Here is a 72089-nt window from a genome sequence, read left to right as displayed (position 1 = left end):
AGGAAATTCAATAAATAAATGAATAAAATAAAAATGTCAACTCAGAAAAAATCCTCGTTTAACTTTAATTTTTCCCCTTAATTTTTTTTATGCACATGAATAGACCATGATTTCCTTGAACACTTCAGATGGTATTTCTAGTGAACGATCTTTTTTTTTTAATTACAAAAATAATATTTGCTTGAAGTAGAAAATTTGGTTAGAGAAAAAACCCAGGATAAATTATTTGCAGAGAAAACAAAGTTTTTTGAAGTATTTGCTTCCTTCTGTGGGTTTTGTTGCGCTTACCCTGTGTTTACAGTATTATATCCCATTTTACGTTACTTGGCCCCATTGTCACACATCTCCTGAGCTTTTGCCGTGGATGGTCAGGAGCTTGAAGAGAGGCAGTGCCTGTTTTTGCCATATCTGGGTACAGCCAGAGACCGGGGCCAAGGGATGAGATTAAAATCCCAAAGATTTTCATCTGAATGCTTTCTCCTTGGGGTAAAGTCGGTCCTCTGGTCTGGCTTTAGCTAGAAAACGGGCCGGGCAGGTACTTGGCGCCTCGGATGAGGAAGGAATGCATTTGGACGCCTACAGTGGAGCGCAGTCGGGACAGCAGGAGCCACGAGGGCGCTGGAAAGGGGAGTGAGAGGGAGGCAGGGATGCGCCACCGGCGGGCGGGGCGGGGCCGCTCCCCGGGGTCAGTCAAAGGCGGCTCCAAAGCTGGACGGAGCTCTCCCTGCATAACTGTGGTCACCTTAATAGTTTGCAACGTTTGTATTCATTTTGGTTGCCAAGAAGACTCAGCTGAGCGGATTCGGGCTTAGTAGGTGACATTTTGTGAGGAAAAGAAAGGCAGTTGAGAGGGCGGGGTGGGGGTGCGGTAGGAGGGACGTGGGGAGCCAGAACAGCCTGCTTTGCTGGTAACCCTTCTGGTCGCTTGACCTCCATCACCAACTTGCTTTGGGAAGCGTCACAGTATAGCTGCATTGAACTAACAGCAGCTTAGTGTAGTGGTGTGAAACCAAGGCCTGACGTTTTTTGATGATGTGATCCTGGGGAAGTCACTTGACATATCTGAGCCTAAGTTTCCTGCAAAATGGTGAAATAATGGTCAGCTGCATGACTGTTATAAGGACTATAGAGAAGCTCTGTAAGGTGTTTGGCACAGAGCTGGCACTCAATGACTTCGCTGTAATTGGATCTGATGGGTGTGAGAGTCATTAAGGGGGTGGAAAATGCTAGGCATGCCTGTGAAAGGATGAGGTTATGTTCTGGTAGAGGAAACTGAACACTCACATCTCCACTGTGTGTCGGGATGAAAATGATGACTGTGGGTATGACCACAGCCCTTCCACTGTCAGAGTCCTTCACAGCCAACCTCATCCTCCCTTTTCTTTCCCAGCCCCGAGGAAGCATTCTTTCTTCGTGGGAGTGAGGCTAAACCCATCTACCTAATCAAGTGGTGAGAGAGTCGGGGCAGGTGTAAAGGTGAGCGTGGAGGATTGTGCAGAAGTGTATGTGGGGTAGAGGAAAGTGGGCACCAGAGTGAAAAGATTCTAATGTGTTGCTGTGGGCTGTGCTTATGGGTTTCCTTTAATATTTTTCAAGATAGGAATAAAGATGGAATTCTTTTTTTGTGGTAAAATATATATAACATGGAATTTCCAGGTGGCGCTAGTGGTAAAGAATCTACCTGCCAGTCCAGGAGATGCAGGATCATCTCTAGATCAGGAAGATTCCCTGGAGAAGGAAATGGAACCCATTCCAGTATTCTTGCCTGGGAAATCCCAGAGGAGCCTGGCAGGCTACAGTCCATAGGGTCTCAAAGAGCTGGACGTGACTGAAGTGACTTAGCACGCACGCACATATAACATACATTTTACCATTTTAACTATTTTTAGGTATACAATTCAATGGCATTAAGGACATGCACAGTGTTGTGCAACCATCATCACAGAACTTTTTCATGATCCCAAACAGAAACTCTGCACCCATTAAACAAAAACTCCGGAAACCGCCCCCCCCAGCCCCTGGTAACCTTTATTTTGCTTTTTGTCTCTATGAATTTGTCTATTCTAGGTACATTATAGAAGTGGAATCATACAATATTTGCCTCCGTGTCAGTCTTATTTCACTTAGCATAATGTTTCCAAGGTTCATCTATGTAGCAGCATGAATCAGAATTTCATTCCTTTTTAAGATTAATATTCCATTGTATGCATTGGTATAGTCTGCTGCTGCTGCTGCTGCTAAGTCGCTTCAGTCGTGTCCGACTCTGTGCGACCCCATAGATGGCAGCCCACCAGGCTCCCCCGTCCCTGGGATTCTCCAGGCAAGAACACTGGAGTGGGTTGCCATTTCCTTCTCCAATGCATAAAAGTGAAAAGTGAAAGTGAAGTCGCTAAGTCGTGTCCAAATCTTAGCGACCCCATGGACTGCAGCCCACCAGGCTCCTCCATCCATGGGATTTTCCAGGCGAGAGTACTGGAGTGGGGCGCCACTGCTTTCTCCGTGTTATACTCTACATTTTGTTTATTCGTTTACCTGATGATGGGTATTTGGGTTGTTTCTACTTTTTGGCTATTGTGGATTGTGCTGCTATCAACATTGGTGTACAGGTATCTGGCTGAGTTCCTGCTTTCAATTCTTTGGGCATTTATCTGGAAATGGAATTGCCGGACTTGGTGGTTATATGATGATTCTAATGTTTAACTTTGGAATGCCACTTTAAGTGCCTCTTTGCTCTTATTTTGTTTCTCAAATCCTCTCTTTCTGCTATAGTCCCTCCCCTTCTTTATTTCATGACATTTTGTTGTTGTTGGAGCAACTGGATTTCTTGTCTTAGAGAATGATTCACATTTTAGATTTATGTATTCTGTCCTCGCAGTGCTGTTATTTTGCTCTTCTATCCCTGTATTTCCTGTAAACTGAAAGTTAAATATAGAGTCTTCATTAGATTCTGGTTCATTTTCCACAGGAACATTTCATAGAGGTGCTTTATATTTCCCATTTGATCACATCAGGAGGCACAGATTCTATTTCTTCAATATAAATATACTCTGACAAATAGCGTATCTTAAAGGATATATATGGAATCTAGAAAAATGGTACTGATGAACCAATTTACAGGGTAGGAACAGAGATGCAGACATAGAGAACAGATTTTTGGACATGCAGGGGAAGGAGAGGGTGGGGTGATTTGAGAGGGTAGCGTTGAGACATATACGTTACCATAGTGGTAAAGAACCTACACTACCAACGCAGGAGACGTAAGAGACGTGGGTTTGATCCCTAGGTTGGGAAGATCCCCTGGAGGAGGAAATGACAACCCACTCCAGTATTTTTGACTGGAGAATCCCATGTACAAAGGAGCCTGGTGAGTTACAGTCCATGGGGTTGCAGAGTTGGACACCACTGGGTGACTGAGCACTCAGGTAAAACAGATAACTAGTGGGAAGTTCCGTGTAACACAGGGATCTCAACCTGGTCCTCTGTGACAACCTAGAGGGGTGGGATGGAGTGGAGATGTAAGAGAGGTGCAAGAGGGAGGGGACATGTGTATACTTATGACTGATTCGTGTTGTATGGCAGAAACCAGCACAATATTTTAAAGCTTTGTCCTCCAATTAAAAATACATAAAAAATACTCCAAGAAGGAACAAGCCAGGCATCTGGTTTATTAGGACTAGAGTTCTTAGAGCTACATATCACAGGAAAGGAGTGGGGTTAGGATATAATGGTCAGCAGCTGCAGCACTCCTTCATAGCATCCCTGGAAAGTAGCACCTCTCCCGCCCCTTTAACCTCAGATCTTTTCATTCCAGGAGGAGGTGGTTTTGGTGTATTCAGGAGCTGCCTCCCAGGCACCTTGGTCTCACTACTGCCTCCGACCCTCACACCGTGGTGTTGAGTCTGACCCACTTCCTCTCTCTGGGTGATTACTTTTCGGGTTTCAGGTGCTGCTCGTGTTATGAGCCTCATTTGGACCTTGTCACCGTCCACCCAACTGGTATTACCTGTCTGTACATGTGTGAACCTCAGACGTGATTAGAGTTCAAGTTATTTTCCATGGGTACAAAACACTACTTTAACGTCTCCAAATGTTTTGTGACAGCTTCAGTGGCATAAGGGTGCCTGCAGGGTGGTGTCATTCAACTCCACAGGCCAAAATGTGTGTGTGTGTGTGTGTGTGTGTGTAAGGTCAATAACGACAATCCCTGAGTGTCGAGATTCTTACTGAAAAGCGCTTATTTTTCTTTACAATTCCTGCTACAACAGGTATTTAGTACTTATATAATAAAAGTAAAATTAATATAATGTGGGGGAAATTTTTAAAGCATATAAAGAGGCAAAATAATTTGTCACCTCAATACCGAGAAATACCTACTATTAAGATTTTGGTACAACCACCGAGACTTTTTTTGTGCTTATGGATACACATGATTGGGGTCATCTTGCTCTTCTGGTCACATGTAACAGAAATCATCCTCAGTAAGACTAACCAAAAAGGGAGAAATGTGTTTGGAGGTGCATGGCCTTTTGAGGCTGGAGCCGGGCACTGCTCTCTGCTCTGAACAGCTCTATGGTCAGTGGACTTCTGGCTGGCTCACCATACTTGCTCTGGGGGCCTCCTCCCCCAGCCCTCACCCCTGGTGCATGCAGACGTTCAGGGGAGAGCATCCATCACCTTTGCCGGCTACCTCTTCCCTCAGGGCTGATGTGTGGTTCAAGATCAGTTAGTCTTCTGTGGGCAGAGCTGTGAACATGAGGGGAGGAATTCTTATTTCCCTGGCATTAAAAAAAAAATTTTTAATGAAGTATAGCTGATTTTTAATGTTGTGTTCATTTCTTTCCCAGCATTTCTAAAGTCCTGTATACCTAGGATGGGAAAGAAGTAGATTCAAGTTGAGTCAAGAAGTGCAGAGAAGGACAAAGCTCTGTCACACGACACGGCACTCTTGCCCTTGGCAGCTGCTGATCAGAGCCGTCCCTCTTTGCTCAAGCTGCTTTGATCTGGGATTCTGTCACTTGTTTCTGAATGAAACTGACCAGTATCTCTGATCATGGCTCACCCGCTGCAGTTCCCTGTTTTGGACACTGCTCTTGGCTGCCTTTCCAAGTACAAAGTGGTCTGTACTGTTGGGGCTGGGGGTTTGGATTATAGATCCTCAGTCTCAGCTATGCTAAGAGAGTCCCTGGCTGTGATCGAGCCCCACATCCCTGGAGAAGGAATTTGGCCAGAGAATGGAGTCACACAGGAGAACTGTGGCTGCCTGGGTCCCACCTCTGTGGGGGTGTGGGTAGGTAGGTATGCAGAGGAATTCCCAGACAGAGAGAACCATTGTGAGCCAGGCAGGCACCCTGAGGCATTTCCTGGGGGCCAAAGTGTGCTTGTGTGATGATCCATTCTTTTGCGGGCAGCAGTGGTACTGGCGCTACTGAGAACTTGGTTTCTGTTGCTCTGCAAATGCAAGGACTGCCTTTTACTGTGGGCTCCTCCCATCTGTCTCCTCCTCTGGACCCTTGTGTTTCTTTCTTAGCTCCTCCTCCCCATCCTCTGCTCTAATTAATCAACACCCTGCCCGGTGGAGACCTTGCCCTCCAGGTCACCGTCTGGTATGGAGACCTGATGTGCATGAACTCCAGTGACACTGAGCTGGGAGTGATGAGAACGATGCCTGAGTCCAGCAGAGAGCTGGGGACAGACATGCTCCTAGCTGGGGTGACAGAGCGGACCTCACAGGGGAGGTGGCCTTTGAGCCCAGCTGTGGAGGATCCCTAAGATGTACACGATGCCCTAGGAGGGAAGACCCCAGGTCCTAGGGTGGGGGATTTCAGTGGGATGAGAGAAGGAATATGAGGTGTGTGTGGGGGGGTGAGGTTGGACAGAGCCTGGAGAGGGTCTTGGATATCATGCATATCTGTACCGAACAGCCAAGGGCTCCCAAAGTTCAGGGTTGAGAGGATGGCTCAGAGGTAAACTGTATCCCTGGGCCAGTATAGTCCTTAGATGTGGGCGAGCAGGTCTCTGCCCCAGGCGGGACCCCAGGGGTCCCAGTGCTTTTGACCGCCTGCCTGTGAGTATTCAGAAAACCCACTTGGATGTCTGGGATGGGCTGGGCTGCACTGGCAGCACCAGTTGGGCTGGGTGCCCAGAGCCTAAACTGGTCCTGAGAGGGTTATGGTTTCTAGAAGCCTGTTCCTCAAAAATTTCCAAGTCCCACTTGGATGACTGAGAGCCGGGCTACCCTCCCAGCAGAGCCCGTGGCCAGTCCCAGGACCCACGCGGGCCCCGGGCCCTGTCCCTTCCCTCTGGCGTCTCTGACTCTCCGCTCTGGATATCGGGTGAACCAGATGCCCTGAGGAGTTCTGGGACTCCTACCAACGGTGTCGTCCTGGGGCTTGTGCTGGGACCCCACTTCCCGGAGGGCAGTGTGTGAGTGGATTGCTCCTGCTGGCCGGCACTGTATGTTTGTGTGGGATCACATGAGTTTGAGTCACCCGGGACTCAGGACAAACTCAAGGCTCTGGGCTGCTGCCAGCCCTGGAGCCTGCCTGCGTGTGTCCACGGCGGGGCTCTGGCCTGGCGGGGCTCTAACCACGGACTGCCCTGGGGCCACAGCGCCCAAGACGGGCGGGGGTGGCAGCGAGCATTCCCGGTGCCCCCTCCCCACCCTGATGGGGGCCTCTACACACCTGTGGGGCACTCTCTGTGGTGGCCCACCCATCTCCTCCCAGGGCTTTCAGACCTGCTTAGCCACAAGGGACCTTTCCCCTGGGGGTCTGCACTCGCCGTGAGGTGATGGGGAACATGAACGAGACTGTTCCTTTTGCTCTGGCCATGGGCATCCTCGCCTCTCCTTCCATGGAGTGTGGAAGGCAGGGCTGTGGCCAACAGGGAAAGAGTTCACATTCTAAAAATACCATGATATGGCCTAAAGCGTCGTAGAGGGGTCATGGTTGGAAGATGTGCTGTTCTGTGTTCACACTGTAAAGTCCCCAGTGGCAAATTTACCATAACAGAAAAATAAATAATTGCTTTCCTGCCTCCCCACCCCCATACTTTGAGTAAGACTTGCATTTGTGATCATTATTACAACCTTTGAGAGAGTCACTGGAAGCCAGAACGCGGGGCCGCAGTGCAGATGATGCAGTGATGGAGCTGACATTAAATAAATAATATTAGAGAGCCAGAGAGGCAGGGCGGTTCTGAGGAGCCGCAGCACTCTGAGTAAACGGTAGCCTTGCTATCCTCTCCTCCCTGTGAGATTCATGAAGTTAGCTAAGAATGACAACCTTGGCCATAAATGGCGTGAAGAGACGGTTCCTGTATATTACGGAGAGTCTTCAGTGCTCTGTCTGGACAATAAAGAAATACTGAAGGATCTCTTCAACCCATCGGTGCGGCTTCTATGGGTCCATGAATTTTGGCAGTACATTATCAAATCGAATGGTTGATGTTGAGCGGCTCCACCAATAAATATTTGCCCAAGGTCTGCATTCCTGAGGGGAGACCCTGCCCTGGGCAGCGCTTGAGAGATCTCGGGCCCCAACCCCTCATGCCTGTGGACAGCACCATCCATCCTGGTCTTGAGGGAATGGTCACTCCCCTCCCTTGGGACCAAGGCCTGCATCCTAGGCCTGAGAGCCTGCCTGGCCCTATGCACTTGGTGGACCCAGGAGACAAGAGATGTGTGGTGATGGCATAAGAGACCTGGCGCAGGGGAGGAAAAGGTCACAGGCCAGGAGGAGGAAGTTCATAACAGAAGGCACATGGGTCTGTCTCTTTTGGGACCAGGTGAACAGAAGCCAGGCCTCCTCTGAATGCCCCCCTCTCTCATCCTCCGTGGGGGTCACTGGGTCCGGCCAGTTTGCTGCAAGCTGTGTGGCAGGATGGGCTGGACGGGGCAGGGCTGTTCACAGGGACTGTGGCTCTCAGGATCTTTGGAGTTTTCTTCTTGGGCTGCTTGGACTCCTTCAGGTGGCTCTTCCAGTGTCGTGGCTGGGGGTGAGAACCCTGGCTGCTGGTTTTGGGGGAGCAAATAGATGAAGAGGCTATGAATGGGTCATGGCGCAGTGTTCAGTGTGTAACCCTGCATTTGACCCCATTTTCAGTGTGGGGCCCTGCCCTCACTCTGCTGGCATGCCAGTCCAGGGACACTCAATTTTACCCTTTCAGATAAAAATACCTCTGGTGTCTGTTGGAATAAGGGGAAGCAGGAGATGGGATGGGGGCAGGAAGCGATCTTCAGTTCTCCTGTTCTTGACTCCACCTTCACCGGCATTCTTCCCCTCTGTCCACTTTCACAGGGACCTTGTGCCCCCGATATGTGAGCCACTGGGCAGCTCTGGGGTATAAAAAGGTTTTTTTCTTTACTGCCCCACAGCTCAGGACTGAACTTGCTTGGTTCTGCTTCATTGGTTACCATTTGTCTAATTGCTTTCCAGCTTCCAAAATGTTGCTTTTGATATGTCTCCTGTTTTCTCTTTCCTTATGGATTTTAATATTAAAAACATTAAAAAAAAAAAGAATTTCAGAAAACAGTGGAGATGAATGCGTGGGCCCACTCCACTGCCATTAAGCTACCAGAGTGATTTTTCTAACATCTAAATGTGGTGATATCTCCCTTCTGTTCAAAAATACTTCCATGGTTCCTGATTGGCAGCAGGGTAAGAAATAGAAATTGAGTACATGGTGTTTATAAGGCTCTGCCCCAAGTCAGGGTTTACTCCTTTCATGGACCAGACTGTACTTGATTCTATTAATTTTAATGAAACAGAAATTTTAGGATACATAGAGAAAGAAAGAGTTAAAAGTTCACTTTTGGTTCTCTGTTCAATGCCAATGCCAAAACAGTACTTGGCTGTCACTTGCATAACTTTTTCTTGGGGAGACTTTAATTGCTGAGTGGCACTGAGTCCTGAGCTGACTGGGCTTGGGGGTCAGTGATGGTAGAGTGTGGTGTGTGTGTGTGTGTTCACACCTGTGGCCTGCAGCCCTGAGTTGGTGCGGGGAATTTCCGGTTTATGTTGCCAGCAATGAGAAGGCAAACTCTTTTTTTAAAAAATATTCTTTCCAGGGCATAAATTGCAGCTGGTGATAAAATTTGTTCAATCCACCTCACTCTTAAATCACATCAGACCACACAAATGCTGAGCCTACCTTATCCTATTAGACCTTCACCGAAGGGCCAGACTTTCCCCGATGGCTTGAGAGTTATAACTCCACAGGTGAGTTGGCAGGATCATCTAAAAGATGGCAGTCTCCCTTTGGAAGCTGGTGCTTAAAGACAGAATCAATCTATTTACCTATTACCTTATCAAAGAAAAATACTATCATAAATGTGGCTTCAACAGAGTATAGGGCCCCACGGCGACTTTGCTAAACATCTCTTTAAAAAGACAATAAAGTCTCTCCTCCCTCTTCCTCAAAACACGGCTGAGTGATCAGGCCAACCAAGATGGCTGTTCTCTTGCTCTCCGTACACCTCTGTTCAATCAGCGCCTGTTTCACCAACGCCCAACTCACACCACAGAGCGTCCTGCATCCTTGCCCCTGCCCTGGTGAATGATCAAAACATCCCCACCAGCTTATCAAAGGAGTGGTGAGAGGTGTGCCCTTCTGCTGGTTTCCCTGGTAACTGATGAGTCAACCTGATGATCAGTTTCCCCATAACTGGTAACCTTTGCCTGCCCTTGAGAGTGAAGCCACCATATCAAGTCTTCCATCAGCTGCACACAGCAGGGTGTTGCTCCAGACCTTGCTTTAAACAAGTAAGCTCCCCATCCACTAGACCATTCATGCTTCTGTCTCTGACTCCAGGCTCTTTCTTTGGTCTTGAAACTGGGCAAGCACAGAGCTCATAGGCCTGGCCGTGCAGCCCAACAAAGACACATTGATTTTCCTGTTCAACCCCATAGAACTACCTGTGCTTGCCACGCAAGGGCCTACTTTCTTTTTCATTACTTAGTTATTATTTTTAAAAATTAGAGTATAATTACCTCATAATATTGGTTTCTGCTGTACAACATTAATCAGCTATGTGTGTACATAAATCCCCTCCCTCTTGAGACTCACTCCCACCTCCCCTGCCCATCCTTTCCTCTAGGTCATCACAGAACACTGAGCTGAGTTCCCCGTGCTATACAGCATTTCCCCACCAGCTATTTCATGCATGGTGGTGTATTTTTGTCAATCTTGCTCTCTCAATTTGTCTTACCCTCTCCTTCCTCACTGTGTCCACAAGTCTGCTCTCTGCATCTCTATTCCTGCCCTGCAAATAGGTTAGTTCATCCGATTCTACTTTATTTTACATGAAGTTTGTTCAGTCTTTTCCCCTCTGTCTGGAATACCTACTCTGATTTTTTTCTATCCCTGCTAGGTTGGCCTACTTGTTGTTTTCTAACACTCCTGTCATCTCACCTCAGAGCCTTGGCACTGGCTATTCTATCTGCCTGGGCTGTTTCTCCCCCACGTCTCCATGTGGCTTGCCCTTCATTTCATTGTCTCCACTAAAATCCTACCTCTTGGTCATCATTGTAACACTCTCCACCCAAAGACCACCAAGAACTCACTGCAGTGGAGTCAGTTGGGTTTATTGCTCATTGCAGTAGAGGAGAACGCACAGCATGGGGAACTGCCAGCTCTCAGTATTGGCGGGGGGGCATCAGAAAGGCCTTCCAGGGCTGGGGCTTGTTTCATCTAGATCCATCTTGGTCACAGAGTGGCCTTGTCTGAGGTTGATGTTCTGTGGAATTGTTTATATTCTTCAGGAGAGCGCCAGAGTCCAGCTGTGAATGCTGGGCCAAGACCTGGATGGCTGTAATTGCCGTTCTCTTTAGCATCATGGAATCCCCAGCACACAGGAGATGGTGGAGGAGAGGGTGGCAGATGGTGAAAAAAATTTGTTGAACAAATGGATGAAGTTTGTCCTTGGCACATTCTTCCTCCACCTTTAAGGAGCCTCTCTCTGGACAGTGTGCCTGGTGGTCCTAGGCTGGCCCTGCTCTGAGCTTCTCCTGCTCACTGCTCCTCTCCTTACAACAGTCATCTGAGTCCAGCCAAGAGGGTCTGCAGTCAGGCTTCCCGCCCTGCTGTGAGCTCCTTGAGGCCAGGGGGTGCCTTTCCCTTAGGACCTCAGTGCGAGCACAGAGCAGGTGCCTCATAAGTCGCTGACTGACCAGCTGAAAACCCAGGTTGACTGCACTTGAACTGACGGCGTGAGTTGCACACTTTGGCAGTGTGTGTTCTGATGTCGGATGGAAAATAGATAGGAGCCACCTGGGCACCAGCAGCCGGAGAGTGTGTTTGTGAATTTGTGATTCTCAAGAACAGCTTTAGACTGGAGGGCTTTGGCCCTCAAGTGGGGCCTCTGATGTAACTCCATCTGGGTTTGGTTCTTCCTCAAAAAAATCCTCCCATCTTGGCTACCCAAGGCCCAGAAGAGGCTGACTGAAGCCTATAGGTCCCAGGAACAGGATAGGAAGGGGCTATAAGAGCCTGCTGCTGCTAAGTTGCTAAGTCACTTCAGTCGTGTCCGACTCTGTGCGACCCCATAGACGGAAGCTCACCAGGCTCCCCCGTCCCTGGGATTCTCCAGGCAAGAACACTGGAGTGGGTTGCCATTTCCTTCTCCAATGTGTGAAAGTGAAAAGTGAAAGTGAAGTCGCTCGGTCGTGTCCGACCCTTAGCGACCCCACCGACTACAGCCAACCAGGCTCCTCCATCCATGGGATTTTCTAGGCAACAGTACTGGAGTGGCTTGCCATTGGCTTCTCTGATAAGAGCCTAGTCATGTCTAAAACAGGGATCATGTACACGGGGGATGGAGTTATCCGATTATCTGGTTCTATTCTCATTTGTTGTTGTTGTTCAGTTTCTAAGTCATGTCTGACTCTGAGACACCATGGACTGCAGCACTCCAGGCTTCCCTGTCCTTCACTATCTCCTGGAGTTTGCTCAAACTCATGTCCTTTGAGCTGGTGATGTTATCTAACTATCTCATCCTCTACTGCCCCATTCTCCTTTTGTCCTCCATCTTTCCCAGCATCAGAGTCTTTTCTAATGAGCTGGCTCTTTGCATCAAGTGGCCAAAGTATTGGAACTTCAGCCTCAGCATCAGTCCTTCCAGTGAATATTCAGGGTTGATTTCCTTTAGGATTGACTGGTTTGATCTCCTTGAAGTTCAAGGGACTTTCAAAAGCTTTCTCCAGCACCACAGTTTGAAAGCATCAATTCTTTGGCTTCAGCCTTCTTTTTGGTCCAGCTCTCACATCCATACTTTGACTATATGGGCCTTTGTTGGCAAAGTGATGTCTCTGCTTTTTAGCACATTGCCTGGGTTTGTCATAGGTTTTCTTCCAAGGAGCAAGTGTCTTTTAATTTCATGGCTGCAGTCACTGTCTGCAGTGATTTTGGGGCCCAAGAAAAGAAAATCTGTCATTGTTTCCACTTTTTCCCCATCTATTTGCCATAAAGTGATGGGACCAGACGCCATGATCTTCATTTTTTGAATGTTGAGTTTTAAGCTTTCTCCACTCTCTTTACCCTCATCAAGAGGCTTTTTAGTTTCTCTTCACTTTCTGTCTTTAGAGTGGTATCACCTGCATATCTGAGGTTGTTGATATTTCTCCCACCAATCTTGATTCCAGCCTATAATTCACCCAGCTAGGCATTTCACATGATGCACTCTGCATATAATTTAAGCAAGCAGGGTGACAATGTTCAGCCTTCTCGTACTCCTTTCCCAGTTTTTAACAAGGTGGGACTAGTGGTAAAGAATCTATTCTCATAGCAACTCTTTAAAGTAAGAAAGTCTTACCATTATGTATAGATGAAGAAGCAATGGCACAGAGGTTTAGTAACCTACCCAGAGACACACAGCTAGTGAGTGACAGAGGTGGGATTCGGACTCGTGTCTGTCTAATCTCTACAACCGTGTTCTGGATGCCTGCATAGACTGTCTTCCCACAGTCCTTTGTGTGGTCTCAGTGAAGCTGGGGGTCCTCTGGACATTTGAATTAAGGAACCCATTCAAATAGCTCTCTGGACCAAGAAGTCCCTAGAATCAAGGTTCTGATGCTCAGAAGTGCCAGGCAGGAAGTAGCTGCCTTCACAGAACTGGTACAGGTAGGGTGGACTAGGTCTGGCAAAGAGGAAGAGACAGCAGAGAGGACTCCACCCTAAGGCCTGGTGAGATCTTCAGGCTACCTGTGCCATCTCCACAGGCCCTAGGTCAGCCAGGATTGGATATGCATGAAAGTGAAAGTCGCTCAGTTGTGTCCGACTCTTTGCAACAAAACTGTAACTCTGGTGGTCATTTCCTTGTCTGTGGGTGCTGCAGCTTCCTCTTGTGGCCACTAGGGTCCCAGGGCCCCTCCCTGCTGTTATGCTCAGGCCTTGTTCTATTCTGATACAGGATTGGGTGCTACTAAGGCCTTTTCTGCACCCTGTGGCCTCCCCTTTCAAAGAACAGCTCACAGTATTCCTAGCAAAACCCATATGATAAAAGCCTGCTGAATTTTTAGAAAATGATTTCCTTTCACATTTAATAAAAGGAAACATGGGTCTTCTCTATAGGTATGGCAACCACACGATTCTGTTCCCAACCTCTAGCCGAGATGGCATAGTGAGTTCATACTGTGGCCTACGCCCTCTGTTCCAAATACAGAGCAATAATAAATAAAATAGAGAAAATGATAAACAAAAGGACATAGTTGGGCCCTAAACCAAGATAGATATCTTTGTGTACCAGAAATGCAATGTGATGAGTGGAGCTGAGGGCCTGGTGGCCTCGGGGTCTAAAAGCAGCAGTAGCTGCCAGAGGCTTAGCTCCTGGTTATAAGTTCTGTGTAGGACAGGGGACAACAGCCAGGCTCCTTGAAGCCAGGGGTGGGTTGAAGCTCCCTCTGCTTGTGAAAAGAGGCAAGGAAAAAAATAAAGCCAATTGTCCATGTACAGCCTGGGGCTTAAAATGTGGAAAGATGAGGACAGACTCTTGACTAGGAGCTGAGCCAAGCCACCCTCTGGCTACATGCCTGGGTCTGTGATAGCCTCATACCACAGCAGAGTGGGAGCCCTAAAATGCTATTCTGGAACCTGGTTTTTAACTGTGTCTGGGGACCCCAGCTCAGGACAAAGTGAAAAATAGATATTAAAACAAAAATTTAAAAATTCCCCAACTCACTGAGATTCAAATCAAAATACAAGAAAAATACTTAATGGTAAGAAAAACAGTCACACAATCAATATTTGGAATTTGAATTTATTCCAGATTAATTTAATTTTGTGACAATATTGTAAAGAATTAAAAATAGTGTTTTGAATGCCTAAAGAGGCAAATTAAAGTTTAACATTAACAAGAAATGATTGGAGGCAGATAGAAATGAAATGAGAACAAGGAGATACAAAAGAATTAATTAGAGCTCTTGGAAACAAAAACTTTTATCATTAAAAAATGTAGTAGACAGAATAAATGTAGACTAGATACAAAGAGAGAATTAGTGAGTTAGAAGACATTACTTAGGAATTAACACTAATATAGTACATGGTGACAAAGATTTAAGAATGTGAGAGCAATTATGAGATATGAAGGATAGATTGTATGAAGGACAATGTATGTCCAATAAGAGTTTTGGAAGAAAAAAGTGAATGGAGCCACAGTGAAGTAATAAATGAGGGAGTAGTAGCAGAGAATATTTGGGGAAAAATTACAGATAATCAGATGCAAAGAGAAAAAGACCTTATAGTAGACCCAAAAAGAGATTATTTAGAAAGGAACTTCTTCTGGCTTCAGCAAAAGCCAAGACCAGAGATGGTGGAGTAGAAGCTTCAAAGTCCAACTGGACTTTTATACCAAGTTACAAAGGTCTGTCAGTCAAGGCTATGGTTTTTCCAGTGGTCATGTATGGATGTGAGAGTTGGACTATGAAGAAAGCTGATCACCGAAGAATTGATGCTTTTGAACTGTGGTGTTGGAGAAGACTCTTGAGAGTCCCTTGGACTGCAAGGAGATCCAACCAGTCCATTCTAAAGGAGATCAATCCTGGGTGTTCATTGGAAGGACTGATGCTAAAGTTGAGACTCCGATACTTTGGCCACCTCATGCGATGAGTTGACTCACTGGAAAAGACTGATGCTGGGAGGGATTGGGGGCAGGAGGAGACGGGGACGACAGAGAATGAGATGGCTGGATGGCATCACCGACTCTGTGGACATGAGTTTGAGTGAACTCCGGGAGTTGGTGATGGACAGGGAGGCCTGGTGTGCTGTGATTTATGGGGTCGCAAAGAGTCGGACACGACTGAGAGACTGAACTGAACTGAACTGAACTTGGAGTTAAAATGAAAAGAAAGAGGCATTTCCATGTATACTCTCATTGAAAGAATTATTATTGGATGTACTTTGAGAAGAAAAGATGAACCCAGAAAGAAACGGAAGGGTACAAGAAACAATGTTAACCACAGAAAGTGATAAAGTTATGCTGATAAATCTAAATGAGCGTTGACTATAAACAAAATTTAAAAATTCTCATTTCTGTTAAAAGTACGCATATACATATTTTTAAAAGTCGCTTAATTCTCAAAGGTTCTAAAGATGGTCCCCAATGATCCTTGCCTTTTAGTCGTACACTTGTGTTGTACCCCACACTGAATAGAGCTGACTTGTGCCACCAGTAGGATGTTGCAGAACATAATGGTGTATGACATTTGAGGCTACATGACGAAAGACATTCCAGCTTCCACCTGGTTTTCTCTAGGCTTCCTTCTTCTGGGGGAAGGAGGCTGCCATGTGGTGAGGACACTCAAGTGGACCCAAGGAAAGGTCTGTGTGGCAAGGAACTGAGGCTTTGTGCTAATGATCAGCACTGATTCCCAGGTATGCCATTGGATCACTTTGGAAAGGGGTCCTTCAGTCTTAATCAAGCTTTCAGATGATTATGGCCCTGGCTGGGCTCTTGACTATGATCTTATGAGAGATTCTCTCATCTCCACCTAGCTAAACTCCTGAATTTCTGACTCATGGATATGAAATGAAGTAACAAACATTTATTGTTATTTTAAATTGATTAGTTTTGGGTGATTTGTTACACAATAGATAATTAATACAGGTGTACCTCATTTTATTGCATTTTGCTTTATTGTGCTTCATAGATACTCTGTTTTTTTGTTTTTGTTTTTTACAAATCAAAGGTTTGTGGCAATCCTGCATTGAAAAGTCTATCAGTGCCGTTTTCCCAGCAGCATTTGCTCATTTTGTGTCTTTCTGTCACATTTTGGTTATTCTAGCAGGGTCACACAGAGTCGGAGATGACTGAAGTGACTTAGCAGCAGCAGCAGCAGCAACAGAAGCAGCAGCAGCAATATTTTAAGTTTTTTTCATTATTAAGATATCTGTCATGGTGATCTGTGATCAGTGATCTTTGATGTTAGCATTGCAAAAAATTGAAGTTTCAGATGATAATATTTTTTGTGATCAAATATTTTAAATTATGTACATTATTCTTTAAATATAGTGCTATTGCATACTTAATAGACTACAGTATAGTGTAAGCATAACTTTTATATGTACTAGGAAACCAGAAATTCATGTGACTTGCTTTATTGCAATATTTGCACTCCTGAGGTAGTCTAGAACCAAACCTGCACTATCTCCAAGGTTCAGTTCAGTTCAGTTCAGTCGCTCAGTCGTGTCTGACTCTTTGCAACCCCATGAATCACAGCACGCCAGGCCTCCCTGTCTATCACCAACTCCCGGAGTTCACTCAAACTCATGTCCATCGAGTCGGTGATGCCATCCAGCCATCTCATTCTCTGTCGTCCCTGTCTCCTCCCACCCCCAATCTCTCCTAGCATCAGACTCTTTTCCAGTGAGTCAACTCGTCGCATGAGGTGGCCAAAGTATTGCAGTTTCAGCTTTAGCGTCAGTCCTTCCAATGAACACCCAGGATTGATCTCCTTTAGAATGGACTGGTTGGATCTCCAAGGTACACCTATATAATTTAAATGAAAATTTGCAGCCCCTTGTTCCCTCTTACTCCATCCTAGCTCCCATCCACTAAAGGCAAACACTTTCAACTTCCTTTAGCTAGTATGTTCTTGTTATTTGCCTCCATATTTTTACATGCCTTGCTTATATTTTTCTTATTTTTCATTAAGTATTATATATTGATTTCCTATTTTGGAAGACGATGCTATTTTTTTCCTTCCCAAATTCTCCAGCACTTCCCTTTCAAAGTAATTATATCATATTTTCTAGTTATTCAATGCTAATATTAGTATTACCACATCAGTACTATTCATAGCAAACTTGGAATTGTGAGATGACTACATTTCCTTTCTTCTATTACTTTCTGTTTTCTCTGGTGATAAAAATGGTCTATCTTTTTTTGTTTGATTAGATTTCCATTCCTAGGAGTGACTCACTCTCAATATGTCTGAATGTGTTAGGTAATCTATTAATTTCGTATTTTTCTTGGGGACATCGCCTCCTAGAACCCTGAGTCCTCCTCTTTCTGAACAGGGTGGCTGCACCCAGGCCTGCTGTTCAGCTGTCTTCCTGGGACATTCCTTCTCTGTCACCCTGGGGATTTCCTTTCCCCATAGCCTGTGTCTTATATCTTCCTCTTTCTTGATTCATTCCTTCATTTTGATGGAGTATATTCTCCAGCAGCTTCCTATGCAAGAGTGTGTAAGACCTAGGCTCAGTTTTTTTTTTTTTAACATTTTCACCCCTGAAAATGTATATTCTACCATCACATTTGAATGATGGTTAGGCTGTACATATAATTCTGAGTGAGAAATAATTTTCCCTCAGAATTTGAAGACACTACTCTCTTATATTTTAGCTTCCAGTGTTACTCTTCAGAAGTTCATTGATATTTTGATTCCAGATCCCATATAAGCGTTCTTTCTTCTCCTGGAAAAATCTTAGCCTCTTTTATCTTTATTGTTCTGATATTTAACGATTATATGTTTTGGTGGGATCTTTTTAAAATTATTGTCCTGAGAATGTGGAGATTCTCTTACTCTAGGAAACTCATGTCCTTTATTAGAAGGCTTTCTTAAATTATTTTTTGATACTTTTCTCTCTCCATTTTCTCTTTGTAGATTTTTTATTATTTGAATGTTAGTCTTTCTGGGTTGATCACTTAAAGGTCTCACTTTTCTCTGCTATTTTTAATCTCTCTCACGTTCAGAGTCCTTGGTTTTATTTCTAAACCTTATTCTACATTCCATTTCTATACTCATGTTTTTATTATCCACATATTTCTACTTATCTCTCTGAGGATACTAATTACAGATTTTTAAAGCAATTTTTTTTTCCTGTTCTCAAATTGTCTTTATTTCCTAAAAATTCCTTATTTACTTGTTTATTTTTGTTTCTCCACACAGGAAATTCAAATGATTGATGATGTTTGTTTGTTAATATTTAGGATAAAATATAAGAAGCTGTCTGTCAGCTCTGTGTACATCAGTGGGGTTTGTCCAAGGTAGATTTCACTATTGGACTGTCTAGCTGACAATTTTCTCATGGGTTCACAAATAGGATCTCTGAGACTTAGAATGAACAAAAGAATGTAAACACATGGAACAGTTATGAAATATTAATTGCATATTAGATGAAAAAGGATGTCAGTCAACACCATGCAAATTGTATTCTCTGACCACAAAACACATAAATTGAAAATTAACAATAAAAATCACATTAAATCTTCCACATGTTTAGAACTATAAGGAGTCACTCCTAAATAAACAGGTTACAAAAGATATCACAGTGGAAATTGCTAATTATTTAGAACAGAATGATAACAAAAATACCATATATCTCAACTTGTAGGATGAAGCCAAAACAAATCTGATTTTTTTGGCATTTATTACAAATAAGACAGGATTAAAATTAATTAATTAATACAAAGAGCTAGAAAAAGCATAACAGAGTAAACCCAAGTAAAGTGTTGTTGTTACTGTTCAGTTGCTAAGTTGTGTCCAGCTCTTTGTGATGCCATGGAATGCACCACTCCAGCCGTCCCTGTCCTTCATTATCTCCCAAAGTTTGCTCAAGTTCATGTCCATTGTGTCGGTATTCTACCTAACCATCTCATCCTCTGCTACTCCCTTCTCCTTTTGCCTTCAATCTTTCCCAGCATCAGGGTCTTTTCCAATAAGTAAACTCTTTGCATCAGGTACCCAAAATTATTGGAGCTTCAGTTTCAACATCAGTCCTTCCAATGAATATTCAGGGTTGATTTCCTTTAGGATTGACTGTTTTGATCTCCTTGCTGTCCAAGGGACTCTGAAGAGTCTTCTCTAGCACCACGGTTCGAAAACATCAATTTTTTGACACTTAGCCTTTTTTATGGTCCAATTCTCACATCTGTCCATGACTACTGGAAAAACCATAGCTTTGGCTACGCAGACCTTTGATGGCAAAGTGAAAGTCACTCAGTCACGTCCAGCTGTTTGCAACCCCATGGCCTATAGAGTCCATGGAATTCTCCAGTCCAGAACACTGGAATGGGTAGCCGTTCCCTTCTCCAGAGGATCTTCCCAACCCAGGGATTGAACCCAGGTCTTCCACATTGCGGGTGGATTCTTTACCAGTTGAGCCACAAGGGAAGCTGGCAAAGTGAGGTCTCTGCTTTTTAATACACTGTCTAGGTTTGTCATAGCTTTTCTTTCAAGGAGCAAGTGTCTTTTAATTTCATGGCTGCACTCACCATTTGCAATGATTTTGGAGCCCAAGAAAAGAAAATCTGTCACTGCTTCTACTTTTTCCCCTTCTGTTTGTCATGTAGTGATGGGACTGGATGCCATGATCTTATTAGTTTTTTGAATGTTGCATTTTAATCCAACTTTTTCATTCTCCTCTTTTCCCTTCATCTAGATGTTATTTAGCTCCTCTTTGCTTTCAGCCATTAGGGTGGTATCATCTGCATATCTGAGGTCGTTGATATTTCTCCCAACAATCTTGACTACAGCTTGTGATTCATCCAGCCTGGCATTTTGCATGATGTACTCTGCATATAAAGTAAGTAGGGGAGGAGATTAGTAAAAATAGTGAGGTTAGCAAAGTAGGACACAAAGAAGCAAAATACAAAAGCAGTTTAGTGAAAAAACACAACACACAATCTTTTATTTTTTATTTATTAAAAAAAAATATTTATTTGCAGTTGTGCTGATTCTTTGTTATTGTGCATGCGCTTTATCTAGTTGTGGCAAGCGGGGGGTATTCTCTAGTTGTGGTGTGTGGGCTTCTCATTGAGGTGGCATCTCTTGTGGCACACAGGCTCAAGGGTACTCAGACTTCATTAGCTGCAGCTCACGGGCTCCAGTAGTTGTGGCACACGGGCTTAGTTGCCTCAAGGCATGTGGAATCCAGGTCAGGGTTTGAACTGCTGTCTCCTGCATTGGCAAGTGGATTCTTAACCACTGGACCACCAGGGAAGTCCACAACACACAAACTTTCAGCAAGATTCATCAAGAAAAAAAAAAAGGTCATGAATAACAATATTTGAAACAAAAAACAGACATAACTAGAAATAAAGTAGAAATTTAAAACAATATAGTAAGAGAATGATAGAGCAATTTCTAGTCAGTGAAATTAAAAACAGAGAAAATAGATATTTTTCTAAAAATATGAATAATCAGATGACCCAAGAATATATAGAAATTTTTGATTAGCCATTAGTAATTGTACAATGAATCAAACATCTCCCTCTTCAAAACACATGAGTTTTAGCAGGAAGGTTTTATTGAACCTTCAAAGAACTACTTCATAAAATTGAACCAGGTAAGTTAATTTTTGAGGCTGGTATATTCTTGATACAAACCAAACAAGACTGGCTCAAGAAAAGAAAATTATAAACCAATCTCACTGGTAGCCATCCTCTAAGATGGCCCCTAGTGATCCTCATCTCCTGATATTCACATCCTTATGTAGATTCCCACAGTGAATTGTGGCTCGTCTGTGTGTTCACTAGAGTGCTGCAGAAGTAACAGCATACATCTGTGGAGGCTAATCCACAAAAGCCACTAGAGCTTCTCTGCCTTACCCTATGGACAGCTCGCTCTAGAGGAAGCCAGTTGCCATGTTATGAACACACTCAAGCATCCCTGTAGAGAGAACCATGAGATGAGGAACTGAACCTTTTGCCAACAGGGAGCACTAGTTTGCCAGTCATATGAGTGGGTCACCTTAGATGTGTTTCCTCCAGTCATAGTTGAGCCTTTGGACGGCTGTTCTATCGGCCATCTCGTGAGAGACCCTAAGACAAAACCACCCAGCTACGTCCCTCACATATTCCTGACCCACAGAAACTAAGAACAGATGCTTATTGCTGTTTTTATTTACGTGTTTATTTTTGGCTATGCTGGGTCTTTGTTGCTATGTCAGTTTTCTCTAGTTGGTGGAGAGTGGGGGCTACTCTCTAGTTGTGGTACAAGGGCTTCTCACTGGGGTGGCTTCTCCTGTTGCAGAGCACAAGCTCCAGGGTGCGGGCTTCAGCATGTGCAGCACGTGGGCTCAGTAGTTGCAGTTCCCAGGCTCGTGAGCACAGGCTCAACAGTTGTGGCACCCAGGCTTATTTGTTCCACGGCATGTGGAATCTTCCCAGATCAGGCATCAAACCTGTGTCTCTTGCATTGGCAGGTGAATTCTTTACCACTGAGCCACAGGGAAGTCCTATTGTTTTAATCAATAAGTTTAGGACAATTGTTTTTATTACAGTAGAGAACTGATACACACACTTGAGCTTCTAGATGCAAAAGTTATAAGCAAAAATACCAGCAAAATGAAATAAATGGAATATAGTTAGAGTTTGCCCCAGAGTGCAAGAATGTTTAGCTTAGAAAAGTTTATAAATGTGATTCGCCATATCAAAAGATCAAAGGAGAAAATGTATGTTCATTAAACGGATTCAGAGAAAACATTTGATGAAATTTTAAATTCATTCATGATAAACCTTACCAGTTTGGGGTTAGAAGGAAACTTTTTGAACACGACGAAGGTTATCCATCAATAATCCAGAGCAAGCATACTCACACAGCCCAATTTCAGCAGCTTTTCTTTTAAACTTAGGCGTAAGACAAGGATGCCTGCTATCATGATTTATTTTCCCCACTGGAAATCCTTGCCAATGCAACACCAGGGAAAATAAGGGGTTTGAGAATTGGAAAGGAAGAAATGCAGGTGTTCTTCTTGCAGATTATATTTGCCTATATAGATATTTAAAATAATTTATACATAAAATGCATCTATCTGACAGGCCTGGAGCTCTTACTGTCTGCTAAGGTTTCCATTACAGATGCAAGAAAAACGTGTCCTTGTGTTTTCAGTCTGTCTGATCATGGCAGCCCAGATTGAATGGGGGAATACAGGGAAAAAATTTTGCAACTCCCAAATAATCTTGTGAACAGTAAAAGCCCAATTTATTAAAAAACAAACAAACAAAACAAAAACAAAAAAGAATTTACAGATAAATTATTAAAGTATTTAATTCAGTTCAGCTATATTTCAGGACACAAGGTCAACACAGAAAAAATTACTAGTCTTCCTATTCATCAATCATGACCAGTTAGGAAATGTAATAGGAAAAATAAAGATCTCATTCATAATGGCAAGATAAAGTGTGAAGTGCCCAGTGATTAATATAACAGAAGATAGGAAAAATTTAATGGAGAAGATCACAAAGCATTGTGGGAAGAATACAAAAAAAAGATTTGAAAATGAATGAAGAGACATATGTTCATGGATCAGAAGACTCAATGTTCATGCCAATTTCTCCCAAATAATCCACAAATTTAATTAAACTTCAGTGAAAATTCCAATGGAGTTTTTTTTTATGGAATTTGACAAAATGATTTAAAAACTCATAGGGAAGAGCACGAGCTAGATAATTTTGGAAAAGAACACAAGGAGGTAGGATGGAAGGAAGACTTAACCTACAAGATAAGAAGACTTAGTGGCGTTGTAAAGGAATAGTAATTAGAGAGTAGGGCAGTGATACAGAACAGAGAGCCCAGGAAGAGACCCACGCACATATGGAAAAGATACACAACAGCTGATATTTCAAATCAGCAAGGGAAACAAATTACTTTTAAAAATAAATGATGCTTGAAAAATTGGTTATCCACATGGAAGAATATCAAATTAGGCTGCTAGTTCCATACTCCAAAATAAAGAACTAAACAGCTAATCTTTAAAGCTTTTAGAATAAATATAGAGAGAAGACTTTTGGGCACATAATGATTTCTTCAACAGAACACAAAAATAGATCATAAAAGGAATGAATGACATCTTACTTGTTTTAAATGAACAGCTTCTGTTCAAAAAAGGCATCTCAAAGAAACTTGAAGATGAAACTCAGACTAGGGGAAAATATTTGCTGCTTAGAGAACTGACAAAAGATTAATATCTATAATTTGTAAAAAAAAATTCTACAAGCGAAATAGGAAAGAGATAAATAATACAATAGAAAAATATGAAAGAGTGATTAAGACAAAAAGAAATCTGAAAGAGCAACTACTTTAATTATCAAGGAAAAAATTTAGACTATATGAGATACCATTTCACATCCATCGTACTGGTGAAGTAATTCAAAAGGGCTACTACCAAGTACTTATAAGGATGTAGAGTAGATAAACAGAAACTTTCATAGGCAGCTGGTGGGAAAATAAATTGGTACAATCACTTTGAAGAGCAATCTGGCAAGGTCTGGTAAACCTCAGATGTGCATGTCCTTCAACTCTGCAATTGACTTCTGGAGAAATCCTCGCACGAGCACTAGGAGATGGTACACGTCGTCAGATTCAACTTGAAAGCAGTCCTGCTACCAGAAGATTAAATGATGAATAAAGTCCTGTGACAATCAAAAAAAAGAGTCCAATATAACATTGCTTATAATAGGGAAAAACTGGAAATCATCTACATACCCATCAACAAGAGAATGAATGAATAAATAGAATACTACAAAACAGTGAAAATGTGCATATATAAATATGGATAAATCTCAAAAGCATAATGTTGAGAAAAAATCACTTTGTGAAATGACATGTAGAGTGTGATACATTTTGCGTGAAATTTGAAAACATGAATGTAATATATAGTTACATATATATATGTATGTAGGATACAGTGTAAACACACAGGGGGAAGATAAATACCAGAATCTGCAGAGCAGGGTGTTGGGCATTTAGATGTAAGGCAGTGAGCATCTTTGCTTGTTTGTTTGAAATGTTGTAGTCAAAATCATCATAACCCAGATCTACATAACTGTTAGTTCAGACAGGACTCTTGAGATCCCTGTGTGTCCATATTTCATGACACTGGGGTTGATGGTGGCCTCTCCCAGTAAATCCTGAGCTCCCTCAGGGGCATGATCTTTTCACTTGCCACATTCCTAGAGTTTGGCAGAGTGTTCAACCCATCCTTGTTGGTTGACAGACTGACTGATTAAGTGGGAAAAGCGGGAAATGTGAAAGGAGCAAGGCTAGGAGGAGGAAGGAGAGACTGAGATAGGCTTTCAGTGTCTGCCTCTGGCAGGGACTGTGGAGAGATGTAGGAAGGCTTGAGCAAAGCCGGAGAGATGATCTGTGCTGGCGGAGGTGTGATTAGAGCAGAAGCCTAGGAGGTTCGCTGAGCCTCTCACTGGGTGATGGGTAGTGGTGGAGTTGCCACCTGACATTTTATCTCTTTAGGAAAGAGCCCTGAAGAGCATGTAGGTCGAAGAAGATGACGAGTTAATTTTTTTTAACGTTATATGTTCTTTTTAAAATGATTCATTTATTATTTATTTATTTATCTATTGATTTTTGCCTGTGCTGAATCTTGGTTGCTGCGCGGGCTTTCTCTGATTGTGATGAGCAGGGGCTGCTCGTGAGTCGAGTCGTGAATTGTGAGTGAGTCGTGAGTGTGAGTGTGGGTTTCTCATTGTGGTGGGTTCTCCTGTTGTGGAGTGCGGGCTCTAGGGTGCAGAGGCTTCAGTCACTGTGGCTCCTGGGCTCTTGAGCACACGCCCCGTAGTTGCAGCTCATGGGCTTAGTTGCTCCTTGGCATGTGGGATCTTCCCAGACCCGGGATTGAACCGTGTCCCCTGCGTTGTCAGGCAGATTCTTTACCACTGAGCCACTGAATTTAATTTCAGACAATGATGCGAGCCCTCCAGGTGTGAGTACCCAGTGTGTACTAGGACATGTGGTCTAGAGCTTAGGGGAAATGCCAGAGCTAGGAGTGTAGACTTGGTTGTTTCAGGAGAAGGATATGGAGATTGAGTCTGTGATGAGCTTTCCCAGGGAGGCAGGTGGCTATAGACAGGCCCTGGGGAATATCAGTGTTTAAGGAAGGAGGATAGAGAAAGAACCCAGGCAAGGAGGCCGAATCCAGAGGAGGAGGCAAACAGGAGCAGCAAGATAAAATTTCAGGAAAGAGTCCCCTTTTGGTGAGGTCGGATAAGGAAGAAAGGTCCAGAAAGATAAAAACTGAATAGTGTCCTTTGAGTTTGGCAGAGGAAGGCTATTTACGGTCTTCGCTTAGGGAGTCTCGTTGGCGAGGTGAGGAGGAAGAAGACTGTGTTGTGTCATGGGCAGTGGTGAACCGCATATGAGCAAATGTGGAAGAGTGAATCTCCAAACCTGCTTTTTTCAGATTCCTGGACTTGAAGGGTAGACACAGATAGGTCAGTAATATTGCGGTGTGAATTTAGCGGGTGGGGCCTAGTTGACTCTGAAGAAAGTAAGGGAGGAAATTTTAAGACCGAGAGAGGCTTAAAATATGGGAGACAGGGAGAGAGAACTAATGAGTCAAGGTTTAGGCAGAAATGGAGGAACGCAGTAATGTTCACAATGCTAATTAGTACTAGTAACACTACTACTCAGTTCAGTTCAGTTCAGTCGCTCAGTCGTGTCCGACTCTCTGCGACCCCATGAATCACAGCACGCCAGGCCTCCCTGTCCATTACCAACTCCCGGAGTATACTCAAACTCATGTCCACAGAGTCGGTGATGCCATCCAGCCATCTCATTCTCGGTCGTCCCCTTCTCCTCCCGCCCCCAACCTTTCCCAGCATCAGAGTCTTTTCCAGTGAGTCAACTCGTCGCATGAGGTGGCCAAAGTATTGCAGTTTCAGTTTTAGCATCAGTCCTTCCAATGAACACCCAGGATTGATCTTCTTTAGAATGGACTGGTTGGATCTCCTTGCAGTATAAGGGACTCTCAAGAGTCTTCTCCAACACCACAGTTCAAAAACATCAATTCTTCGGCGCTCAGCTTTCTTCACAGTCCAACTCTCACATCCATACATGACCACGGGAAAAACCATAGCCTTGACTAGACGGACCTTGGTTGGCAAAGTAATGTCTCTGCTTTTTAATATGCTATCTAGGTTGGTCATAACTTTCCTTCCAAGGAGCAAGCGTCTTTTAATTTCATGGCTGCAATCAGCATCTGCAGTGATTTTGGAGCCCCAAAATATAAAGTCTGACACGGTTTCCACTCTTTTTCCATCTATTTCCCATGAAGTGATGGGACCAGATGCCATGATCTTTGTTTTCTGAATGTTGAGCTTCAAGCCAACCTTTTCACTCTCCTCTTTCACTTTCATGAAGAGGCTTTTTAGTTCCTCTTCACTTTCTGCCACAAGGGTGGTGTCATCTGCATATCTGAGGTTATTGATATTTCTCCCGGCAATCTTGATTCCAGCTTGTGCTTCTTCCAGCCCAGCATTCCTCATGATGTACTCTGCATATAAGTTAAATAAGCAAGGTGACAATATACAACCTTGACGTACACCTTTTCCTATTTGGAACCAGTCTGTTGTTCCAACACTATTACTAGCACACACTAATAGAGCCCTGACTATGCACAGGTGCTCTTCTAAGTGCTTAACAAATATTTAACTCTTTTAATCCTTACAACAAACCTATGAGGTCAGTACTCTACCTCCTTTTACAGATGAGGTAAACTGAGGTACTGAGTCTAAACAGTGATCATCATTATCATTTATTGGGCTCATACTTACTTATTGAATTTATTGGTGGCACTGGGTCTTTGTTGCTGATGGGTTTTTCCTCTAGTTGTGGACAGGGGGGCTATTCTCTAGTTGCGGTGTGTGGGCTTCTCATTGTGGAGCGCCAGCTCTAGGGTATGTGGGCTCGGTAGCTGTGGTGCATAGGCTTAACTGCTCCTCGGCACGTGGAATCCTCCCATCAGTTCAGTTCAGTTCAGTTCAGTCGCTCAGTCGTGTCCCACTCTCCGCGACCCCATGAATCACAGCACGCCAGGCCTCCCTGTCCATCACCAACTCCCGGAGTTCACTCAAACTCATGTCCACAGAGTCGGTGATGCCATCCAGCCATCTCATTCTCTGTCATCCCCTTCTCCTCCCACCCCCAACCTTTCCTAGCATCAGAGTCTTTTCCAGTGAGTCAACTCGTCGCATGAGGTGGCCAAAGTATTGGAGTTTCAGCTTTAGCATCATTCCTTCCAATGAACACCCAGGATTGATCTCCTTTAGAATGGACTGGTTGGATCTCCTTGCAGTCCAAGGGACTCTCAAGAGTCTTCTCCAGCACCACAGTTCAAAAGCATCAATTCTTCGGCGCTCAGCTTTCTTCACAGTCCAACTCTCACATCCATACATGACCACGGGAAAAACCATAGCCTTGACTAGACGGACCTTTGTTGGCAAAGTAATGTCTCTGCTCTTTAATATACTAGGGATTAAATCCAAGTTCCCTGCACTGACAGATGAATTCTTAACCCCTGGACCACCGGAGAGCTCCTTTTATTTATCAGCAGTATGATTCTTGACAACACCTCTATAATGTGTTAATAGATCAGTTTTACATAATAGGCATAGTAAGAAGACAGTCAGAGGCAGTCAGGACACAGAAAGAAAGTCTACCTTGATCTCTAGTTTTGGAGGGAAGGATGAATGTGGACACAGAGGTGGGTGCATAAATAAGGAAGGGGTGGAGAGAAGGCAACAGGACTTTGAGGCAGTTCAAGACAATGGCTTTGGCTTCTTTGGCAAATAGAGAAGGAACATTTATTATGGAAAACACAGGTAACAATAAAAGAAAATAAGAATAATTCTAAGCCTTTGCCATAATCACTTTTTACATCTTGTATTTCCTTCCAGAGTTTTCTCTCAGCATACATATACAGGTATAAATACATAACATGAGAAGTCAGTCGTTTGTTCTGATTGAAAGAATAAGAACAAACAAATCCAATAGAATCTACACCTTGCAATTTTGGAGTTACAAGCAGAACAGTTCTCGGTGTCAGGAGATAGTTCCCCCTTGTCCTGAGTGATCTCCCTGCAGGTCTATAGTTGTGCAAACCGTGCAAAGACCCTCTTCTGGCACACAGAGATTTGAGGCGCTGTGACCCGGAGAAGCCAGGCTGTCTTGCACAACATATTGAAAGATCACCTTTGTAGTGGGGCCGCGGAGTTGCCCCTCCAACCGACTGTTCTTGGAGAAGTATCTCAGACCTACATATGAGTTTAGCTCAATCCTAGAGGCAAAAAATATGCTTACTATGAGCCAATTACATATAAGAACAAAACAACATTTATATGTGTGTTTGTGTTCTTGTTGCAAAGGAGATTGTCCTAGATTAAATGGGGGGTTGTATGTGTGTGTTCTTCATTGAGAAAGTGCCAAAAATACATTCTGGCCTCAGGGATGCAGCCCCCATCAGAAATTGGGGGTAGGATTGGGTGAAGCTTCCTGGAATCATTGAAGGGTTCATTCAACAGATGGGTTCCCAATGAGTGGCCCAGTTGTCTGGGGAAGTGACATGGGGGTATGACAACTCCCTTGGTTTACAGAGGGTGTAGAAGACCGGCAAGCAGACACTTGAGAGGGGCTATAGGAGAGATGGAGGTGAGTGGCTCCGACCATAGGAAGTGGAAGGGACTGGACCCTGTACTGACCCCAAGCCTTTGGCTGCAACCTAAGGATAGATAAGGAATTTATTTGAAGAGGTGTTATCTCAGGACCCACAGTGATCAGTGGAGCCAAGAACTCAGACAGCACCTTTTGGGCTTGTTCTCTAGGAAAACTTGTTCAAGCAACAGCACTGCTTTTATAAATATAGAATTTTGTTTCACAGGAAGAAAGCGAAAGTCACTCAGTTGTGTCTGGCTCTTTGCAACCCCATGGACTGTAGCCTGCTAGGCTCCTCTGTCCAAAGGATTTCTCAGGCAAGAACACTGGAGCGGGTTGCCCTTCCCTTCTCCAGGGGATCCTCCTGACCTGGGGATTGAACCCGGGTCTCCTGAATTGCAGGCAGATTCTGTCCACATAGTCTTCATTAAACAATATTGTAAGCATCTCTTCATATAATTAAGCGTTCTATGCTATGATGTTCAGTGGTCACTGCATTGTGAATGGAACATTGCTTTTTTTTTTAAATTAGAGGATAATTGCTTTATTGTGTTGGTTTCTGCCGTTCAGCAACTCGAATTAGTCATAACTGTGTGTATGTGTTCAGTCACTCAGTTGTGTCTGACTCTGCAGCCCCATGGACTGTAGCCTGCCAGGCTCCTCTGTCCATGGAATTTTCCAGGCAAGACTACTAGAGTGGGCTGTCATTTCCTATTTCAGGGGATCTTCCTAATTCAGGGATCAAACTCAAGTCTCTTGAGTCTCCTGCATTGACAGGCAGATTCTTTACCACTAGTGCCACCTGGGAAGCCCCCCAGTCGTAATTATTTATATATATATCTCCTCCCTCCTGTACCTCCCTCCCACCTCCCATCCCACCTGGAACATGGCTTAATAACTACTGTGTCGGAACTGTCCACCGGACTGGACCTCATCAGCGACAAAACTAAGCCCCTCTTGCTGTCTGGCCAGTGCCATATGCTTGCCCTCCTCTAAGGACCAGCTAAGTCAGTTCCTCCGTCTCTCACCTCTCAGCACCTTCCTGCCGTAGTTGTGGACCACCTGCTGAAGTCCCAGCATGGCTTGTTCCCAAGCTGTCATAGAGAAAAGGCCCAAATACACCGAGGAAACACTGAGGCAAAGACATGGCTGGGATCCCAGCACAGATTCCCCGTCCTCCTGCAGTTATAGTGTTGGCTGAGCTGAGCCCTTTCCTCACAGTGTTTGGATTGGATGTTGGACTAGGTGAGTCAGGCCTCTTGGCATCCTCCTCTGAGTCGAAAGTCATATTGAGATGGGGTTGTTGGCAAATCAGTAGAATAATCGGTCCTCTGCACAACCCAAGTCCTCCCATCCCTCTCTCTGAAACTAGGTCCCACTGTGTCTTGTGAGGGTGTAGCCTGGACTGAGTCACAGGAGCTGACCTACATCAGCCCTGTAGTAGCCCAGAGCCTCTTGTGGTGACCTGGGTCCTGGGTCCCAAACGAAGGAGGCCCTTCCCTCTGGGCCTTCAGCGTCTTTCTGTGGTCACTGAGCACACCCCTCCCAGGCAACCCTGGACAGACCTGGTTGGAATCCCAGCTCCATCACTGACTGGCTGGGTGACCTTGGCCTCACCTCTGTGCTGGGATGCCTGCCATGGCTTTGCCTCAGTGTTTCCTCAGTCCATTTGGGCCTCTTTCCTCCAGGACTTCTGTGAGCTTGGGAACAAGTCCTCGGAGATGAGTTTTCCTCATCCTTAAAAATGAAAAAAATGTTATCTGTTCCGATGAATGTAAAAAGAGTCAATGCGTATAAATGTAACAGGACCTTAAAACTAGATTTTCCACCAGGCATTAACATGTATTATAGATGTGAAAATCCAAAGTGCGATGCCAAGTCACTTTCTGGAGATTTTCTAAGGAAATGCCAACATCTGTTCCAAGACTTTTGAAACCTCTTGCCCCCTTTGAGACTCTGAAAAAGTAGAAATAGAGGAGGCAGAAGGATATTGTGAGGAGGATTTCTCTGGAGAAATCTGTGCTGTGAGTCCTATCTTGGGGCTGGGGTGAGTGCCTGCTCCCTCACCTCAGACCTAGTGGGGGTGAGTGTCTGGGGGTGGAGAGGGCTACTCCAAGTGCTTAACATATGAACCCTGGATCTGGGGCCTGGGGGCCTGGCCCTCACCCACTTAGGGAGTCTGGAAGATAAGAGAAGGGCTCACTAGCTGCTCTTGTTGGGCGGCTGCCATCATCCTGGGACCACCTCCCTCTCCCAGAGTTTTTTTGGGCTACAAGAAGCATTGGAGTTTCTGCTGGTCAGATGTGGACCTCACAGCAGAGAGCCTCTGGGGGCTCCATGTCTTGGATCCTGTGTGCAGGGACCCTGCTAGCTAAAGGTTAGTCCTGAAGAACCCCCAGATGACCAGCTGAAATGAGATTGGACTTGAGATACAACCACAGGCTAGGGAGCATTTGGGAAGAAAGGGGCTGAGTGGGAAGCCTGTGGAGAGGGTATTAAAGCACTCCATGAGAAAGAGGCAGAATTCAACATCTGCCTGGCAAGGAAGCTTGAAGTTAACTGCCAGCTGTTGCTGCCCCTTCACCGCCTGCTCCTGTGGAGTAGCAGAGTTGTAGCCATGGCAACTGGCTGGGGAGACCCAGTGGAAAACCATAGAAGAAGCCAAGTTCTCTCCAATGTCCTCACTGCGGGGTCCAGCTGGGCAGACCAGGCCGGGGGAAGAGAGAGGATTTAAGGTAAAAAGAAGTCCTGAGTTTTGATAAAAGTCTTGTATTTGCAAGTACTGAATCCAGACTGTGTTTGCAACCCCAAGAGACTGCAGACCCTATTCTAAAAATGAGCAGAAAATCTCGGGCCTGCTAAGGATGTCATCCAGGCCTGGAAGCTTTCCTCCTGGAATACTGTAGGTGCAGGTAAACTGCACACTGGCTGCTTAGGGTTCTGAACAGAGCGCTTAGCAGCTGCGACACATACAGCAATTATTCGTTCTTCCCCACCCACCTGATCATCTCTGACTACAGTCCGTGCTTGCTCTGACACATGTTCCTCCAGCTCATATGTTATACCTGAAGCATGTTGTCTGTCTGAATGCCAAGGCCAAGGTTTCTGGGCAAAAGCCTTTTTTTTTTTTTGCCCCTGATTATCTTGAGTCTAATCTCCCTAGAAGACAGACGAGCTCTGTGACAGGCACGATCTTCCTGCAGGGAGAGGGGATCATGCAGTGTGTTTCCCATTTCTCAGATGGAGCAAGCACTACCCAAATCAGGCAGGGAGATGGAGACTACCCCCTCCCCACCATTTAGCTGTCTTAAAGCCCCTGTCCGTGGTCTTAAGCTTCCTGTCCCACTGGCTGCTCCTCTGTAAAAAAAAAAAAAAAAATGATAATAATAGGGGAAATCTCACAGAGTTAAGACTATGAAATGAAATCATGTATGAGGTTGAATTCTAGGAAACTGCCAGCATTCAATGGTCTTTTCACTCTCAGAAATGGCAATTTAAGATGGTTCAGCCTAATGTATAAACAATGCTTTGTGAACTCTAAATTGTTAGTTATTGTGTTAAAAAACCAAAATAACAGTAACAACAAAATCCTTCCACCCATGCTCCCTAATGAGCCTCCAGAATTCTGTTTGCAGGAATGTCCCGAGGCACGGCGGGTTTGTAAAGTGGCTACACAGGACAGCCCGAGACCAGAGAATGTGTGAGACCTCAGTTCTGTGCTTGTTTCTCCCAGGACCTAGACAGCTCCCCCTCTCTCTTCTGGTTCCACTGCAAACACTTGGACAAATAACAGTTCTCCCCCACCACAAATGCCTGAAGTTCCACTGCTTTGGGTCTAGATGGGCGTTTATTATATTCACTCTGTTTGACACTCAGTGTTCTTTCAATTCTGAGGACTCAAATTTTTTAGGTTCAAGAAATACTCATTGAAGTTAAGTCAGACTGAGAAGGAAAAAGATCATATGACCTCCCTCATATACAAAATCTGAAAATAAATGATACAAATGAACATATTTATGACATAGAAACAGACTTACAGACTTAGAGAATTAACTTATGATTGCCAGTGGGAAAGAATGGGGTAAAGAGATAATTAGGGAATTTGGGATTGACATGTTCATGTATATTTAAAATCAATAACCAACAAGGTCCTACTGTAGGTCTTTCTGTTTAATATTATGTGGCAGCCTGGATGTGAAGGGAGTTTGGGAGAGAATGGATACATGTATTTGTATGGCTAAGCCCTTTTGCTGTCCACCTGAAACTATCATAACATTGTTAATCAGCTATCAGTTCAGTTCAGTTCAGTCGCTCAGTCGTGTCCGACTCTTTGCGACCCCATACTCCAATATAAAATAAAACAGAAAAGTAAAATAAAATACTGCCTTAAAAACCCTTTTAGTTTTGGAACTATTAGAAAAGAAATACTCATTCTTTAAAAAGATATATCTCCCACCAGAGGATAAATTTGACTATGTAAAAATTTAAAACATTTAAATGATAAAACACTATAAATGCAACTGAAAAAAGGATCCAGGAGGTGGAGGGGCTGAGTGAAATGGGTGAAGGGGGTCAAAAGTATAAACTTCCAGTCATTAGCTAAATAATTCCTGGGGATATAATGTATAGCTGGTGACCATACTTAATAATACTGTATTGTATATTTGAAAGTTGTTGTAGATCTTTTTTTTTCTTTTTTTCTTTTCTTAAACTTTTTGTTAGAAAACTGAAATTTACAATGTGTTTATATCACTCACTGAGTACATGGCATTTAAAAACAACATCATTACAGAAAAGATAACAAAAACCTACGGGATATGGAAAACATCAACTGAGGCCTTAAATGTAGTAGACTTTACATAAAAAGGAAAATCAATGAGTCTACAAGTATACAGTCAGTTTAAGAAGTTAGCAAGATAAACAGAATAATCATAAAGAAAAGAAAGCACCTAATACATATCAGGTATTAAGGCAATAAAAATAAAGATAAAATTGAGAGGCTCAACAGAGTCAAAGCTGCCTTAGAAAGCTTCTCTAAAAAGAGAAACATCAGGTAACAATAATCAACAAGAAAAGTCTTGCAAATAAACACTATTCAAAATGGGAATTATTCATAGAGGCATTAAGAATATAAATAATAGAAACAACTTTATGCCTATACATTCGAAGATTAGTTGTCTCATATACAGGGTTATCGTTACTGCCTTTCTAAATTCCATATATATGTCTTGCTAAGATAGTAGATCTTAAAAGTACCCAACAAAAAAAAAATTATATAGTTAATGTGTGTGGATGAACATTAACTAGACTTTTTGTGGTGATCATTTTGCAATATATTGAATCATTATGCTATACACCTGAAACAAATATAATGTTATATGTCAATTATATATCAATTTTAAAAATGGCAAAGAGACAATTCACAGGAAGGGAATCCCAAATGGCCAGTAGACTATGAAAGGGTAGTCAAACTGACTAGAAATCAAGGTCAAACAAATAAAAATTATAATGAGGTATAATTTCTTATCCATCAGTCTGGCAAAATTAAAAAGTATGAAAATATTCAGTCTTGGTGAAGTCGAGGAAAAGTGAGGACAGCTATATACTACTTGCTGGAGTATAAATTGAAGAGCAGTTTTCCAGACTATAGTAAAATTGGAAATGTGGATATCCTCTCACTCTGCAACTCTACTTTTAGATATATACTTGGAAAATCTTCACTCAAGTGCCTAAAGCACATATTTTTATATTGTTTTATTGTTCATGATGGTAAAACAATTTGAACTATTGCATAAATCCATCTATAGATAAAGTACTATATAAAAATGTGGTATAGTCAGTAATACAATGAGACATTCTATAGCAGTCCAGAGAAATTAACTGGTTTACTCCCCATAAATGCAGAGAAAGCTAAAATTTACACTCTTGTTTGAAAACCCCAAGTTATAACAACCTATGTGCAGTATATTATTACTTAAGTAAACTTTAAAGCTTCTTCCAGCCCAGCGTTCCTCATGATGTACTCTGCATATAAGTTAAATAAGCAAGGTGACAATATACAGCCTTGACGTACTCCTTTTCCTATTTGGAACCAGTCTGTTGTTCCATGTCCAGTTCTAACTGTTGCTTCCTGACCTGCATACAGGTTTCTCAAGAGGCAGGTCAGGTGGTCTGGGATTCCCATCTCTTTCAGAATTTTCCACAGTTTATTGTGATCCACACAGTCAAAGGCTTTGGCATAGTCAAAGAAGCAGAAATATATGTTTTTCTGGAACTCTCTTGCTTTCTCCATGATCCAACGGATGTTGGCAATTTGATCTCTGGTGCCTCTGCCTTTTCTAAAACCAGCTTGAACATCTGGAAGTTCACAGTTAACATATTGTTGAAGCCTGGCTTGGAGAATTTTGAGCATGACTTTACTAGTGTGTGAGATGAGTACAATTGTGCGGTAGTTTGAGCATTCTTTGGCATTACCTTTCTTTGGGATTGGAATGAAGACTGACCTTTTCCAGTCCTGTGGCCACTGCTGAGTTTTCCAAATTTGCTGGCATATTGAGAGCAGGAATACGTCAAGGTTGTATATTGTCACCCTGCTTATTTAACTTTTATGCAGAGTACATCATGAGGAACGCTGGGCTGGAAGAAGCACAAGCTGGAATCAAGATTGCTGGGAGAAATATCAATAACCTCAGATATGCAGATGACACCACCCTTATGGCAGAAAGTGAAGAGGAACTAAAAAGCCTCTTGATGAAAGTGAAAGAGAAGAGTGAAAAGGTTGACTTGAAGCTCAACATTCAGAAAACAAAGATCATGGCATCTGGTCCCATCATTTCCTGGCAAATAGATGGGGAAACAGTAGAAACAGTGTCAGACTTTATTTTTTGGGGCTCCAAAATCACTGCAGATGCTGATTGCAGCCATGAAATTAAAAGACGCTTACTCCTTGGAAGGAAAGTTATGACCAACATAGATAGCATATTAAAGAGCAGAGACATTACTTTGCCAACCAAGGTCCGTCTAGTCAAGGCTATGGTTTTTCCCGTGGTCATGTATGGATGTGAGAGTTGGACTGTGAAGAAAGCTGATCGCCGAAGAATTGATGCTTTTGAACTGTGGTGCTGGAGAAGACTCTTGAGAGTCCCTTGGACTGCAAGGAGATCCAACCAGTCCATTCTAAAGGAGATCAATCCTGGGTGTTCATTGGAAGGACTGATGCTAAAGCTGAAACTGCAATACTTTGGCCACCTCATGCGACGAGTTGACTCACTGGAAAAGACTCTGATGCTGGGAGGGATTGAGGGTGGGAGGAGAAGGGGATGACAGAGAATGAGATGGCTGGATGGCATTACCGACTCAATGGAGATGAGTTTGAGTGAACTCCGGGAGTTGGTGATGGACAGGGAGGCCTGGCGTGCTGTGATTCATGGGGTCACAAAGAGTCGGATACGACTGAGCGACTGAACTGACTGAACTGAACTGAAACTTTAAAGCTACATGCAACGGCATTGTATTTGTTCAATTGTTTAGTCGCTAAGTTGTGTTTGACTCTTTGTGACCCCATGAACTGTAGCTCGCCAGGCTCCTCTGTTCATGGGATTTCCCAGGCAAGAATACTGGAGTGGGTTGCCATTTCCTACTCCAGGGGATCCTCCTGAACCAGAGATTGAACCCTCATCTCCTGCTTGCAGGCAGGTTCTTTATCGCTGAGCCACTGGGGAAGCCCTTTTATTGTATAGGACACATGTGTATTATATAACAAATGGGCTTCCCCATACATATATGTGTGTGTATATATATAAAATGGACTTAGAAAGATCTGTAAATTCATTATAGTGGTATTGCCTCAGAAAAACCATCAGTTTTATCTGTAGTTTTATTTCTCTAAAAATATTACTTGAAGCACATCCAGTAAAACATTATGAATTATTAGTGCTGATTAGTGGGAACACAACATTACATTATTTTCTATTCTAATTTTTAGTTTGAACATTTCTTTAAAAGTTCCCTCTCTATTCTATTTTTTTCTGAAACACCTGTTAAAAGGAGATTGGAACTTTAGAATTTATTTTCCACATCTCTTAAATGAATTCATACTTTCCTCTTCTTGTGCTGCATTCCAGAAGAATCCCTCAGCTGAATTTTCCAACTCAGTAATTCTTACAAACTGTCATTACTTTGTTATCAGCTCATCAGCTTAAGTTTTTAATTTCCTTTATGGTATTTTTTATTTTCGAGCGTTCTCATTGGTTCTTTTTCGGCACAGCCTGCTTCTTGTTTCTTGGATGCCAGACCTTCACTTAGCGGTCTGAGCATTTGGATTATGTTTAGGTCTTGCTGAGGATAAACGTTGCTTCTGATCGCTCCTTTTGCTGTCTGCTCCACTCTTTCATGGCGTTAGCCTCACTCAAGAGTGTGCTGACTGTGGACTCTGCCCATCACTGAGATGAGTGGTGCTCTCTAGTACCTGCTTCTGCTACCTACTCAGGAAAATGGTGGGATGGGGTGAGTGGGGAAGGGGAGGGTGGGCAGGCGGCAACGGGGGGTGGCCGTGGCTGGTCTTGTGGCATGGATACTCCAGTTTCTGGTGTGCACCGGACCCTGCCTTATTTCTCTGACTCCAGCCCACATCTGCCGTGTTGCCAGGAGGGAGCCATCCTGGTCGCCTCTGACTGGCTGGTGCATGAGTGAGTGGGGCAGGGGTTGGTTTATGGAGACCAGACCCTGCCCCTCGTGGCGGTTCTCTGTTTGAGTGGCCTTGGGCCCCTCCAGCTCCCAGGCGTGCCTTCCTCTGGGCCTGGTGCTGTCCTGTCCACAGTTTGGATTGTGTTATTGTGTTTTCTTCAACCCAATACCCATCAACGTTTCACCATCATTTCATCTTTAGAAGTTCTTTATGGTTTCTAATCCATCAAGGGACCCCTTCATAATTTTGAGTTGCTGACTTAAAAAATACCTTTTTTTTTCACTTGTTAATGATCTTTCTTATTTATAGGCTACCATCTGCGAATCTCAAGCTTGGAGAAAGAGCTTAGGGCTAGCCACGTAGATTTGGAAGTCATTTGAATAAAATAAAACTTGAAGCATGGAAGGGTAAGAGATACTCAGAGAGAGCCTGTGCATGGAGAGAGGAAAAGCAAACCAAGGGTGGAATTTAGGAAATTACCTGTGCTTAAAAGGTTGGGATAAAATGAGGAACCAGTGGGCAGGAGTGGTGGGGGAGGCAGCAGGAGACTTATGGAAAAGCAGAAGAGAGAGGAAGGGTACATATGACAGAGACATTAGAAAAGGTTGTGAGGGCAACAATGAGGTTGCTGGGAGCCCTCAAGAGTTTCCTTACCTGAGGGCTGGGTTCAAACCCAAACAGTGAAGAGATAAGGGCTGGGTGATGAGAAGAAAGCGGAGGCAGGCGGTGTCCTCCTATGACCGTGGTGTGGAAGTGGAGGGGGCCTTGAAGGCAAAATGCCAGCCAGGATGGGGTTCTGGGAGACCCTGGGTAAATCCCCTCCATTTATTTAAGGCCTCCTGACACCCACATGTAAGGATTTTTTCCTTGGTATAGGAAGCAGATGGAATTAACAGCTTTGATTATTGTTTCTGTTTGTAATATATACAGCAAGAGGTATTTTAGAAACACTTTTAATTCCCCGTTATAAATCCATCTTTATTAAGAAGCTTTCTTTGTTTTCTTTTTAACCTTCTTTTCATGAATTCTTTTCCATTTTTCATTTCCATTTTATGACATTTTTTCCATGTCATTGATGCAAGGCATATACCATTAGGTATCATATTTTTTACACTGGGGAAAATAATAAAAGGTGCAGTCACAGCTTCTGCCCTTGAAACAGGTCATGGAGATGCTCCTCAGAAAAGCCTCCTCTCTGTTTACTCTGACACCAGGAGAGCCACCCCAGCTCTCAGATCCATAACCGCCTAGACCAGCAAAGAATCTGGATCTTTGGCAAAGGGCCAAATCAGTGGGGTAAATATCTGCAAGTTGCTTGGCACCAGAGAGGAAATATGATGTAGGTTAATGCTGTGAATGGACTCTGATTAGTTGAGCCCTGACACTTTCATCATGAGGTGGGAAAGACAGGGCTGGGTCCAAGGACAGCCTCCTCATGTATAGGCATTGGGCAGAAGACAAAGCCACCTCCTTGTTTTGCACGTAATGAAGCCATGATGCATGGAGGAATGGCATCTAAAACAGAAACTTTTTAGCATCTGAGCAAGAAATGCTGACCATGAAAACCATGAAAATGAAAATATTAGTCACTCTGTCATGTCTGACTCTTTGTGACCCCATGGACTGTAGCCTGTCAGGCTCCTCTGTCCATGGAATTCTCCAGGCAAGAATACTGGAGTGGGTAGCCATTTCCTTCTCCAGGGACTCTTCCAGACCCAGAGATCAAACCCAGGTTTCTGGCATCGCAGGCAGATTCTTTACCATCTGAGCCACCATGGAGCATGTGCAATAAAAATGCGTAGTTTGCTGCTGACCCTGTGTGACCTTCCACATGTGGTGCTCGTCTAGTGAGGGTAAATTTAAGAAAAAACAGTACTTAGAGTGCAAGTCCAGTGGCTTCAGGAGACCAATGCATGGGGCCAAAAGCTGATGCAAGCTGGTGTAACCCAGGCCACAACTCAACCCTCTCCTCGATGAATATTCCACCCCTGATCAAAAAGACCCCCACCTATTTAAAGGGCTAAAAGTAAGATAAAATGGGGAGCAAAAATCTCACTCTCAAGGATGCCAGCACTCTTCTCTGAATGTGTCCTCTGCCTTTGCCTCAATAAACTGTTTCTTTGCAGCACAAGAGTGAACCCTCTAATAAAAGAGTTGCTAAAGGGAAGGTGGAGGGCCAACCCTCCTCTCTCCTCACAGCCACCGGCCTTCTTTTAGTGGGTGTGCACAGCTCTCCTCTTCCCGCTGCTCTCTGAAGGTGGAGAAGTCCCAGCATCCTGGGCACATCCAGTCTGCTCTCTCCGTGCCCACGATCACCTCCCTAAAATACCACAGGATGCCATTTTTTCGGCCTCCAAATCTCTGGTGTTCCCCCCTAACCCTCTCTCCATGCTCTGATCCTTTTTTTCCACTCTCAATCACTCCACACTTTTCTGTGGCGCCTCTGAGAAGAGCTGGGCACTGTGTTGGGTGTTGACAAGTGTAAAAATGAGCTGATAGCTTGCGGCCTGGCAGTGGGGTCTGGGGTCTCCTTGGAGCACATGGTCCAATAGTTCCAGCATCAAGACTTGTTCCAGAGCCACACAGCACCTAAGGAGGGAGAGTGTACTGGATACAGATGATCCAAAAAAATGTTTTCAGGAGAAGAATTGCGGAGGGCATCCTGGACAGGGGGACCGGCACATGTGACAACCCAAAAACACGTTGGTGGTACGTTTGGTAAAGGCGAGTGGTTTTGTTGTCTAGATGCTGGAGGAGGGGGTGACATGGAGGGAAAGGGGGCCTGTGAAGAGCTTTGTACCAGCACTCGGTGTAGAGGCAGCGGGCAGGTGGAGTGGTTGTAGGGTGACCACCCCTACATTCCATGGAGCTGGCTCTGGGACCTGTGTGGGGTGTATTCTGAAGGGAACACTGTGGTGGAGGCAGGAGGATCATTTAGGAGACTTGTGCTGGCCAGACAGGTGGTGCTGAGGGACTAGGCTCTGTCAGCAGTGGGGAGCTAGAGAGATAGTTCCCACTCCAGAAGGTGAAGGGTGGTGAGGGGCAAGGGTGTGGCTGGCATTTCTGTACAGAATTCCTGGTCAGGTGATGGGGATTGGAAATGTGAGCTAGGGAGCAGAGAAGGGGAGGTCGCTGGAGTCTCATCCTCCATCCTACTCCCAGGGCCCAAAATCCCACCAACATACTTTCCAGCCACCTTGTCTGGTCAGGCCTTCACTAATGGTGTTCTTTCTGCCTGACGTGCCATCACTGCTCACCTGTCTTCACCCAGTAAATATTAATCATGGCTCATAATATAAACATAATTAGAATCACTTTCAAGCCCTCACCTTGAGTCCAGATAGGATGCTGACCTCTCTGTCTTTAACCTGTAAACACTCACCACAAACCTATGAGATAGGCATCATTACTGAAGTAAGATGAAGAAGTTGAAGCCAAGAAGTGCTTAGGTTGCTGATAATCACAGTAAGTGGCAGAGCCAAAATTCAATTTTATGCTCTTAAAAACTATTCTAGAGGGACTCCAAGGCCCAGCTCCTGTAACACCTTACACATGGAACTAGCCTGTACCCAGCCTCTTCCCCACCAAGTGGGATTCCCCTCTTTGGGACTCCCTGTTGCCTCTTTGGGGCTCCCAAGCTCTGTGCTGATGACTCTGGGCTCTGACACTAGGCAATTGTGAAATTGGGGGATGCTAGGACCTATTCCTACCAGTCCCAGGAAACTGGGGCTCAGAAAGGGCAAGTAATTTTCTTACTGACACACAGTTAGAAAGTAGAAAGACTTTATAGGAGAATGAGCAGAGACTGCCTGAAGTACTGGACTGTAGTGAAATAGGCAGGACATGAGCACAGATCCTGAGAAGGTCCCAACACCTTTGATCAGTCATTTCCACCCATCACAGATAACCGAACCCTTCCCAGGGTTCAGTGATCATGCTCACAGATTTTTGAAGAGCATCATTGCTTATGAAACCTTCTAGTGACCTGATTGGGTAGAGTGTGGGGGTGAGTGTGAAGAGTCATAGGTACAGAATGATGTTTTCCTGAGAAAAAACAGCAGGAAGGAAGAAGCCCAGACCCAGAGGGGTGTGGTCAGGGTGGAGACACTGCCGGAGAGGGAGGGAACCACAGCAGCTGATAACATCCATCTTTCTTCTTTAGAGGAGGATCAGAATCTTTGGGGCTTGCTAAGACAATGGTGGCTGGATGGCATCACCGACTCGATGGACATGAGTTTGAGTGAACTCCGGGAGTTGGTGATGGACAGGGAGGCCTGGCGTGCTGTGGTTCATGGGGTCGCTAAGAGTCGGACATGACTGAGCGACTGAACTGAACTGAAGACAATGGTGGGCTTCCCTGGTGGCTCAGAGGTTAAAGCTTCTGCCTCCAATGCGGGAGACCCAGGTTCGATCCCTGGGTCGGGAAGATCCCCTGGAGAAGGAAACGGTAACCCACTCTAGTATTCTTGCCTGGAGAATCCCATGGACGGAGAAGCCTGGGAGGCTACAGTCCACGGGGTCACATAGAGTCGGACACGACTGAGCGACGAAACAGAAGACAATGGTATCTCTTTTGTAGGAGCTTTAAAGAGAAGCCTGGGCTGCCCAGTCTCTGGAGTGGAGGGGCTTACAGCTCTGGTTCTGGGCACAGACCATTGCTGCTTCTCTCTGGTGCCTGCCTGATCACCCTGGAGGTGTTAGCCTCTCTCACACCTCTACCTTTGACACAAATACTGCGGCTCAGCTCCCTTTGAGTCTGACAAAAGGTGGCCCGTCTTTCTGAGACTTGACTTCTGGGCATTTAGGACATATTACAGGTGTTCATTGGAAGGACTGATGCTAAAGCTGAAACTCCAATACTTTGGCCACCTCATGCGACAAGTTGACTCACTGGAAAAGACTCTGATGCTGGGAAAGGTTGGGGGCGGGAGGAGAAGGGGACGACAGAGAATGAGATGGCTGGATGGCATCACCGACTCTGTGGACATGAGTTTGAGTGGACTCTGGGAGTTGGTGATGGACAGGGAGGCCTGGCGTGCTGTGATTCATGGGGTCGCAGAGAGTCGGACACGACTGAGCGACTGAACTGACTGCCTGACTGACTTGGGTCCAACTATCTCAGTAGTAACATGTTTCCTGGGGAGTCCAGGGTCATCCAGACAGGGCGGCATCTGGGTTTTTCTGAAGGCCTTTTCCTGCAAAAGGGGAAATGGTAGCCTCTGGTACTTTCTCTCTCAAAACCCTGACCATCATGGGGTTTATGAGAGAGAGAATTAGAAGAAGAGAAGCAGGATTCCCTAGTGTGAATACTATGTGGGTTGACAATTGACACAGAAAGAAATGTGACAGAGAGGGATGATTCTGATTGTATGATTGTGGGAGATTTGTCTTGTCTCTACTTTTCCATATGCTCTAGATTTTCTAAAATGAACAAATATTACTTTTTTAAGGAAAAAATGATTTAAAAAATGTTTATCTGAAAACTTGCAACCAATAATAAGAATGTTAACGTATATTTAAAAGATTGGAAGGAAAACGCTCTCAAAATTCTCTTTGCTTCTTTCTGGGTTGAATGTCATCTGATCCTCTAAATATGAAGTTCGTACCACGCCCACCCTCAGTCTCCCTGCTCTTTTTGCCCTGTTTATTCTTCATGCTATTTATTATGACCTGATGTATTTTATGCTTGTTGAATTATCTCTTTTCTGCTTTCCCCACTAGCATGGAAACAACACTGGAGCAAGCGCTGTTCCTCTCTGCTGCCCAAAGCTGCTGCTGCTGCTGCTAAGTCACTTCAGTCATGTCCGACTCTGTGTGACCCCATAGATGGAAGCCCACCAGGCTCCCCCGTCCCTGGGATTCTCCAGGCAAGAACACTGGAGTGGGTTGCCATTTCCTTCTCCAATGTGTGAAAGTGAAAAGTGAAAGTGAAGTTGCTCAGTCGTGTCCAACCCTTAGCGACTCCGTGGACTGCAGCCTACCAGACTCTCTCCATCCATGGGATTTTCTAGGCAAGAGTAAAGACCTGGCATTAAAAACGTCTGAGCCCAGTATGTGTTTGTTGACTGAATAAATGGTCAGCCTTGTGAACCATTTTAATTTTCTTTCTCGTACATTTCTGAGATTCCAGCTGTTTTCCGATGAACTTTTATTACTTTATGAGCAGAAAAAAAATGAATCAATATTATTTTTTCCTCCATGGAAATAGCACAATGGAGTGACATCTCAATTATGATATCTGAGAGTAAGCTCCTTTTATAAGGAAGCTGGCATTCTTTTAAGGCTCAAAAACACTTGAGAAATCTGTGGGTGTGTGTCATATGTCTGCCTGGCCCGACTCCTGCTGAGCTGGTTGGGAGCACAGACATGTAGGGAAAGCTGCTCATTGTCGGCAGGGCCCCCAAAGGTGCACAGGGCCAACTGTGAGAATTTGCTCCGCAGGAGGCTAGCTGGACGCCTGTGCTCTGTGCATCTTTCCTCATCTGCTCACCCTTGGATCTTTGGTTAGAAGGTGTAGAGACATGTTTGCCAACAGGGTTCTTGAAATTTGATCTAGTCCACCTGAATTAGATCTCCAGAATTAGATGCCTGCGCTCTCCTCCATGGGGTCCCTGCTTCCTTGGGAAGATAAGCGGGGGCTGGTCTGGTTCCAGCTGTTGAAGCTTCTAGGGAGGAATGAGGCATCTTTTGTCCTCTGGCATCTGGGGCCTGTCCTCCAGGATGGGTCTGCCAGGCTCTTCCTGTTCCCTGTTCCTTCCCTTGCTGCCCTTCTTCCTCTAACTTAATTATTTGCCATGCAGTTCCCGGAGCCTGTTTCCAAGCTCAGGGACACGGCTTCTTCTGTTTTTTGTTTTGGCTGCACTGTGCTGATTGTGGGATCTAAATTCCCCAACCAGGGATCGAACTTGGGCCCACAGCAGTGAAAGTGCTGAGTCCTAACCACTGGACGGCCAGGGAATTCTCAAGAACACGGCTTCTTTAGATGATGTTCAGTGATAACCTCAAACCACAGCTCAACTTGCCTGGCCTCTTGGAAAACCTCTCTATGCTCTTTGAAGCTTTCCAGCCTCTGATGACAGCATTTCTGACCACACAATCCATCATGGAATTGCAGCATTCTCACTAGTGGGATTTCAACTTGCAATCCTTTTTGCTTGCCTTTCTATGATGGGCATGTTCTTTCTCTCTGCCTCTCCAGATTTCCAAATGTTGTGTTTATACAACCCATGCAAGGAGGTTCATTCCAGGAGAAGCAGTGGAATCCTAATTGGGCTAAGGGATACCTATTTCTATAGAGCTTGCTTGAGCTGTATTTCATTTCATCTACATAATGTGTCAGTTGACATCCTGATTTATTTGCACCTCCTCTCCTCACTTTGAGAGAAGTCCCAGGCTCTGAAAATTCCTGTGGATTCTAGGGTGCTGATACTCTGAGGTTCCCTTAAGCTCTGAGTCCCTCCCTGCATCTTTGGTACCACTGAGATCGTTTGCATCCCACCAACACAGATATGTGCCTTGACCTTGTTTTCCCCTAGAATCAATTACACAAAACATTTATTTGATATATATTTATTTATTTGGCTGCATCAGGTCTTATTTGCAGTACGCAGGATCTTCAATCTTCCTTGTGGCGTGTGGATCTTTTAGTTACGGCAAGTGAGATCTAGTTCCTTGACCAGGAGTCAAACCCGGGTCCCCTGCATTGGGAATGTGGAATCTTAACCACTGGGCCACCAGGGAAGTCCCCAAAACATTTATTTGAGAAGCTGGCTTTATTGAAAAGGGTAGATTAAAAATATTTTTATTCATAACTCACCTCAAAAATTGTACAATCACAACTTTGATCCCTCTTTGGCTAACATCTGTTGAAGAAGATAAATCTAGGTTTTTAACAACTTCTGCCATTAATTCTGAAAAGGCTGGATTTTTTACAACACAGGACAGAAGGTTTTAGCGTTAGTTATTAGATATCCCTGCCCACCACCAGTTTTAAGAACTGCAAAATCTTGGTAACCTACCTCTCCCTCTGTGTTCCCATCATCTTTCACATTTCTTTAGCTGCCTAACTGATGGAAAAACCATCCAGCATAAACAACCGTCATAAAAAAACATCCCGGTAGCTGGAACTCCTCACAGATCCCTCCCTCCCCAGGCTCAGCCTCCACTAAGTGCCTGGGTCCCCCTTCTCCTCTCCAGAATCTGCTGCCAGTTATGCCAGCCCTGCCCCCTTTCCCCTCAGAGCAGAAGGGAATAGAGTCACTTTTGTTTTTAAACAAGTTCTCCAGCCTCCTATAATTAACATAGAACACAGAAACAAAAAGAACAGAAGAATGAAGGCATCTGAAATCCTCACAATATACAAATGTGGAGGAGAGCCACTATTACCATCTCTCTCTCTCTTTCACATGCGACTCTCCAGCCTCAGGCACAAATGCACACAGGATTTCCCACCCAAGAGACAACTTCAAGCCTACTTCTATCCACAGCTTTAAATGCATCCTCAATGGATTAACTATGACCTTGGATCACGACAAACTCCCATGTTGATCCATGATGATTGGTCTTTCACTTTATTTACCTATTGATATATTCATGGACCTGCTGCTCATTTTAAGACCACCTTATTTATTCTGTTGCCTCCTTTGTTCTCCACCCTTGAGAGGTTTATCTTCTTGAGTTTTGTGTTTATTATTACCAAACATCAGAAAGTAGCTGTATTCCAAATTTTGAGAAGAGTCAAGGAGAGACAATCTACTTTTTAAGAAGAACAGTAAGAAAGGGAGACTTTCCTATCAGATATCAGTGATGTAATGGGGCTGGGAAGACTGGGTTAGCCATCCAATTCACATTCATTTCCCACCTTCCAATCCCTTACCCCTCCTAGATTCTAGAAGCAACTAGAGAAGAAGTCCTGGAGTCCCACAGAGAGGCCTGGAAACCATACTCACACAGTAGGCTAGACAGAGAGGCTGATAGACTGGCAGCATTAAAAAGCCATCCCGGTAGCTGGCAGGTTTATTTGGGGACAAGGAACATGGCTTCTGAGATAGGAAGATACACTGTGGATCCCAAGACCTTGCAGTGTCACTCACCCTTACATGGCTTTATAGGGACAAGGCAAAGCACAGCTGGGGAAAGAAGGACAATCTTTAGATTAGATGACTTCTTCCTGCAGCACGGCCTTGGCTCTGAACTGCTCAAGCTCCTCACTGTCCTCGCCTAGGGGGCACGGCTGGTACCCAGCACCTGGGGCCCTTTTCCAGGAGGAGCAGCAATGGTGCCAGAGGCTGCAGAGGCCATAGACAATGGCCAGCATGACAACCCCCAAGCCCAGGAGCCAGCAGAAGAAGGTGGTGACAGAGGCAAGGTCCACAGGGCTGTCTGCCTGCCAGGGCTGCAAGGAGAGTGGGGCATGCAGCATCAAGGTCACCACGAGCAGCCAGGAGCCAGACACCAGCATCAGCCAGGCCTTGAGCACCCAGAATGGGGGCTGGTCAGGGGCCCAGATGGGGAGCATCAGAGCCAGCAGGAAGGCAGGCAGCATCAGCTTGGCGTGCGCTCGGAACTCCAGGGTGATCCTGCGCTCGATGAGGGCCACCATTTCCAGCACTACCACGCAAGGGCCAAGGCTGTGGCCGCCCACTCTAGCTTCACGCTCTGCTGTGCCAGCTGTGCCTGGCGCATGAGATCCACCAGGGCACTGAGCAGGAAGAACGCAATGATGGTGGCATGCTGTCATTCTCTGTGATGCTGAAAAGGCCTCCGAGGGTCCTCCCAGTCTACTGGGAGAAAATGGTTGGCTTCAGGCAGGAAGAAGAACTCTCCCGAGATCAGTATCACGCCGGCTCCCATCTTCCCCACTGCCTCTGCATCCAGTCGTGGCTGCACCTCTGGCCTTGCTTGTCCTTTGGGGGCAGTGGGAGGAATAGGAGCTTCTGCCCCCGCGAGAGGGCCCGGGATACCATGACTGCACAGTAGAGCCCAGTGGAATAGATGAGCAGGGCCGGAGTCAGGTGACCCAAGAGAGTGCCCATGCCTCAGCCAGCAGGCTGCTGGAGGGCCGGGGCTTGTGAGTGACTCTCCCCACCTCTCAACTCTCAAGAGAGGCCCTGTGGTCCCACCTCTGTTGCCCACACAGGGGGAGGGCACAGGCCCCACATGGACCCATGTCATCTTCAGGTAACTGAGCGCTGGACGGGCTCCTCTCTGATGGCTGGGTTCCAGAACAGGGCGGTACCGTTACAACAGACAGGAATCTTCTCCCTTCCTCAGCCCAGAGCTTGCATCCCACTGTAAGAAGAATGCATGTGAAGTACTTGGCACCTTGGCAGTACAATAGATGGCACTTATCATCATTTATTACTACGTCAACTGGGATGCCCTGGGTTTCACCAGCCAGTGAATACAAACTCAGGCTTACCACCGTTGATGGCCAAGTTCCCCACCCTCACTTGAACCCCTACGGGAAGGGCTGTGACTCAGGTTCTGGATGTTGCTTTCTGCTGCACCCCTGCACTGGTGTTGTTTCTGAGCCTTGATTCTACAGCTGCAGGCCCTGACTGGGCTGCCCTGACAAGACACAGTGGTGGTGATGGAGCCACTGACACTCAGTTCCTCCTGCCCTGAGAGGCCAGGACCACGTCTGCCTCTTATCCTGGTCACCAGGTCTTGGCTCTGCTTTGTTGCTCCTTCCCTGGACAAACCCCTTACCCCTACTCTGTGCAGGGCCCTACCTGGAGCAGGCACTGTCTTTGGGTTCTTGACGTGTAGCAAAGGATACGTAGAAGTGTTTCGAACCAGAGGATGACACCAAGGCCAGGGGAGACGGGGCAGATAGACTTCCACGTGGGGGAATCGGGGAGGAGGTGGCAGTTGAATTGGGTCTTGAAGGTTCAGGCATTGGAAGTGGAGGGCCCTGTGGTGAGTGATCACGAGAGGAAACTCTAGACTCAGGGACTGAAGCAAGAGGGTGGGGGCGAGGCGGAAGGAGAGAAGAGTCAGGTCTGGGCAGCCAAGTAATGGGATGGGGAGTGGGGGACTTAACTATTGGACCACCCATTTCTATCATACCAAGAGCTCCAGCTAGGGGCTGAGAGGTGACCTGGGCAGGGGCTGTATCAAGTGAGCCGTCGATGGGAAATGCCTGGTAGCCTCTTCTGGGATCTATTCCTGAACCGTCTGCTGTTCATGTGCCTCAGATAGACAGGAGGATAAGGAATGCCCAGTGGTATGAGGAACATGGGGTGGGGAGAAGAGACCACAGGTCAAGGGGAAGAGCAGACTGGGGTGGAAGGAGAGAGAGTACATGGACTGGTCTCTTTTGGGAGCAGGTGAACAATCAACTGCAGAGTGCATCATGAGGAACGCTGGGCTGGAAGAAGCACAAGCTGGAATCTAGATTGCTGGGAGAAATATCAATAACCTCAGATATGCAGATGACACTACCCTCAGGCAGAAAGCAAAGAGGAACTAAAGAGCCTCTTGATGAAAGTGAAAGAGGAGAGTGAAAAAGCTGGCTTAAAACTCAACATTCAGAAAACTGAGATCATGGCATCCGGTCCCATCACTTCATGGCAAATAGATGGGGAAACAGTGGAAACAGTGACAGACATTATTTTCTTGGGCTTCAAAATCATTGCAGATGGTGACTGAAGCCATGAAATTAAAAGACACTTGCTCCTTGGAAGTAAAGCTATGACCAACCTAGACAGTGTATTAAAAAGCAGAGACATACTTTGTCAACAAAGGTCCATCTAGTCAAAGCTATGTTTTTCCAATAATTATGTATGGATGTGAGAGTTGTACCATAAAAAAAGCTGAGTGCCGAAGAATTACTGCTTTTGAATTGTGGTGTTGGAGAAGACTCTTGCGAGTCCCTTGGACTGCAAGGAGATCCAACCAGTTAATCCTAAAGGAAATTAGTCCTGAATATTCGTTGGAAGGACTGATGCTGAAGCTGAAGCTCCAAAACTTTGGCCACCTGATGCGAAGAACTGACTCACTGGAAAAGACTCTGATGCTGGGAAAGATTGAAGGTGGGAGGAGAAGGGGATGACAGAGGATGAGATGGTTGGATGACATCACCGACTCGATGGACATGAGTTTGCGCAAGCTCTGGGAGGTGTTGATGGACAGGGAAGCCTGGCTTGCTGCAGTGCATGGGATCACGAAGAGTTGGACACAACTGAGTGATTGAACTGAATTCTCAACAACCAACTGGATGCCCAAGCCAGAAACCAGGCCATTGTCCTGGGCTCCTCCCTTCCTCTACCTGTCGACAAAGGTCCACAACCAGTCCCTTACCACATCCAGCCAGTTCTTCCTCCTGCAGAGGCAGACTTTCCTTTTCCTGTGACCACCCCATCTCAGCTCTCTGCTGGCCCATGAAAGCATCCTCCTGACCCTCACTGGCCTCTCCACCTCCTGGTTTCTCTTTTCCATATAGCTGCTAAGAGGGCCTGCTAGTATTCATAGCTGATGGTGCCATTTCCCTAATGAACATTCTTCAAGTGCCTTGTGTTGGCTGCAGGGTGGAGTTACGTGGCCAGGCAAACAAGATCCTGTGTGGTCTATCCCCTTCTATTACTCATGCCTTCATTCCCCCACCTACCAACATTATGCTTCAGCTCCTCTGAATTCTCTGTATTTTTCTAGAACATTCCCACGCTTTTCATTGCCTTGGTCATTGACCAATTGGTTCTCTCTGTCTGCAAAATCCCCTCCTACTTTATCTTCTTGGTAATCTACCCAACACCACTTGATTAACCAGAGAAGTGACTCTGTGTTTTGACTGTGCTCTGCCCAGGCTCACACAAAGCCAGTTCATCTCTGCTGCACTCTGGAGCTGCACTCAGATACGTCTTCCAAAAAGGACTTGCTGCCCAGCTGCCAAGTTTTGGTGAGCTGACAGCTTCAGTTATAGTCTTCTTCAGGGTCAACCTCAGTTTTCCAGCTGACAGCGCATCCTTTCAGGGTTACCTCCAGCCAGCTGCCCAATTAGGTGTTGTCATAAGAGCCCAGCCACTTCCCCCCAGCACCAGATCTTCTAATGGTGATGAGCAACGTGTGCAGGCAGAGACCCCAGCAGGCCTGCGTCATAGCTGGAGAATTCTCCCTGCCCACTCCAGCATCTGCCTTTTTCTTTTCACAAGTGCTACTCACCAGTGAAACTCTTAGACTCCTTACTCCACATTAGCATCTGTTTTTAGGGGTGGTTGGAGAAATTAGTAAGATGGAGTTTGGAAAATTATCACTCCATCACCCGGCTGGCAGAGAGGCCAACATCCCATGTGGTAGGTGGAGTATGGACAGCCCCCAGTACAGGTTGTTGGTCCCATCACTAAATATTTCGCTGGTGGTAACCTGGGAGAATGTGTAGGTAGAGAATAATGAATTAGCCTGTGTGATGCTTGGGCATTTAAAAGGTGGGCTGCTGCTGCTGCTGCTGAGTCACTTTAGTCGTGTCCGACTCTGTGTGACCCCATAGATGCCAGCCCACCAGGCTCCCCTGTCCCTGGGATTCTCCAGGCAAGAACACTGGAGTGGGTTGCCATTTCCTTCTCTAGGGCATTTAAAATGTGGGCAGGGGCATTTGACAGAAAAACAAGTCTGTGTAATTGCACACATATGTGTGCGCACATACATATGGATAAGTGGGAATGAACAGTTGGGTTGATAACCTACAGGCACATAATGAAAAGCTGAGGGCAATTAACAAACAACTGAAAATAAGTGTGAGAGCCTAAGGGTTTCTTTGGCAATTTACAAAGAACTCTTCATCTTACACAGTTGATGAAGAAAAAAGAGCTGGAGATGAAAGTCAGGATTTAATAGAGTGGCTGAGTAACATAATATGGCTCCAAAGATGGCTGAATACTCATCCAAGGCAGATCTGTGGGACCCTGACACGTGGGATGGGGACTCTGGGTAGACACCCTTTCTTTTTCTTTCTAAGTCACTTCAGTCGTGTCCGACTCTGTGTGACCCCATAGATGGAAGCCCACCAGGCTCCCCCATCCCTGGGATTCTCCAGGCAAGAACACTGGAGTGGGTTGCCATTTCCTTCTCCACCCTGGAAAGTACCAAATCCCTGAATTTCTGCCTCCAAGTGATGTGGCAGGTAATAGGGCCAGTGACTCTTGTGATCATGCCTTGTTTCCTTTGCTGTAAAGCAATTCCCTGGTTAGATGTTGCATTGTCTGTATTTTCTTATTTCCTGTATTCTTTGGCTATACTTCATGTCTTGCAGGATCTTAGTTCCTTGACCAGGGATAGAACCTGTGCCCCCTGTAGTGGAGGCAGAGTCCTAACCACTGGACTTCCAGGGAAATCCGTGTTTCATGTATTCTTGATCCCCTGGCTTTTGGGGCCTTGATGTTGGAGAGATTGTCCCCCCAGGGCTTGCTAATTCCTAGAGATAGCAAACAACTTCCCTGCAAGTGCACCTTTGATGTGAAAACCAGTCAATCCAGAGGTCACATTCCCAACTCTCTCCTTTATCAAACTTTCACATACCCTGTTCTAAACCACCCTATGGCTAGGTACCAATTAACTAGCATCCACCTCTATACCCGAGAGCCCAAGGAGACCATTCAAACTATCCAACCCTAAACTTACTCAGAGTATCTACCCTGCCTTGCCCATTCCTTCTCACAAGAACTCCCCAAAGGCTCGAGCCATGCTCTGCCCCTCCTCTGCCTCCTGACCAACACTGGGCCTTCTTGAAATCTGTGAGTATAAATTTCTTTCTTCATGACATTCATTTTCATATCTGCAGGTCTCACCATACTCAATTAAAACAAATCCTTGGGGCTTCCCTGGTGGTCTAGTGGTTAAGAATCTGCCTGCCAATGCAAGGAACACGGGCTCGATCCCTGGTCTAGGAAGAGGCCACGTGCCATGGAGCAACTAAACCTGTACGCCACAACTACTGAGCCCCTCCGTGAGCCTAAAGCCTGTGTACTACAAGAGAAGCCACCCGCTTGCTGCAACTAGTGCGCAGCAACAAATACCCATTGAGCCAAAAACAAATAAATTGACAAATTTTAAAACTCCTCAGCGCAGTCTTAGGAAAGATGCATGTTGCACAGGATTCCTCGTCTGTGAGTCAGCATTCTGTAACTACCAGTGCTGTATTTCATGCTTTATGGGCATGAAGGCAAACCTACAAACCTATACCAGACGAGTTATCTATCGCTGTGAGTCAAACTGTTGACTTGGGGATAGAAGGGACCTAGTGCAATCAACCTGCTACTGTGTGACTGGTTGGTCTTCTCAAGGAATAACACCACACTGCACACTGGTCTCTGTTGCTGGCAGATCGGACATTCAGAGGCAGCAGCAGCTAGACTGTCTTTGCTAAGAGTGAATACATGCCGTTGGGCCCTTGAGTAGCCTCTTTCTCTGCCATCGCTGTTACTTGGCTCATGTGTCCATCGTGATGACTGTGGGGTGGCCACTGATAAAGGCTTCTCGCGTCACTTTGTTCGCTTGGCACCTCTCCCACAGTGGATGCCTCCCTGGACCACTCCTGGTACCCAGTGCTGCAGGTTGGACTCTCCAGAACCAGTTGCAGAGAGAGTTAGGCATGCAGAGTTGGGGCAGAGATTTCATTGGAGGGCCACGAGTGTGAAAGAAAAGGGGATGGCAGGACTGAGCAGGGGCAGCCAATCAGATGGAAAGGCAGATATGATAAACTGCCACCCAGTGGGGCAGTTCCAGAGCAAAGACTGGTACAAAGCGAGGTCCTGTGCCGCCATCTCTCTGTTATGGGCTGGGGCCTGCCCCAGTGAAGTGAACAGCTGGAAGCAGTCAGCAGCCACACCCCTCGAGGTTGGTCAGCACATCTTTTTTTTTTTTTTGCCCATGTCATTTGTTTGGCATGTGGGATCTTAGTTCCTAAACCAGGGATGGAACCCTCACCCCCTGTGGTGGCAGCACAGTCTCAACCACTGGACCGTCAGGGGGAGTCCCAGCACGTCTTTTCTTGAAGGAGGGTCTGGATATGTGTCTTCTTTGTTTCCAGGGGCTCAGACTCAAGAACCGGGCCTTGGGTCAGACCACAGGCATGAGACCACACCACCGAGACCATGCAGGTGGTAGCTGAGGGCAAGGGGAATTTAGAATGAGGGTAGAGGAGGGAGGTGAGGGGTCCCACTGTGGCCCCAAGACCAGATAGAATGAGTGGGGTCTCCATTTCATCCCCTTAACTTCCCTCTCATAGGTTTTCCTGAAAGAAGACAGGCCCCCAGAGTCTGGCCCCACATGTGTGGAAAAGCGGTCCACGCAGCACAAGGCATGCACTGAACAAGACACAGAGCTGCACGCCCTGCTTCTCCTTTGAGAAACTTTCAGATCTGAGATGAGATGACAGCCTCAGCATCTGGGTCCACGATCAAGGTCAGTTTCCATTTTTGAGCTGAGCTCAGCCGTGTGAGCGTGACAGTGGTACAAGGCCTGGCTGTTACTGCTCACTGAGGGACTCTGAACAGGAAACCCTGGACATCTTTGTTGCAGAGCTCCCGTGGGGCTAGCAGAAACTGACATGTTTGTGTCATGACATTGGTCCATCCCCAGTCCATTTGCCTCCCCTCTCCTTCCTGGCATTACTTACCAGCGGATTTTGTGCCCTCTAAGCTCAGCCAGCCTCTGCTTCTTAGAGAACGCCACCAGCACAATCTGTGCGACATCCTCCGCTCTGCTCTTCAAGGGCACCTGTGATTGTGGTCTGACCCACTGGCCAGCTGAGCGCCCAGCATGGCTGTCAGTACTGTGCTTTGTGACTGTGCCAGGGCCACAGAGTGTATGGCCTGGGTAAACCATTTGGGGTGCAAAGAGTTAAATAAGCAGCCCGAGGGTACCTTCGTGAGATTATGACCCTCAGGGACAGTTTTAGGCTGGAGGAGGGTGGCCACCAGGTCACTCAGTCCCTCTGCAGTGTGGACTCCATCTGGGCCCTATTTCCCTGGGGGCCAGGCAAGAAAAAGAGATTCTGGGTTAGGTGCCAAAGACTGGGACAGGAAGAGGCCAGGAGAGCTGCAGTGCCTTCCAAATCAGAGCTGCGATCCAGAGAGCAGCTTTTGCGACAGAAGGACTGACAGCAGGGGATAGCGTTTCATGGAGTGCTGGAGGCAGAGGGGTCCTCTGTGGCCTGGCTGATGAACTTTCTAAATAACTTTAATTGAGGTATAATTGACACGTAAAGTTATATTAGCTTCAGGTGTACCACATAATGATTCAATATCTATACATTTTGCAAAATGATCACAATGCCTTGTTAATATTCATCACCACACGGTTTTCTTGCGATGAGAACTCGGAAGATCTACTCTTAGTAACTTTCAAATATACAATACAGTATTATTAACTAAAGTCACCATGCTGTACATTGCATCCCCATGACTTATTTATTTTCTATCAGAGGACTTTATGGTTACAGAGCAGGACTCCCAAAAGGAGCAGAGAGAGAGGAATCCAACTGCCTCCCTCAGCCACTCCAGGCAAAGCACGATACACCATGAGAGGTACTGGGGTCTCTACCAATACTCACACTCCAGTCATCCTATGTAATTATTGTCATCATATGTTCTATTGGGGGGAATCATGTGAAACTGCCATTTTTATAGATCAAAAAACAGTGAAATACTGGCAGTTTTATTTGGTCTAATTTCACATAGAGAATTGAATTGAAGTTGTGTGCTTAGTTGCTCAGTCATGTTCGACTCTTCGAAATCCTTTGGACTGTAGCCTGGCCAGGTTCCTCTGTCCATGGGATTTCCATGAATACTGGAGTGAGTTGTCATTTCCTCCTCCAGGGGTTCTTCCTGACCCAGGGATTGAATCCACATCTCTTGCATTGGCAGGTGGATTTCTACCACTGAGCCACCTGGGAAGAAGTTAGAGATATACATATATTCATTCCCAGAGTAGATGTCTACTTATGGACCTTCCCATAACCACTGTTCCTAGAGCACTTCCTACTGACCAGGCATCAAACAGGAGTATTTCTGTGCATTCTATACTCACAGCAGCTCAAAGAGTATGTACAATTATTATCCTAGTCTTTCAGATGAAGAAGGAGAGGCACAATCAGATCACATGCCTAGGGATGTGTGACTCCATCTGCCTGACCTACAAACCCATGTTCTTGACCCCCACACAGACTGCCCTCCCAAAGTCCTTTGTGGCCTCCAGGGGCTGAAGTGGGGTTGGGGACTGCATATTTGAGTTAAAGAACTGTTCAGAGAGCTCTACAACAAGTGGCCACTATGTGACCATCAGAGTCAGATATGTATAGAGTTTGTGTGGTCTAAAGCTTAAAAGGGCTTCCCAGGTGGCGCTAGTGGTAAAGAACCCCGCTAATGCAGGGGACATAAGAGACGCAGGTTTGATCCCTGGGTCAGGAATTTCCCCTGGAGAAGGGAATGGCAATCCATTCCAGTATTCTTGCCTGGAGAATTCCATGGACAGAGGAGCTACAGTCCGTGGGGTCGCAAAGAGTAGGACACGACTGAAACGACTTAGCACTCAAAGCTAAAGAAGCTCGTGAGACCCTCTTTTTGGAAAAATAATACCCCCCAAAATCTTACTGTTGCAGATTTTGCATAAACATGTCCATGTGAACGTCTTGCTAAGGGCGCTCCCCTGGCCATAGACAGGACTTGTGCAAAGGAAGGGTGCTGTAGATAAGCTTCATTATCAAGGCCCCTGATAGCTCAGTTGGTAAAGAGTCCACCTGCAATGCCAGAGACTTGGTTTCGATCTCTGAGTTGGGAAGATCCCCTGGAGAAGGGAAAGGCTACCCACTCCAGTATTCTGGCCTGGAGAATTCCATAGACTGTATAGTCCATGGGGTCACAAAGAGTCGGACATGACTGAGTGACTTTCATTTTCACTTCACTTCACTTCATCAAGGCCTCAGAGGGGCTCGTTGGGAAGCAGTTGCTTTCACAGAGCAGGCCTGGGCAGAGGTCTCTGGTGCAGCCAAGGAAAGTCTGGTACCCCTGTAAGTTCCACCTTGGACCCAGACTCTAGGTGGCCTGTGCCTGTTCCACAGGCCAGACTCTGAAAAGGGAGTCCAGTGTCTTCAGCGTGAGGGTGGGGTGGGGTGGAGTGTGTGTGTGGAAAGCCTTACACTTTCCCGTTGGCATTTCCTTGGCTGAGAGCTCAGCAGCTCCCACTTGTGGCCACTAGGGGGAGATGCTCCTCTGGGAACTGTGTGAAGAGCCTCATCCTCTCTGTCTCCCTAATGGGGCACCTAGAGTCCCTGAGTCACTCCCGCTATCATCATCAGGCCCAGTAAAGCTGATGAGGCCTCGTCTGCATCCTGTGGCCTCCTGTTTCAAGGAACAACTCACACGGGGAGGGGGTACAGCAGATGAAGGGAACTTGTGGATTCTCCCTGGAGGGTATGAAGGAGCAACCTTTTCTTTCCTCAGGAGACCCTGATCCTCTACAAAATTCCATAAGTAAAAACTTAGCTAAAAGTTTAAATCAGAAAAATAGAAAATTCATGTTTGTTTTGTTGTTGTTCAGTCGCTAAGTCATATCCGACTCTTTGCAACCCACCCTGGGCCGCTAGGCTCCTCTGTCCTACACTCTCCTAGAGACAGCTCAAACTCATGTCCATTGAGTCAATGATGCTATTTAACCATCTCATCCTCTGTCACCCCCTTCTCCTTTTGCCTTCAATCTTTCCCAGCATCAGGGTCTTGTCCAATGAGTCAGCTCTTCGCATCAGGTGGCCAAAGTATTGGAGCTTCAGCTTCAGCACCAGTCCTTCCAATGAATATTCAGGGTTGGTTTCCTTTAAGATTGATTGGTTTGATATCCTTGAAGTCTTCTTCATCACCACAATTAGAAAGCATCGATTCTTCAGTGCTCAGGTTTCTTTATGATCCAACTCTCACATCCATACATAACCACTGGAAAAGCCATAGCTTTGACTATGGACGTTTGTTGGCAAAGTGATGTCTCTGCTTTCTAATACACTAAGTTTGTCATAGTTTTTCTTCCAAGGAGCAAGCGTCTTTTAATTTCATGGTTGCAGTCACAGTCCAAAGTGATTTTGGAGCTTAAGAAAGTCTGTCACAGTGTCCACTTTTTCCCCCTTCAATTTGCCATGAGGTTATGGGACCGGATGCCATGATCTTAGCCTTTGCCAGCTTTTTCACTCTCCTCTTTCACCTTCATCAAGATGTTCTTTATGATGTTCATCAAGTTCCTCTTTGCTTTTGCCATTAGGGTGGTATCATCTGCATATCTAAGGTTGTTGATATTTCTCCCAGCAATCTTGATTCCAACTTGTGATTCATCCAACCCAACATTTCACATGACGTACTCTGTGTAAAAGTTAAATAAGCAGGGTGACAATATACAGCCTTGATGTACTCCTTTCCCAATTTTGAACCAGTCCATTATTCTATGTCCAGTTCTAACTACTGCTTCTTGACCAACATACAGGTTTCTTAGGAGACAGGTAATATGGTCTGGTATTTCTGTCTCTTTAAGAATATTCCACAGCTTGCTGTGATCCACACAGTCCAAGGTTTTTAGCATACTCAATGAAGCAGAAGTAGATGTTTTCCTGGAATTCCCTTGTTTTCTCTATGATCCAATGAATGTTGGCAATTTGATCTTGGTTTCTCTCCCTTTTCAAAATCCAGTTTGTACACTGGAGGTTCTCAGCTCACATACTGCTGAAGCCTAGCCTGATGTTTAACTCAAGTTTAAGAATAGAGAGTGCTGAAACTTCCCTGGAGTCCAGTGGTTAAGATTCTGAGCTTCCAAGGCAAAGGGCACGGGTTCAATCCCTGACCAGGGAACTAAAATTCCCCATGCAGTGTGGCATGGCCAACAATAAATAAATAAACAAAAAAGCTAATTTCTTTAAAAAAGAAAAAGGAATAGGGAGCATTAAACTATTGTGGAGTACACCTGGATTCTGTTCTGTAATTTGGGGAGGAAGATTGCCAGGCTCCCAGGAGTGCCGTGTCCCTGCAGAGTCGGTCTTCTCATGGCCGTGAGTTCCTGGAACCTGTGACTGGTCTTTGTTCATCTGATAGCCCCTGACCCAGCACATGGATCTCCATCAGCGTTTCCAGGATGAACAAATGAGCAGAGAAAGAAGGGGACAGAAAAGGGGAGAGAAGGAAGTGATGAGAGGGCTAGAGAGACAGAGACTGACTATAACTTACTCAATAAGAACTGTATGTATTCTTTGCAAGACTTTAGACATAAAGGAGAGAGGGGGCTATAAAGATGGATAAGTTGGTGTCCCTTGCACTGCAGTGATTCACTTTCTTGTGAAAAAGAAAGATACGCCACTAACAGTGGTGTTGGGGTCCCAGGGGGCACTAAAGCCAAAGAACACACCCGCTAGTGCAGGAGACATAAGAAACTGTGGCTCGAATCCTGGGTCGGGAAGATCCCCTGGAGGAGGGCATGGCAACCCACTGCAGCATTCTTGCCTGGAGAATCCCATGGACAGAGGAGCCTGGCAGGCTACAGACCATAGGGTCTCAGAGTGGGAGAGGACTGAAGCTATTTAGCACACAGCACACCTGGGCCCTCCACAGGGAGACAGCACGAGGTGTGTTCCATCCAGGGCTGTGAGCATCAAACTAACTGGTCAAAATGTTCAGAAACTTACTCGACTCTTGGTTCTTTGTAGATGACTTGTTACCGTGTTTGTTTATATCTCTGGAATCTTTTAACAATCTCTGTATCCCCAGTATCTTGAACCTCCATGAAAATGATGTAAGTATGCTGTGTGTGTGTGCGTGTGTGTGTGTGTTAGTCGTTCAGTCATGTCCAACTCTTTGGGACACGTGGACTGTAGCCCTCCAGGCTCCTCTTTCCATGGGATTCTCCAGGCAAGAATACTGGAGTGGGTAGTCATTCCCTTCTCCAGGGGGTCTTCCTGACCCAGGGATCGAACCCTTGTCTCCTGCATTGCAGGCAGATTATCATCTGAAGCCCAAGTATGCCTTGGTGGAGTTATTTCTCATTCATTGTTCTGTGATCTTGGATGGAAGTCAAATGTTTTTCAGCTCTAGGAAAATTTCTTGTTTTATATTTTGAAAATACTCCCCCCCGACACGTTTCTATTTCCAGTTTCTAGGGTTATATTTAGTCAGATGTTGCAATCCTGGACTGATATCTATAGCTCTCATCTTTTCTCTCACATTTCCTATTTTGTTGTTTTAAAAAATTTATTTTCTGATCTACTGGTCCTTCTATTGAAAATTTTTTCACTGATCAATTTTTAATTTCCAAGAGTGCTATCTTATTTACTGAATTTTCTGGTTTTAGAGTATTCTGCTCTTTTTTATGCTTGTAATAGCCTCTCAAGTTTCCGTGAAGATCCTGTATGTATATTTTTAAGTTTTCTCTTGTTCCCCGAGTTCGCCTTGTTTTCTCCAAGGTCATTTTTCGTGTTTTTTTTCTTTCAACTTTTTATTTAAAAAATGTTCAAACTTACATAAAGTTGAAAGGATAGTGCACTAAATACTCATATATCCTTTCCCTAATCATCAGTCATTAGCATTTTACCACATTTACAAACTCTTTTGATTTTCTGAATCATTTGTAGACATCATCATTTTAGTCCTAAATACTTCAGCATATATTTCTTTTAAGAATAAGGACATTTTCCTACATACCACAAGATCATTCAGTTCAGTTCAGTTCAGTCGCTCAGTCGTGTCTGACTCTTTGCGACCCCATGAATCACAGCACATCAAGCCTCCCTGTCCATCACCAACTCCCGGAGTTCACACAAACTCATGTCCACCGAGTCGGTGATGCCATCCAGCCATCTCATTCTCTGTCGTCCCCGTCTCCTCTTGCCCCCAATCCCTCCCAGCATCAGAGTCTTTTCCAGTACTACATTCCAAACACATATCACTAACTGAATAATAGCTTTTGATATTCAGTTCATAGTTAAATTTTACTGGGAATTCCCTGGTGGTTCACTGGTTAGGACTCCAAGATTTCACTGCACAGGGCTTGGGTTACATCCCTGATTAGATCCTGCAAGCCTTGCTGGGTGGCCAAAAAAAATTCTTCCATTTCTACTCAAACTTACTTTAATAGCATTTTTTTTTCTTCTGGATCCAGGGTTGGGTTAAGTGTCACATATTACAGTTAGTTATCATGCTTTCTTATTCTCTTTTAACTTAGAACAGTTCTCCCTTATACATTTTTTGGGTAGTTTTTAAGGTGCTGACTTTTTCAAGAGCTTGGACTAGCCATCTTGTGGATTATGTTAAATAGGTTAAACATTTCTGGCAAGTACGATCCCTGGGTAATTTTGCACACTTAAGATTGCATCTCATTGTTTCTTTACATGTACAGTTAGTTTACTCATCCTGGGCAGTAATAATATACACATGACACCATGTTCTTTTCAGGGCATCACATTTAAAGGCACACATGCTCACTTGCCCATCGTTGGTGATATTAATTTGGATTACCCAGTCAAAGTGTTGTCTGCTTTATCAACTTGTTTTCCCTTGAAATTAACAAGGCATATTTGGGGAGAAGTTTTAAGACCTTGTAAATATCCTGCTCCTTATAAAATTTTTCCCCATAGATTTTGTACCAGTTGTCCTGAGTCAATTTTTTACTGTGATGATTGTAAATTGGTGATTTTCAAACTTAACCATTCCCTCCACTTTTATCAGTACTTCCTGGCTCTGTAAGATGTTCCAGGTTCATCTTGTGCTTTCCGTGTCCTAGTCCTGGAATCAGCTATTTCTCCAAGGAGTTCTAGGTCCTTTTATTGGTTGCCTTTACCGTGGGAGGATATTTTCACTGAATGAATTGTCGTTATAGGTTAGCAGTTTTTTCCCCTTCTGTATTTTAAAGATGTTATTCCATTGTCTTCTGGTTTGCGTTATCTCTAAGTCAATGTTTCATCATTTACAAAACTTTTGTTCATTCCATGTTTTATTTTTCTCTGCTTTTAAGATTTTTCTATTTAGCTTATTTTTTTAGCTTCTTAGATCTGTGGGATGATATTTTCTCACTAAATCTGAGATGTTTGAAATGTTTCAGCCTTATTTTTTCAAAAATATTTTTTTCATGCTATAATATCTCACAACTCCTGGGACTTCAATTACACCTGTTAGACTGCCTAATATTGTTCTATAGGTCAGTTCAGTTCAGTTCAGTCGCTCAGTCGTGTCCGACTCTCCGCGACCCCATGAATCACAGCACGCCAGGCCTCCCTGTCCATCACCAACTCCTGGAGTTCACTCAAACTCATGTCCACAGAGTCGGTGATGCCATCCAGCCATTTCATTCTCTGTCGTCCCCTTCTCCTCCCGCCCCCAACCTTTCCCAGCATCAGAGTCTTTTCCAGTGAGTCAACTCGTCGCATGAGGTGGCCAAAGTATTGCAGTTTCAGCTTCAGCATCAGTCCTAAGGCGCTAATCAATTTTTGCTTTCTTTCTCCCTGTGATTCACTTTGGTAAATCTATTGCCTTGCCTTCAAGTTAACTGATTTTTTCCCCTGCAGCAGCTAATCTGTTCTTTGACACATTTGGCAATTTTTTATTTCTGATATTGTTTTCTTCAATTCTAGAATTTCCATTTGATGCTTTTTAATAGTTTCCCTTTATCTACTGAATTTCTCCAATTGTTCACTCACTATGTTCAGTTTTCCCCTTTAAATCCTTAAACACTTTTAATAATGGCCTTTTAAAAGTCTGTGTCAATTCCAACACCTCTTACCCCTGTTTGAGTTTTTTTAAACTGTTTTTTCCCTTGATTTTTAATCACATCTTACTACTACTTCACCTGTCTAGTGATTTGACCATCAAACTGTACATTGTACATGCTATGTGGTGGGAATTACGTGGCTTTCCTTTAAAGGTTGTTGAGGTTTGTTTTAGCAGGCAATTGATTTACTGGTGAATCAGTTTGTTTTTTTTCTTCAAGGCTTGTTTTAAGTTTTGTTAGGACTGGTCTGGAGGAGTCCTTCCTTAGGGCTTGACTAGCTCTATTCCCAAGGCATGGCCTTTCTGAGGCCTTAATTGAATTGCATGTTGTTTAGCCTCTCTGACTGGTTGGAACTGCTACATCTCCCAGTCCTGTGAGACCTCTGGAATGTCTGTGCAGCTCCCAGCTTCTCAATAGCTGTTCTCTGCCAGGCTTTGCAGACTCTCATTTCCCTATGCTCACTGAGTACTCAGTCAAACCCTTGAGGGGACCCCTACACAGATTTCCAAAGCTCCTTCTCTTACAGCTCTCTCCTTTTCAGTACCCCGTCTCACAGATTTCAGCTGTTTCAACAGCCCTAGACTCTGATTTCTGCCTCCTCAGCTCAATGACCCCACTGTTCTTGCTTGGGCTCTACCTCTCTGTCCTGTGGTCTAGAAACTGTCTCCAGGAAGAAAGCCAGGCAATTGTGGAGCTCACATGGGCCTTTCTTCTCTTAGGGATCACCGTTCTGTATCACTGGTTGTCCCAATATCTAAAAAAGATTTCTTTATGCATTTTGTCTAGTGTGTAATTACTTATGGCAGGAGGGCTAGTCCAGTGCTAGTTACCCTGTCATAGCCAGAACTGTTGGAAAGTTTTAAATGCCAAATAAATTTTTTTTAAAAATGCCACAAATTTTTAATTTCTTCTTTTCACTCTGGTAAATTGGATGAACAAACCTGTATTCTATTGCTTTTTTTCTTCCTTTTTGGGTACTTTCGGATTAATAAAATATTTTCTATAATTTCCTTTTCTTTCTGTTAAATTGTCAGTTATGCATTCTTTCACTATTTTAGTTTTGTAATAGTGATTATCCAATAGTATGACAACTTGATTTTTCTTACTTTGTATTTGATTTGGAAAATTTGCCAACAGAATTTTTTTTCTTTACTTCTGTTATAGTTTTACCCTGATATGTCTCAGAGTTGACTATTTTGGTCAGTTTTCCTATGTACATACACAGACACATTTGACATGTAGATTTAGGTCATTTTTATTTCCAGAAAGTATTCTGGGATTATAACTTTTGGGTTAAACATGACATATTTATTTAATTTATAATCTACTTTGTATTGGTATAATTTATATAAGATAAAATTCATTTTCAAGTGTATGGTTTCATGAGTTTTGACAAGTAATACACAGCTGTGCAATCATTACTATAGTCATTACTTGGATTAGAGTTTTAAATATTAGTTCCATTCCATTGTTTTGTTTTGCTTCTTCAGCAAATCCAGTTATGTGTATGTGTGTGTGCATGCTCAGTCACTTCAATCATGTCCAGCTCTTTGCAACCTTATGGACTGCCAGGCTCCTCTGTCCATGGGATTCTCCAGGCAAGATTACTGGAGTGGGTTGCCATGCCGTTTCCAGGGGATCTTCCCGACCCAGTGATCAAATCTGAATCTGAGTCACCTGTGTCTTCTGCATTGCAGGTGGATTCTGTAACCGCTGAGCCACTGGGGAAGCCCAGATATATGTATATACCTTTTTGCCTGTTCTTCATAGTGATCACATTTTCTCTGATCATTTTATCCCTTTATTCGCTTTTTCCCTCTTGGCTGTATCCCTTATTATATTTTTAGTTGAAGTTGCATCTATTCTCCTTTGGGCATCTTGTGACTTAATCTTTATTTCTGTAATTTTTAAATTGAAAAACAATTAAAGATTTTATTGAGGTATAACTGACCCATAACATTACATTAGCTTCAGATGTACAACATATTGAGTTGATGTCTGTATATAACTTTTATTTTTTTTCTTCTCTTTTCTGAGTTTGATTATCTCATTTCATGTCTTGATTTTTGTCTATTTCCCATCCAGAAAATTTGAATTTTGGTGTTTTGTATTTTCAAATGCCTATTTAGTGATGCTTAGTGTTGGATATTGTGTCACAGTTTTCATCTGTTTGTGGTTTGGAGGTGAATAAAATCATCATCTGAAGATATTGTACTCTCACTTATTTTCTTCTCATAGTGGCTTAGTGTACATGCTACCTGTGATTTGTTTATATAACAGTGTGTTGAATTTTCCTGGTCTGCTAGTGACAGGTGTTTGTTTTGGGGGAGAAGAAAAGGACTTGGTGGTTTACTAAGATTCTTAGTTCTGGAACGCCCTCTTCTATAGACAAGTGGAGTGAGATTCTTTAATAGATTGTGCTGTTGTGAGGGAGAGGTTGGTGTGTCTTCTGAGATTCTCTTTTGTTTCTGTAGGGCTCCTCCTGTCCACCTTTATCTTTCGTTTCCTAGTCTCCAAGTAATGCCTCCCACTTTTAAGCTGGCTTCCTCTCCCCAGGAGGGGAGCCTTTCAAAGACTGTTACTTTTGATCCTGTGCCTTTTTGAGTCTCTCCTAGAGTCCCCAGTAGCCAATGCCCTGGCCTGCCAGCTGGCAGGCCTAGTCTGTCTCTCTCTCTCCCTCCTCCCTCCTTTCTTTCTTTCTCTCTCTCTCTCTCCCACCCCCTTTCTTTCTGCATGTCTGCCTGCAGATTTCTTCAACACTAAACAATCTCTTCCAACTTTGCTGAGATGGTCTGCCACATCCATGGCCAAACACACCTTTTAATTGGAATTCGGGTGCTGACTCAGCCTGGCCACGGGGCTCCTGTAGGCACCAGAGGGCACAGTACTTGCTCTGTAGGCATCTCTGTCAGCTTCCCCTCGTGTGAATCTTCAGGTTTTCGCCCTCCAGAACTTTGGGCTACAGCCAGTCTCAGGACAGCTGCAGTGCAGGGTGGTAGGCACGTCTCAGGGGGCAGATGGAGGTAATCATAGAAATACTGGATACCTTGCTGGTAAGGTATCAGGAGACTTGTGTCCAGGCTAACTGTTCCTTCCTGTAGGCTGGTGATGTGAGACTTCAAGGTCTTCATCATGTGAAGACTAGGCACATTCTTTTCTGCCAGCTTGGGGTGTTTAGGCCTGTGGACATCCTACTTGGCACCACCAACCCCTCCCCAAAAAGGAGTTCACAGACGGCAAGCAGGTCTTTCTCGGGCATGAACATTGCAATGGTTCCCACATCTGTGGCCGGAGCTGGAGAATCATTCTCAGTATTCTTCTGCTTAAGATGAGACCCTGTCTTTTCAAAGTGGTGATTTTACCCATGTTCTCCCACTGCCAGGAATCCCCGGACCCCATCCTTCTTCCCTTCAGTCTTCACCTGATTTTCTGCTCTGAAGTGAGCTCTGGAGCCAGCTTTGCTGATTATCATATGTCTAATTATCTTTTTACAAGCAAATTAAATTTTGTGTAATCTCTGCCTTGTAGTCACAATGTAGATAGAGATTTTATGTGATTTGAGTTGCTCTCCTTGTTAATTTGTATGGGTTTTAGTGGTTGCATGAAGAGATCTGGATGTAAGAATCGATCATTATCCTGTGTGAACTCTGTAGAGTCACTTTTTAAATCCTGATTTTACTTATTTTGGAAGCATTCCTCAGTTTTCCAGTGATTCTCGATTAACTGCTCGTATTTAAGAGCATGGCACAAAAAGGATATGAGGAATCTGCCCCCTGAGTGAATGTTGAGTTGGGGATGGGCTTTGCTTTGGGGTGATTGTGTGGGAGCTTGCTGCTATGCTGGGGGCCTCTAATTCCATAATGTGCAATTCTATTTTCTGGGCCACTCATTTCTCTAGGGAAGGAAATTCTATTCTCCTCCCTGAAGGGTGGAAGTCTGTTTTGACCAGAGGGGAAATGGGGGAAGGGCAGAATGGAGGAGTTGTTTAAATTCTACAGACTCTTAATTAGCCACCCTGTTTGCAACCCTCCCTGCCCTCTGCTGTACTACTCTACAGAATTGAACTTCTCTGACTTTCTGTAGGGCGACACAGCTCTTTTCGGTATTCTTTCTCTGTGCCAATATTCAAATCTGCAGCTTCCTTTATTCTGGACTTTAGTTGTCACTCCTTCTTTGGCTTCCTGTCTTCCAGAATTTTGTCAAAATCTCTTATTGGCTGATGGACCTTCTTTCTCTTTCTCTTGTAGCTGTAGGTTTATCCATTTAAAAAAAAAATCCTTTACTTTAATTTTAGAAAGGATGTGGGAGGGAATGGAAATAAACAGAGATGTTTAATCTGCTAATTTTGATTAGAAATCTCTTCTGTTAGAGCTTTAAATGTTTAAAAGAAAAGGAGCCCCTTGGGAAAGGACAGAAGATGGTTGGTCTATGGTTATAAGAACCACCAGGAGGTAGATGTAGTCCTGACCATTACTTCTGGCCCAGATGCAGCCTGATGTGGTTGGGTCTTAGGACTGGAGGAGCATCTGCCTATGGTTCGAAGTAGGACTTCTGGGTAAGGCTGCAACCGAAGATCCTGCCCCTACCCCAGAGCTGAAGTGTCACATCCTACATAATGTAATGTTGAAAATATAGTTATGTGCTCTATGGAATATCTTTCCCTGTCTTTACATGTTTGTGTGCCATGTGATACCACACATGGTGGTATCCATTCATTTGTTGATGGCCCCTCAGTTTGCTTCCATATCTTGGCTACTGTAAATAATGGTGCTGTGAACATTGGGGTGCATGTATCTTTTCAGATTAGAGTTTTCACCTTTTCAGGATATATGGCCAGGACTGGGATTGCTGGATCATATGGTAGCTCTATTTTTAGTTTTGTAGGGAACCTCCATACTGTTTTCCTTAATGGCTTCCTCAATTTATATTCCCACCCACAGTGTAAGAGTGTTCCCTTTTCTTCATATATGTTTTAGCATTTATTATTTATAGACTTTTTAATGATGGCCATTCTGACTGGTGTGAGGTATTACCTCCTTATTGTTTTTATTTGCATTTCTCCAACAATTAGTGATTCATTAGACATCCCTGGTGGCTCAGAAGGTAAAGCATCTGCTGACAATGTGGGAGACCCGGGTTTGATCCCTGGGTCAGGAAGATCCTCTGGAGAAGGAAATGGCAACCCACTCCAGTACTCTTGCCTGGAAAATCCCATGGACAGAGGAACCTGGGGGCTACAGTTCATGGGGTCACAAAGAGTTGGACACGACTGAGTGACTAATTTCATGTGCCTGTTGGCCATCTGTTTGTCTTCTTTGGAGAGATGTCTATTTAGGTCTTCTGTCCATTTTTTGAGTGAGTTTTTTTTTATATTAAGTTGTGTATTTTGAGTTTTAACCCCTTGTCTGTTGCTTCATTTGGAAATATTCTATTTCATTCTGCAGGCCTTTTTTCCCATTTTGTTGATGGTTTCCTTTGCTGTGCAAAAGCTTTTAAGTTTGATAAGGTATCACTTGTTTATTTTTGCCTTTATTTCTTTTGCCTTGGGAAACCAATCTAAGAAAATACTGGTATGATTTATATCAGAGAATATTCAGCCTATGTTCTCTTCTAGGAGTTTTATGGTGTTATGTATTATGTTTAGGTCTTTAAACATTTTGAATTTATTTTTGCAGATGGTGTGAGGGTGTGTTCTAACTTCATTGACTACATGTAGCTGTCTAGCTTTCCCAACAGCCCTTGCTGAAGAGATTGTCTTTTCTCCATTGTACATTCTTACCTCCTTTGTTGAAGATTAATTGATTCTACATATGTAGGTTTATTTCTGGGCTTGCTATTCTGTTCCATTGATCCGTATGTCTATTTTTGTGTCAATATCCTGCTCTTTTGATTGCTAGAGTTTTGTAATATTGTCCTCAGTCTGGGATAATAAGGCCTTCAGCTTTGTTCTTTTTCCTCAGGATTCCTTTTGATACTGGGTCTTTTGTGGTTCCACATAAATTTTAGAATGTTTTGTTTTAGTTCTGTGGAAAATGTTATGGGTATTATGATAGGGATCTCATTAAACCTGTAGATTGCTTTGGATAGTATGGCCATTTTAACAATGTCAACAGATGATTAGTTTAAGAAGATGTGGTGTATATATATACAATGGAATATTCAGTTCAGTTCAGTTCAGTCGCTCAGTCGTGTCCGACTCTCCGCGACCCCATGAATCACAGCACGCCAGGCCTCCCTGTCCATCACCAACTCCCGGAGTACACTCAACATAAAAAGAATAAGGACTTCCCTGGGGTGCAGTAGATAAGAATCCACCTGCCAGTGCAAGGGACATGGGTTCTATCCCTGGTCCAGGGAGATTCCGCATGCCTTGGAGCAACTAACTCCCTGTGCTACTGAACCCACGCTCTAGAGCCTGCAAGCTGCAGCTACTGAAGCCCACACACTCACCCTGAGTCATAGCTAATAAGCCCCTTTGTGCCACAACTACTGAAGCCTGTGCGCCTAGAGCCTGTGCTCCACAACAAAAGAAGCCACCACAGTGAGAAGCCCACACACTGAAACTAAAGAGTAGCCCCTGCTCTCCACAACTAGAGAAAGCCTTCATGCGAAACGAAGACTCGGTGCAGCCAAAAGTAAATAAATTTAAAAAAGAGTGAAAAATCGCCATCTGCAGCAACAGGGATGGACCTAGAGAATATCATACTAAGTGACGAAAGTCAGACAAAGAGAAATGTTATGTGATATCTAAAAATAATATAGATGAACTGATATACAAAACAGAAACACACAGACATAGAAAACAAACTTACGGTTACCAAATGGGAAAGGGAGGGAGAGAAGGATAAATCGGGAGCATGGGATTAACAGATGTAAACTACTTTACATCAAATAGACAAGCAACAAGTATTTTCTATATAGCGCAGGGAACTGGAGTCTATATCCTATAATAAGGTATAATGGGAAATCATCTGGAAAAAACTGAATCACTTTGCTGTACACTTGAAACTAACACAATATTAGTAATTCGACTGTATTTCAATTTTTAAAAACTGTTGACTGTTTAAAAAAAGATATTTAACACTATAACATTAGATGAGATTGCCAAGGAAGTTCTATAGAAAGAGAAGGGAAAGTGTGCCCTGGAGTGCTCCAAAGTAAAGATGTACGAGTTGAAGAACCAGGAGGCTGAGAAGGCGTAGCTAGTGAGGAAGAAGGAAAACTCAGAGATTGTGGTGTGTTATCAGAGAGTATTTCCAGGAGGAAGAGGTAATGAACTCCAGGAGGAAGAGGCAATTATTTTGCAACATGGAAGTCACTGGTGATATTGTTCCAAGACCTTTGAAAACACCAAAGCCTGACTGAAGTGGACTCAATAGAGAACTGGAGACAATGAGTACAAGGATACTTTCAAGTGGCTTTTTTTTTTTTTAAGGAAACTTAAGCAGAGAAATGGGATGGTAGCTAGAAGGGAAGGAAGGGCCAAGAGTTTTTCTTCAAAAATAGGAGAAATAATAGTACGATTGTATGTTTGTGGGAAAGAGTAGAGAGGGAAAATCTGATGTTGTGAGAGAGAAAGAGGTAGATTTACTGGGGAGATGTCCTTGTTGTGAGGGACTGGCTGTACTCAGGACCATGGAAGGTTTATCCATAGTCAAGGAGGTAAGACAGAATATGCCAGCTCAGATTCAGTAGGTGAAAGTTCAGGATAGTTCTTTTCTGACAGACTTCATTTCCTCAGTAAAACAGGAAGCAAGGTTAAAAGTAAAGATAGAGAAGGTGTTGGAGGTCTTGAGGGGAAAACAGGTGAAGAAATCATCATTCAAACCTATAGGAGAGTGAAAGGATCATAGGACGTATGAGATGATTGTCTGGCTACAGACAGTTGAGATGTGCTTGAGGTTCATGGTCATGAGTTTAAACATAAAACAGTCAGCAGTTTAATATCTTTTTCTCCAGTCAGGTTCAGGTGCATGAAGACAGGTGCGTAGGGCTGGATTTAACTTGGTTTCTCATTTTTCTAATTGAGTATCATGAAGTGAAAGACGGGCAGGGGAATTAGATTGTGATAAAGAGAGCAACTATAAAAACTGGCTGAGGAAATTAAATTTGGCAAGGAGGGAAGATGGGACATCTGGGGAAAGAGGGGCTGAGAAAAATGGGCTTTAGGTCCTTGTGGGGGAAAGTATTACTGGTTAATACTGGTTAATAAGGGAATGAGCTAGAAATATGGAAGATGAGGGCAGGAATTGGGATGCACAACCAAGATTGTTGGCTTTAATTACTGGTAAGTGCATATCTCTGGATTTATTGTGAAGTATGTGGTGGAGGCAAGGTGGAGGACAAAATCAGGTACTGAGAATTTGGGGGTGGCGTGGTGGAGGGATGCTCACTAACTCCTTCTCTTGCTCAGAATCCCAGGAGTGTGTCGTGTTGTGTGTGTGTGTGCTTTTCTTAATCATTATAGTAAAAATAGAAAACGCTTTAAATATGTAGAGCCCACAACTTTCATATAGCAAAAGAACAGTCATTCTTTGGCAAGAACTACCTGAGTTTGAAATATTGGTTGGCTTTCTTTGTCCAAGGCCCTAGACAGCTGTTGAAAATGTGGGTCTGAAATATGGGAGTAGAGTTGGAGAGCTGGGAAGGAGCTTAATAAAAGTAAAGATGGAAGCAATGTGAGGACAAGACTGTCTGGAGAGAATGTGTACACTGAGAAGGGAGCCCAAGAGTGGGCTCTGGGGAGAACCTATATTTACAGGGCTGTACTGTGCTTAGTCACTCAGTCTTGTCCGACTGTTTGCGACCCCATGGATTGTAGCCCGCCAGGCTCCTCTGTCCACGGGGATTCTCCTGGCAAGAATACCGGAGTGAGTTGCCATGCCCGCCTCGCAAGGGATCTTGCCAACCCAGGGATCGAACCCAGGTCTTCCGCATTGCAAGCGGATTCTTTACCGTCTGAGCCACCAGAGGTCAGGACGAACCAAAAGAGCTACATAGGACGCCGCATGACTGGGTTATCGATGTGATTGGATTATCCTTGTGAGACGTCATCGGCGTGATTGGGTTATCAGCATGACTGGGAAGATCGCATGGGCAGAGGAGCCTTGTGGGCTGCAGTCCATGGGGTCTCTACTAGTAGGACACGACTGAGAGACTTCACTTTCACTTTTCACTTTCACACATTGGAGAAGGAAGTGGCAACCCACTCCAGTGTTCTTTCCTGGAGAATCCCAGGGACGGCAGAGCCTGGTCGGCTGCCGTCTATAGGGTCGCACAGAGTCGGACAAGACTGAAGCGACTTAGCAGCAGCAGCAGGGTCATCCCATGATGACGTTATCTGAGTGACTGGGCGGATATATATATTTCTGGCAGCCAGCGCGCTGGGCACAGAAGGTGCTGCCTTCAGCTTGGAGTAGCTTGTTTGGACTAGGCTTGCTGGAGAGTTTCTATTTCGATTTAGGAGGCTGCGCAGGTGCAGACGCGGTACGGGAGGCTTCCGAGGCTGACCACTGACCCAGCACCGCCTCTGGATAGCTTTTCTCAGGGTCGACGGTACCCCGCCTGGGCTTGGGGTCCTTGATCGAGACCAGAGACCTGATGCCTCGAGGGTGGCTTCCCAGAGACAAGAGGACACAGACCCCGGAGGAAGCGAAAAGGACGAGGTTCTGACTGGACCCTGACCATCGCCCATGGTGGCCCGCGGCTCCAGCAGTCAGGATGTCACTGAGTATGTCGTCCGAGTTCCCAAAAATACCACCCCAAAATTTAATATCATGGCTTTCAATGCAGCTGATAAAGTC

General features: G+C 44.7%; 1 non-coding gene and 2 pseudogenes across 1 annotated transcript; 2 read left to right on the top strand and 1 right to left on the bottom strand.

Annotated features, from left to right (window-relative positions):
• Nucleotides 1–22235: 22235 nt before the first annotated feature.
• On the top strand, nt 22236–22366 carry LOC129553727 (small nucleolar RNA SNORA31). Its single transcript, XR_008685509.1, has one exon. It is a non-coding gene; the product is annotated as a small nucleolar RNA SNORA31 (small nucleolar RNA).
• A 24351-nt stretch (nt 22367–46717) lies between these two features.
• LOC129551659 (transmembrane epididymal protein 1-like) lies at nt 46718–47597 on the bottom strand (annotated as a pseudogene).
• A 24381-nt stretch (nt 47598–71978) lies between these two features.
• LOC129551656 (general transcription factor IIF subunit 1 pseudogene) overlaps nt 71979–72089 on the top strand; it is a 1453-nt pseudogene continuing 1342 nt past the window's right edge.

The sequence above is a fragment of the Moschus berezovskii genome, chromosome 1, assembly GCF_049115385.1.
Source record: "Moschus berezovskii isolate FMDL1 chromosome 1, NW_MosBer_1.0, whole genome shotgun sequence".
Lineage (NCBI taxonomy): Eukaryota > Metazoa > Chordata > Mammalia > Artiodactyla > Moschidae > Moschus > Moschus berezovskii.
Note: the sequence above shows the minus strand (reverse complement) of the source record. Positions and strands in the feature narration are given on the sequence as shown.